This window comes from Sphaeramia orbicularis, chromosome 18 (genome assembly GCF_902148855.1).
Source record: "Sphaeramia orbicularis chromosome 18, fSphaOr1.1, whole genome shotgun sequence".
In the NCBI taxonomy this organism is placed as follows: domain Eukaryota; kingdom Metazoa; phylum Chordata; class Actinopteri; order Kurtiformes; family Apogonidae; genus Sphaeramia; species Sphaeramia orbicularis.
The window spans coordinates 23,313,021-23,385,109 of NC_043974.1; the positions used below are offsets into that span (position 1 = coordinate 23,313,021).

The window sequence follows — 72,089 nt, forward strand, 5'->3', positions numbered from 1 at the left end:
GCAACATTTACCTGAGTAAGGTCAAACTGAAGGAGCATCCTTCAAGTACATCTCCAGGTGGAATCGGAACAACACGTCATGGCCTTACACTGTGGCCAAATGCAGATCTGCAGTGTGTGGCGTGCAGTTATGAAAGGCCTTCATTATAGGACACAGTGCCCTTTTTAAATAATGTAACCTTCACATTGTGAGAGGTGACTGGTTCGCTATTCACTGTACTCATTTTAAACACTTACTTGAAAACACAGCCCCAGGGGCCTCATTTGAGTATGGACAGCGCTTCAGTCAACATTTGACCTTTAAAGCCCCAAATGGTTTTTCCTCTTATTCCACTGTTGCTTATGCACATTCTCCCAAAGGATATGGATTGCAGATGGCAAATAGCCTTTTGGATTGTTTTCATTAAAAAATTTCCCCAATGCTTTCAAACCCATTTAGAAGTTGATTTTTGATCTACTGTTTTCAAATTAAAAGCAGACCTTTTGCAACTTCAATAAACAGCTCAAGCTGACATGCCTTTTTTGCGGCATGTCTAGAAAGATGCGTGTCACTCATACGTAACATAAAGTTCCACGTGTTTTTATGTCAGAGTTCCTACGCAAGTATGGAATTTGTTCTTTCATTCATTTTCTGAACCCGCTTTATCCTCACTAGGGTACCGGGGGTCGCTTGGAGCCTATCCCAGCTACTTATGGGTGAAGACGGGGTACACCCTGGACATGTCTCCAGTTCATCACAGGGCTGACGTATAGAGACAAACACACACTCTCACATTCACACCTATGGGCGATTTAGATTAACCATTGAACCTATCAGTGCATGTGTTTGGATGGTGGGAGGAAGCTGGAGTACCTGGAGAGAACCCACACAGATACGGGGAGAACATGCAAACTCCACACAGAAGTATGGAATTTGATTTTATAAATTTCCAGGTCTGGAAAAGTATTGGAAAATGGAAACAAATGTATGGAAAAATATTCATGCTTCCAAGACTGTTACCACTGTTCTATTTTCTAAAACACAAAATTATGAATATCTAAAAAAATAAATGGATCGATCTGTTTTTTTTAAGGCGCTTGCTAGTGCAGTAAAATGTTTGTGTGAGAGCACATACAGTAGGCTACACGTCCCAGAAAACATTTGGGCACACTGACAGGTTGAATGCCCCACCTTCTGTTCTTATCCTCCTCCAACCCATTTTAAGGCCCGCCCAGGTGTCGTCAAGTTTTATTGCAGCTTTTGACAGACAGGTGATGTCCACACACTGTTTGTGAGTGAGATATTCAACATGCCTTGGATGATCGCTGGCAGAACTCATAATGGGTAGATGTAAATTCTCTGATGACTGGCTCATAAATCCCAAATATGAGGACTGTTTGGGTGGTTGGAATTTTTTTACTAAGACGTCTGGAAATTAGGGTCTGGAAAATATATGGAATTTTAATTGTGATTTCAAATGTGTAGGAACCCTGTAATGTTCTGTAAGGGTTGCAAACTGTGTGAGATTTTCATATTATGTTATCAGTCTCAGAGAATAGCACAGTGTTGTGTTGTGACACTACCACACAATTATTATTATTATTGTCAGTTTAAGTAATAAAAACAGACTTGTGGCACTAAAAATGTTAATGTATGTGTTAAATCCTGATATCTGTAGAATTCGACATAGTTGTCAATAACATTAGGGTTCTCGGATAGAATTATTTGAAAAACTCGAGCATAAAACTTGTCAGATATTTTTATTGTGAGACATATTAGACTCAGCAGTATTAAGTGTAAATGAGGCCTCTGGTTTTGTAAGAAAAGATGGGAAAAGGAACAAGAGGGAGGAGGCATAATAAGAAGAATAATGGGGAGATTTCAGAGAACACAGAGAAAATTGCAGGTTTTTTTTAACGTTTAGTTACAGTTAATTTATCTGAGTTTGATGTTCAACTATTGAAATTTACTTCTACTTATTTATGCAGGTATAGTATTCATTACTTTGACATAGATGTTCAGTTTCTTTAGTCTGAAATACATCATTTACGTTGGTGTTGAGTTTTTTTCCCCCTGGAGAGAGGGACATTGGATGATAAATTAGCTTTTTATTCGTAGGAACTATATATCAGCCTTTTAAAAAACAAAAAAAAAAATCCACCATGAGTTAACCTTTAGTAAGTATGTGTCAAAGTCTCCCTAATGAAAATGAATAACGACAAGAAGAAAGAGGCACATTTTACATTTAGACAACAGAATTTCTCATGTGTGTTTATGGCTGACAGTCATCCGAGAAGGAAAAAAGATTCACATGTGAGATTCTCTGTTTGATTGCATTTTTTCAATACCATAGATGAATCAAATGTACAGTGCATGTTATGATAACCATCAATTTTCATACTACCCTATGATTTGACATGCTATACCACTGCATCCCTATCTGTAACACAGTCAGCCTTTTGCATGTAGTCTTATCTCGTCTTTCTGGGTTCGTCCATAATAATATCCATGCAGTTGTTTAAGGCAATCATAAACCAACTATACATATTTTGTTGCACACACTGTACCAGATACAGTTCGTGGTTAGTAATGCACCTCTTTAAAAAAAATTGTACTTTTGTAATAGATGGAAACCATAATCTTTTTCTCCAAAGTCAGGGATAATATTTTTTCTATCAGAGTAGCAGATTGACCTCTTCAACTCTACCTGGCATTTTGGAGGAAATAACTTTTTTTTTTTGCCTTATCACCTCTGCCCTGAAGAGATTTGCACGGCACTAGGCCCATGCAACCTTATGATTTCAATCTTACTGATGTACTGATAGTCATGCACCCCACATCCCCCTAAAAAAAATATAAAAAAATAAAATACATCACACTTAATATTGCAACATACTGCAGCTATCACATAATCCTAAGATGTATCGTCTCGCGCTGGGGAAAAGCAATCATCACAAGGGAAAAAACTAGTTCTCATAATCAAAGAGGGTGTTTATTACAAATCTGGAAAGAAAAAAATGGATTTACAACAGCCATGGCTGAATCTGTATGCTAATTTGTCTCAGAGTGTTAGCATAAGGCATTCCCTCAGATTCTGTAAGGCAAACATTCACCTACTCCTGATGGCCTTGATGTACACTCCACATTTTTGCTACAAAAATAGCAACTCCTCACGATCCCTGCTAGAGCTCATAAAATGGACATTTAGAGGGCGCGTGATACATATGAATAGAAACAGGAAATAGAGAATGATCAAATACAAAATAAAGTACTTTTTTGGGTACATATTTATGTTTACAGACAGTGCCTGGAACTTAGCTGGCCTTTGTCTTGTGGGTTTTGACTAAAATATCTGAACATGTATTATTCAGATTAGCAGACACTTATGTTCCCCATATAGTCCCTCTGACTTTATGATCCTGTCACGTTTCCTGTTGTGTTTGAGGCTCTAGTTGTTTTAAAAATGATTGAATGTATTAAGATGATACTCAGACTGAAATGTAGTAATTATGAACATCAGTTCAAAGAATATTTTGTTTTATGACTAAATACGGCAACATTAATGACAATTCCCTAATTTTCAGCTTTTGCAAGTTGTCATACTAGTTGTTAAAGGACACGTATCTCTGCCAAGACCCCACAGTCTGTCCTTCAAACACACCTTACCCTGCAGAGTTGGGGAAAAAAAAAAAGAAAATCATGGCAGTAGTTTTTGGGTAATTAGCCAAAAGTGATAGATAATAAAATGGAAGTCATCACATGACCACTTTAGCAGTGATAAGAAAGATATTAAAATAGGAAATATAAGTTCTGCCTAAACATGGGTGTACACATCACTGCTACTGATTAAACATGAAAGAACAAGAATATTAAAGTAACCTGTATTGTTTTAACCAAAGATAACAAGCGACAGAAATGATAGTGATAGTGTAAAAAAAATGTATGATTATTTCCAAGGATGACTGCTTCAGTCTCTGTCTAGTTAAAGCTGTGTATGACTTTTGTCACCAATTTTTCATCAAATCTGTAAAACCCCAGTCATAGCCTAAGTATAACGAATTCGTAAGTCTGTCCTTGATTACTCACCTGAATCTCTTCCCTCACGGTGAACAATTTTCAAGTGTGCTCCACCATAAACAGTCCATTTGTTTACAAACAGAGCCAGTAAGTCACTTGGGCATTTTCTGAAATTTGTCATGAAAGAGATTCAGGTACGTAACCACGGAAAGACTTAGGGATTTGTGATACTTAGGCTATGACTCGGGTTTTACAGATTTGATGAAAAATTGGTGATGAAAGTCATACCCAGCTTTAAACAACAGGAATTTGACATCAAATGCCCATTGGTAAACAGGTATGTCTATGTTCCTAAAATAAAACTAGCCTCAGCCTGTCTTTGCAAATTTAACACAATCAGGCCCACATTCTTTGCCCCCTCCTCCTTCTTTTCCATACACATAAATACCACTTATGTTAGATCACATCATGAGGTTAGTGTCACAGATAAATGACATGCACTGATGACATTTCATATGGTGCTCTGATTTGTGTCATAGCCTGAGATTCAGTAGATGTTATCACCGTACAGTCTGCATGCACGCTGTATAAGCTTATTAGATCCATATTGTACCGCATGGCTAAACTTATGAGATTGTTGAAATCCTACAGTGTGTAGGAGCCTTAATATATGAATCCCAATATTGTAATTGTGAGAATGTTAACATACTGACTTTCCCACTTGGTATGAAGCACAGTTTGAAAGCTGCTACTGTGGCTGTAGACTATTGGTCTGGTTGAGTTTCTCAAACCACAGGGGATGAAAAAAGAGGTTGAGTCATTTGTTGGCAGATGCAGGTCTAAAAAACATGCTAACCTTTACTTCAGGAATTTCTGCACCCACAGCAATACTTGGAATTTCCTTTGTGTCACTGTTAAGGGTTGCTTCTTGGAATTTTTCTTTGACAGATTCACTGACCTTCTATTTCTCTCCAGTACTGATTTTGATAGCCTCAGGCTACACCCATACTAATGCATAAAATTAAAACAATATCTCTCCACTTTTGGGGTTTAAAGGTTTCAGAAAAAAAATCTTAACATACAAACATTTGCTTAAATGCAAATCTCACAGCCAGGGGAGCTGAAAACGCGGCTGGACATAGAAATTGTTGCAAACTGCTTGAAGAACAATGCTTGTTGTGAATATCATCAGCAGTATCATGATGAAATGAAAAATGTATGTACATAACAGCTGCCAGTGGAGACGAGGATAAAATCTACCTGAAATTCAGTATCCATATTGAATTATGCGCTGGTAGTCAAGGTTGATGTCTTGGTATAACAGGAAAGTGCTGTGATGAATCGGGGAAAGATAAGACCCAATCAGTCAGTCAATGCAGGTGTCTGAGTCATTGTTTCCAAAGTCTCTCTTTTTGTCCATCCACATTAGAGCACAGAGTTTCCAAACTAAAACAGTCAGCAGCATTTCCAAAAATAGGAAGGGCAAATTTAGGAAGGTTAAAATTCTGTAAGTACTGTAAACGTACAATATTTATATAGCCTATAAAACAAAAACCTACTAAATTAGACATAGCCTTAATAGGCAGATCTCAGAATGGAGCTTCCAAACTCCAAGGATGTTAGAGATCATTTCAAGGGGTTGCCAGATGGTTGTGGAGGGGGAAAAAAAACACAAAACAGAACATAACCCCAGTATAAGCATATTTTTAAAGGATGATGTTTTGTTTTTTTTTTACATAATAGTACATACTACACCACCAATCTGCCATAGAAAATATGACTAATGTTACTGTGAGGGCCAAAGTGTGAATGCACATGGGCTCTGATTGGACATGAAAACTTAGATTTTTATGCCTTTTTACCACAATATCATGCTTAACCAAGCTCATAACTTAAAAGGTTGAGATCCACTGTAGTTATTACATGTCTGATACACAATCTGTTCCCCAAATGTAAAAACTGTGTACTCCACTACATGGGAGTCATTTAAAGTCCTTTTTATCTAAGGTGGCAACCCAGGTGTTGGCACTGTACCGAGTCGGCCGGCTATGAGTGAATGATTATGATCTGGGTGATAGAAGGAACATGGAAGTTTATAATGACATGTCAAAGAAACTTTTAATATGGATTGGTCATGCCATGGCAGATACCTCCTCTGGTTAATAAGGTCAGTACCAACACCTGCAGTGATTTTGTTGGTGAACTCTCTGCATCTAAAGTTCTGTTGCTGCAAAAAAAAAAGTAAAAAAAAATGAAGCCCAGTGAAAAATGACACCTTCGTCAGTGAGCAGATGAATATCTCAAAAATGTGAGCACACAAAACCAGAACTATCTGCAGAATGGGATGCTGTTAGAGTCAAGAGAGATGTGGGTCGTCTCTTTTGGTAATTTGGGAGAGCAAACCGTTTAAGTACAGGTCAGCTGATCTCTAATGCCTAATGCATTGATTGTCAGCATTATTATAAAGCCCAGGTGCCACTTGACAAATGAATGATTACCCTCCTCTGATGATTTTTAGCAACAAAGCATTATTGAAACGTATTGCCTATAGGATAACACTGATTGGCAGAGTTATTAAGAAGCTCAGGTGCATGGTGTTAGTGTTGTTAATGAATGGGTCTGGGCGGTGTCAGATGCCCATCAGGGTACAATAGCATGGGGTGATGGGGCTGGGCTGTCCCATCAGTCACATTGTGGTGGGGGGTCAGAGGTGACCCTGGCACCCCATCTGGTTCAGAACACACTGATAGGGGAGAGGGAGGGGGGGTGTTGAAAGAACTGTCGACAGTGGTGCTGATTTCGGTGGGTGCAGGGTTTAAGGGGTGGGGTGTCAGGCACGCCTATTGCTTATAAAGATAGATCCAGACATATGGGGCCTCCTGCAAACACACAGAAATTGTACATACTTACAGATAGACACACATCTTTAGCGTGCAACTACAGAAGTCAGCACACACACACACATGCATTTTCTCCCAGAGGGGTGGGGTCAGGGGTGATCTGTCACACGACACACCGCCATTGTAACAGATGGACGCTTACACACTCGCTCCCTCACACACATACACCGTTTTGTGTCCCAGCGAGGTTGGCAGGGTCCTGACCTGTGTGACCAGGCTTCGAGTCTAGGCAGGCATATGGGCCAGGACCCTGGGGGCAACGAGATAGACAAAGAGCTGATTGGCACCGCTAGAGGATAAATAACACATGGTTTACCCAGCTTTTAAGTTGGTAAATGAACCCTGCACAACTAATTTTAACAGCAAATATTTATTTAAAATAAGTTCCGTTGCAGCTGCTACACGCCTCATGTTTGCTACGTTCAGCTAATGTGATCCTTATAAGAAAAGGTCGAGCATAACCTGATGCTGATAGGGAAGTGTTTTGTTTATTCAGGCAGGAGCTGGAAGGAAGCAGATGCTGATGCTGGTTGGCTTTGTGAGCTTGGACGAGGAAGGACATACATGGGTAGGCATGGCTGGCTACAAATTAACACGGGTTGGCTCACCTGCTTTAAACCGTGTAATTTATATCCCACATCAGTGAGTCTAATTCCTTTGTACTTATTTCATGTATAGTCATTTTGTTGTTGCCGTGGGGCGGTAAAATTGGCAGATGGTGGAAAACAGACTGTGGCTTTTTTATTTTTTTTTAATTCTCTCTTCACGTTTCTCACCTAAAGATGCACATGCAAAAACACATACAACACCAGGAGCAGGAACAAGCATCTGAATGCATGCTTTGTTTTGAAATGCTTCAAGAAGTGGCAAAAACCCAGGAGTGGAAGGACTTTTCTGATTGCTTACTTCAGTAAAAGTACTAATACGACACTGTGGAAATACAGGGGTTGGACAAAATAATGGAAACACCTTCACCTCAAGATGATAATGCCCCAATCCATACAGCTAGAATTGTTAAAGAATGGCATGAGGAACATTCTAATGAAGTTGAGCATCTCGTATGGCCGGCACAGTCCCCAGACCTCAACATTATTGAGCATTTATGGTCAGTTTTAGAGATTAGAGTAAGACGTCGATTTCCACCGCCATCGTCTCTAAAAGAGTTGGAGGGTATTCTAACTGAAGAATGACTTAAAATTCCTTTGGAAACAATTCACAAGTTGTATGAATCAATACCTTGGAGAACTGAGGCTGTAATTGCAGCAAAAGGCGGACCTACACCATATTAAATTATATTTTGTTGATTTTTTAAGGTGTTTCCATTATTTTGTCCAACCCCTGTACCTTTACATAAGTAGAAGTATGTAAGTATTCACAGTATGTCAGTGTTTTACTACTATATGTGATGTTTGTAGATTTGTGTTACAGCTCCATTAATTTGCATGCTGCACTTAACTACTTTATATAATGTCTGCTAATTTAATTAACAGTAACGCATCATGTTCTATAAAATCATCATACATTTGCAGTGTCCTGAGAGAACTGCGCATCTCAAAGTATTGTGTTACATTCCACCACTGCAAGAAACAAGCTACAACGTCTTTGCAAAAAACTAGACCTGAACAGGAATCATGCATTTACAAGTCTGAGAAAATAATATCAGTAGGTGTTGCCTGTACACAGATTTGTCGACCACATGTTTAAATGTTATGCCTTTGAATAATGTCTTTCATATTTATATATGTCAGATGTTCATACTGTATTTCATTGAAAAGCAGAGGGTTCATGATCTGAAAGCTTCGTCTGCAATGTTTGTGGTCCCCCCCCTGCTTCCACAACGAGCTGACTTTAGATTAATAGTCATCTGTTCCAAGCACAGCACGCAAATGAGAAAAACAAAGGAGAGAAAAAAGTGAAAGCCGTGTAGGCTACTGTTTGTTTACAGAGCCTCTGGAGCCAGCAGGACAACAGGGCATTGCTCACAGATGCTGTGTGCTGGGTCTCGGCAGGCGGTTAGCCGGCGGATCAGAAGGGAGCGGGAGGGAGGCCGCTTCCATAGCCGCCAGGATAAGATAAATAAGTAGTTTTTAAATGTAAATCATCTAAATGTGTTATTGTAAAGTCCTGGAATCACAACATGAAATGTGCGTAATGGATTATGTGACTAAAAGCTTGGAGAAGTGGCAAAACTTTGGACTAAAAGTTACAGTTGCATGATGGGAAATGTAGGAGCAAGTGATCATGGAGATTAAGCCATACTGAGATTTAAAGGGGTCATATTTTGCTAAACCCACTTTTATTAGTCATTAGATTTATTCATTCACTTGTGTAACAGCTATAGTATTTCATAGATCAAATGACAAGGTGTATTGTGAAAGGTGTAAATTGTACGGAGAATCATCACACCACTCATATGTTACTACTTCCAGTCAGTCAACAACTCTCACTTAAAGGGGGCATATTTTGATAAATCCACTTTTATTAGTCTTTGGTACATTTATTTATGTCTTTAGACCCTAATAGTTCATACATTTTAAGTTTGAACACTCCAGGCGCTGCAAAACTATCGTTATATTCATTCCAGCAAAAATTGAATGGATTTCTACAACCCGTTTCAATTCCTAAATAATTTGTTATGTTTTATAACTAGTTACGTCATGACATTTGCATATATAAGGTCAAAACTTCTGACAAACATTTCTCCGAGTACGACATAATTGTTTATCAGCAGCTGTGGTTGTAGTAAAAACTGGAAATAGGTCCAAACTTCGAGCCAATTACCTAAAATGTTCAGTTGTTGGTTGTTTTAACAAACACAAGTGGCTGAACGGGATAGAGCACTACAGCCAGCAACCTTGAAGGGGGTGGGGTCATTTGCATTTAAAGGGCCAGTGCTCAAAATGACCTTTCTAGTGTCATTACTCAGAAATAGTGTTGAAGATGGACCTGTGGAGTTGAATTAATGAAGAATTCAGACCCAAGCATAGCATTTACAGTTTATTTAGACCACAGGGAAATGTTTTAAAATGCATAATTCCGTTTAAAATGCAAAACTTCACCCCTTTAAAAGTCACTTGTACTGTGTTCTGCTGCTTCAGTTTGAACTATTTTACTTTGCTGCTGATAAATCGTAGGATTACATATATTTTTTTTATTCAAATTTTTATTCAGAACAGTCTTACAAAATACCACACAGGACATCAGTGGCACAAGGCATACTGTTCTCTTTTTTTTTTCTTTTTTGCAAAGAAAAAATTCTATCAATAATGCTATAGGATTATATATTTTTGATGTGTACGTGGTCTAGTTGGATTGAATGAGGGAGGGTCAGTCTGCTACTGTAGGTTATTTTATATAGTCTAATTTTTACGTTGTATCTCCAATTGTGTGCTGCCAAACAGTTTTTACAAAACTCGCACTAGTCTCCATTCTGCTGATCGATTCTGCATCAGCTACCTTCACCTGCGATCTTTCCCCTCTTATCAATACAGATTAGCCTTCTCCCCACATTTTCTATCTATCACTTTATCTGTTCCCACTCTCTAACACACACACACAGCCCGATCACTACATGTGATATACACACAGTCGATCAGCTCGAATTGAAATCTCTTCACTCCCCATTTACTCCAGACTCCGTGTCTATGCATGCATATGCGCACACACAACAACAACAACAAGACCTGTGAGATGTGCACAGGAACAAATCACCAGCTGCCAGCGGTAAATAAAGATATAACCACTTCTGGCCGCCGTGTACCTGCGGCACTGCCACTTAATCCTGCCATAGGATCTAATGTGGATGGACACTCAGTGATAGAGAAAGACACGCACTAACAAACACATCCACTCCACCTAACAGTGATTGACACAAGCCTGCACAAAGCCCTGTCTGTCTTTTGCACCGTCACAGAGACAAACAGGCCAGCATGCACGCCAACACTTTACATCTATAGTTGCACCATTAAACAACAGTCAGCCTGTTCTCACATGTTTTACTGGTGCCATTTATTTCTAATCTTTGCATAGCTGCACTTATTTTTCATAACATTCAGATCTAATTCTGCAATAAAGGAAAACACATGGACCTTTTTACATTGTACTCTCTCTCTCCCAGTCTCTCCTTGTCCTCTCTCTCTTTCTGTCTGCCTCCTTTGTTCGCGTCCTCCCTCTGTCGGGGTCTGTCACAGTTGCCTCCATCTGCAGAGAGCACTGATCATCGGTAATGACAGGCGGGCTTTAATTAGCCCGCAGTAAACAATTAACACAACAGAAAAAAAAACATTTCAATGCAAATCACATACTCCGATGATAAAGTGCTGCAACAATATCAATGAATACATTTGCCTGTAATTATGAATACCTTCCAGGTTGTTTCTGTGTATGTGTGTGTGCGCATAAGCTCATCAGCATGCGCATGCAGTCTTAATAAATTCCTTTAAAATGTTTTTTCTTTTGACTCACTGGCCTTCTGCGTGAGTCACTCATTAATGCTTATAGAATTGCTATTTCAGTAATGGATGTGTGAAAGTAAATCCATAGAAAGTACAATTGAATGAAGCTGAATGGGATGCAAATGAACAGGGGAAACACTGAAATAGCTTTCTTTGTACGTCTCTCTCCTTTTACTTGACATGTTTTAACACATCCTGTTTATTATTTTTAGTGTGAAGAGCAGCAGTATCTGCATTGAGTCAAACAAGACGTGATGGTCTGTGACAGGAAAAGTAGATTTGAAATGTGGCAGACTGCCAAGAATAGCATACACTGACACTAGTTGCATCCCATGTGAAAAAAAAACCCACGGCATTGAATTGCAATTACATTGTTAAGAATAGGACAAAGAATTACAGGCAGAAGGAATTAAGTCGTATTAGTCCATCTGTCATTTATGGGTTGTCAGACTCTAGAGAACGTCTTCTCTCTGTTGGCGATTTGGTGTGGTGAGCCTTTCCATATGCACCGCACTCCCCAGATCCTTCGCTCACGGATGAAATTCTGGCCTCCAACAATGTAATTTGATGTCTGTGTAACAATTCAAAGACGGACAAATAGCATTGATCCTTGCATGTGCTTGCTTTTTATGTTAATTGCTAACGAGTAACTAATGGGTCATGGCTAAATCCCTACTAAAGGCTATCTGCACGGAAATGATCAAAACTCCCACATAAAGCCGTTCCAAGAGCTGCAGTGGTATTCTTCACCTCCAGCCTCTTTTTCAGTGAATGGTTTGGAGTGTAAATGACACAATTGACACAATAAATAGTTTGTCCTGTTTGGGCAGGTTTACTGCAAATAAATAGAAATGCCTCCTCTGTTGTAACGCTATACCGGCTGATAGGCCTGTTACAAACCAGACAGCAGCAAAAATGTCATTTCCAGAAACCACTGCTCTCCTTATCTGGGTTGGTCACTAACAAATGTGTCACCTTGTTTTGACCTGTAATTGCAGTGCCTCTCTTTGGGCCAGTCACTGTGATTTAAAAAATAACAGAGGCCAGATGTATAAATGATGTATCTGGACACAAGAACCACACATTTCCACGCAGAATCTGTTATTTATTGTTACAAAATGCACATACCTTCACGTGTGCACTGCACCATATGTGACATTGATTTGAAACCACCGTTGCTTCATGACATCATGGGTCTAAACAACAGCCTACATGCAGTTTCGATAACAATTACAGCAGTGTGTGAATAAATATGTCTTTCTGCAAACTTGACTTTATCCAGAACTAGTAAATTATTTTATGCGGTCAACTCCCAAATCTTATAGTAATGTGGGAATAAGGAAAATCAGCTGCAGATCACAAATTTGACCCACTTATCTATCATTATTCTTATTAGCAGGCTTTGATGGGTCATAGCAATCATTAGTGTGATGCATATGGCTGTGTGTAGTACCACAGAGGCAGGCTCTGGTGCAGCTAGAGGACATTGCCAGTGCCAGATCAGGAATGGAATGAGTCTGGGTTATGTCCAAACAAGATTACACTGGGGTGTGTTGACAGAAATTTATGAATAATTTTGGGAATGGGTGTTACAGTTGCGCACATGCAAACACTTTCACAATGAGTCAGATGTATAAATCTGCCACGGAAACTATATCTATTTCAGCTTTTGTGCATGCACAGATGTTTTACTCATGAAACTGTGTTAAAGATCCGGCCCCAGAAATTGTAATTGTAGCACAAAGACAAAGAAACAAATAGACCAAGAACCCGTAAATGAATCTATGTTTAATACAAGGGTGTGAATGATATTCGGTTTTGAAACCAATCTGCTCTGACTTCATCCAGATCCCAGAGTGTCCAGATGGATTTTGCATTGTCAAAATTACCACTTTGATTCCAGCCCATATTGACTCCATCCCTTTAAGGGCTGAAAATCACTCTCCCTGTCTCTTTCCTCTTTTTTATTTCATGTTTTTCATGGCATCTCTATTTTGGCCCTGTTTTCCCATTTTATTTCCCTCTCCCTCTCTCTCTCTCTCTTTCTCTCTCACTCTCCTCTCCCTTTCTCCTTTCTCTGGAGTAATTGCATTGATAGTGAACAGTGCTGCTAATTAATTATGCAACAGACGAAAATTGAGGTGAGAGCGAGGGATGAGAAGAGGAGAGATGAGGTTTGTGCCAAATGGTCTACAGTAGAGAAGGAGGGAGAGAGGGAGAGAGAGAAGAGAGAGAGAGAAACAGCATGAGTGTATGAAGTGCTTGAAGGAAAAAAAAAAGCCAGATGGAAAGCAGAACAAAGAAAAAAAAAAAAAAAAGCAAAAGAAAATGAGGAAGGGAGGAAGATAAGAGGCGAGGAACGTAACAACTGAGAGGTTATGTTTGTAACGAGGATCTGTCAGAACGTGAAGATCAACAGCACCGAGGCAAATCAGGGCTCTCCTACAGAAGAAGATCAGAAGGACGGATGCAAAAGCTGGTAGAGAAGTCAAAGGGAAATCTCAGCGTTCTCATATTCTAGTATTCTAGTGAGAAGCACAGATGTATTCCACATACTTAACATATGTCCCTGTACTCAAAGGAAATCCTAAGGGACGGCTAGATCTGATGGATTACAGGGGGGTCACGTTGAAAAGTAGTGACGACGTTTAAGAAAAAAGTGTGGCAAATATATTCCAAAATAAATACTTTAATTTTCCAGCCTTTAGAGTGTCTTTTTGATGTCTGTTCCAAGTTTAGAGGACTTGCAGAACAGCTAGTAGTGAGCCATAATGTCATGTGAGGTTTGAACAGCTGGGGTTACACAGAGCAAAGGTGTTTTTTAATCATTTATTTTTTAGTGCGCTGCTTATCACTCACAACAGAATTACAATTAAAGTTCAACACTGGTCACATAAGTTGCGTATGTATGGAATGGCTTAAGTATGAAAATGGGATTGTATTCACGGCAGAGTATTTTATACTCTAAAAATCAATATTTGATTAGTAGTTAAATATTCTCTGAATTTTTGAGTTTTTATGCATAAATTCAGTGCAGTTGATAAGACGTAAGTTTAAAGTCAAGGTCCAACAAAGGGAAGGTAATGAACACATTCAATGCACAATCATAATCCACTATTATTTAAAAGATAATTATTCTGGGTTTGACAGGTGTAATGTCAACAGCATACGCCCATCAATTTTCAAAGGTGCATGCAATGTGCTAATATTCTGATATCATGTGAAGTCTATGAATTTGTTTACAGCACATTGAGAATATGCATCTCTCTTATGCTTTTCTGCCCATGTGTTGGTTGAACTGGACTAATAATAATAATAATAATAATAATAATAATAATAATATATTTTATTTAAAAGCTCCTTTCTGGACACCCAAGGACACTGTACCAATGTTATAATAGTTTTGGGTTTTTCATAATAGTTTAGTTTTATTTAGTTTTGACTTTTTTTTTCTCTAATTCAGTTAGTTTTAATTAGTTTTTAGAGCAGGTTTGCTAGTTTTTATTAGTTTTTGTTATTTTCTAAATGCTTAGTTTTAGTTAAGTTTTAGTTTTTTCACATCTTTTATCTTCTTCCCTGTTGTATTCAAATAAATCCCAGACAGGACTCTGCTGCTTTCTCCCAACTTTAGTCTGCATGTTTCCGGGTAGAGTGGGGACCAGAAGACGACTGGAAACCACAAGTGATGAGAAGTGACGGACCATTAAATATCATATGGTGCCGCCAGCTAAAATTGCTTGAGGGAAGTAAATCGATTTCGTATCAACCCGACTTTGACAAAGAGGAAAACGAAGGGAATTTTATCCATAATTTTTATCCGTTTTAGTTAGTGTTGTAAGCACACAATACAGTTTCAGTTAGTTATTTTTTTCTTATAATTATAGTCTTTATTTATTTCAGTTAACGAAAATGTTTTTACAATTCTAGTTTTCGTCATTTTGTTAGTTTTCGTTAACGATAATAACCTTGCACTGTACAGGAGAGAATAAAACCGACAATGCATAAAATACAAAGAAGTAAACAAATAGATACTAGAGAAATTACAATACATAGAAATAGAAAATGTGGACTAGAAACAAAGATTCTATATGGTAGAGATTGATGCTCCAATGAAAAGTCTACATTTTGGTCTGGAACAAGAAAGACACGTACACGTCAGCGTTATCAAAAAGGGTATCAACAGGTTTTTGGATATGCACTTCTATCAAAAACAACCACAACAACAAAACAACCTTTTCTAGAAGGTTTGAAGGCACAACAAATGAGGCATAAGAATAAAAAAAAATATAAAAAATAAACATAAGTATTGGAGCAATATTAATTGTCATTTGCTATGTAAACAGTTCATAAGGATATTTTTCTGACTAATCCAGAACATTTTGTGCATGTAAATGTGATCTGTGAAATAAAGTTTATGTGAAGGGTGTCTTTATTTTCCTAATGTTTATTGCCTTTTTTGTATCGCCCTATTTCTTTTGAATCACAAGCTGCAATCTCATTATATTGACCAATTGCCTTCTTGTAAAAACATCCACTTAACCGTCTGAAAATACAAATACAATTTTCTGAGCTTACGCTATCTTTTTGTGTTTTATCAAATGATTTTCTTGTGAGATAACAGACCTGTGGCATTCTTTGAACAGATGCAGCTCACATTTGTGTCTGTTACCACTGTTTATTGACACTAATTTGTGTCTCTTTTGGGACTAAAACAAAGGCTTTTCAGATGCTCTCTCAGGCAGCAGGATACCCGTGGAACTGTCAAATGACGTGAGCGTCAGTGAGTCGTAAACATGAGAATCTTTCCGTTCCAAAGTGGTCCTTGAGTTAAGATAATTACTTGTCAAGGTCAGCTGCAAGAAAATCACTACTATTTCCTATTATCATTTCCTCGTATTTCCAATGTAGTGCTTGGTTTGTTAAACGTTCAGCTTCCCATCGCTGTTCCATATACCTCAGATCATTTCAATGAAAGATAACTGTGCCATGATAGCTCATTTTGTCATAATTTAGGTTGACATTGAATTGAGCCACCTCTCGCACATCCTCTTTTATTATTTGCTTTGGAGTGCATTATTTAAAACGTTAGTCCTATCATTATCTTTCAAAAGTTTTAAATCAGAATATCATAATAAACTATGACATAGTGAATTTTTTTTTTTTTCTTATCTGGAAACATTACACAACTGGCATCAATCTTAACCCATAAAGACCCAAACATCCACTGTCAACCAAAACTGTCTACTGATGTAAATGTTTAATACCTGTCGATCCACTAATCCTATCAATACATGTAAATAATTGTTGTAAAATGCAGTTTGTCATCTTTTCATGGTCATCAGATATGACCCATTTGGACGTTCAGAGGCTCCGTAGTGAACGTGGAAACACCGTCATCTTCTACAACATTGATTCACTAGTAAAACAATGACAGTGGATGGAGACACTTAGATTGTGTTCAGTTCAGTGTTGATATATTTGCAGAAAAAGTCACTTTTTCTTCAGTTTTCTCTGTTTTGATCTAATAGCTTTTGAATTTACTTTGAGTTTTTATGAACATCTAAATTAAATATAGGAAAATACAGTGACAGCATCAGTTCTAGTGAGGACATCGAGTCAACAATCCAATGTGGTCTACAGGGTCTGTAAGGTCCACCTCTGCAGGTACCATGAAGTAATGGTACTAATGTAAGGAATGATGTTCAAAGGGATAATGGTGTCTGGATCAACACTTATTTTGGTCTAATGTTCTAAAAGGGATGTTTTAATATTCTGAAATACGTGTTCCTTTCACCTTACATGTGTTTTTCTTGTATTTTTTATATTTACTTCTTGTATTGTATTTATTTATTTATTTATTGCCACATATATGGTAACTTCATTAACCTTGATTTTCTACATAATATACATTTTTGAAAAATTTCACAGAAGTAATAAAGTCTTGTTAGGTCCTCCAATAACACACTAAGGTTGAAATTTTTAATTTTGTAGGATATTGTTATGTTGGAAATCTCCACTCTCTCCAAAGTTTGAAACCTGGATCAAAGATGCTCTCCATTTCACGAGATTGGAAAAGATTAAGTTTACCCTACGAGGCTCTACGGCTAAATTCTTTATTGTATGGCACCTTTTTTTGACAATGTTCAAACTTTACAATTTCATGACATACCTCCCTGAGCTGGCTGTAGAGATTTTTCTTTTTTATGCTATGATGCCTGTGACCTAATATTTAATGACCAATGCTGTCTACTTCTGTAATTTTCTATTTTGGAAGGGCCATGTTTTGTAATGTAGGTTCTAATAAGCACACCTCTCTGAACACTGTGATGCTTTATGGCTCTGTTTATATGTATGCACGTATGTATGTATATGTATATACCTCCCTTTTTTTTCCCCTCTTCTCTCAGGGATATTTTGTACCTATGTTTAAATGTAAGTTTTGCGTCTCACAAACTCTGTTCATTTGTTCAGGACGATCAGTGGCTTGCTTTGTGATTTTTTTTTTTTTTTTGTTTTGTTGTATGTGTGTTTTGTATATGTTCTGTTCTGTATAAAAACAACAATTCCTATTGTTTAGATCAGTGGTTCTCAACCTTTTTTCAGTGATGTACCCCCTGTGAAATATTTTTTCAGCCAGGTACCCCCTAACCAGCACAAAGCATTTTTGGTTGAAAAAAATGACTTAAACAGAGTGCTGTGCCATCAGTGTCTGATTTATTAAACTTTGGAACTCCATTTGTAGCGGTCTCTCTTGAACTATTTGGAAATAAAAAGATATAACTAAAAAAAGAAAATAATTAACTTAATTATAAATAAAGATTTGTGCACATAAAAATAACTATCAAAATAAAGTGTCCTCCTTTGGGATCATAGTAAAGATCTGTTCTCAAAAAGAATTGCGCTTCACCCACAACTCCACTGTTTGAGTTTTCAAGTGATTGACAGGTGATGCTAGGTGGCATATGACAGGTTGAGTCGAACCATTCTGGTATGGGGGAGACTCTGGGTTTTTAGGAGGATGAAATTGAATAGCCTACTGAATATAAAATTCATTTTATGAACTTATATATTTTCCTGAAATATTTAATTAATTTGATAATTATTTTTAAAGGATTTTTACATGGATGCTACTTTTTAAATATATTTTAAAATCTCACATACCCCCTGGAGTGCCTTCACGTACCCCCAGGGGTACACTTACCCCCATTTGAGAACCACTAGTTTAGATGTTTTTTGCACTACTGTTGTAAAAAAACTCAATTAAAAATAACTGTGAAGAAATTTTGAATTTCAGAGTATTTCTATGAGTGAACTATAGGGTTAAGAGAGGTTAAATCGATAGAAATTTTCATTTGGGTATTGCCACTAAAGTCGGACTGGGTCTTTATGTGTTAATCCAGCCCCTGCCTTTCCCGTGTCTTCTAACCTATGTATCATTTAGCATTATTTCTTCTATGTTGGTGAAACTGATGACTTATCTCTCCCCTGTACTGTTGCATTCTTCACCTCAGCCCTCTGAACAGACTGCTCTGCTCCTCTTCCACTTTCCCTCACCCCCCCCCCCCTCCTCATCTCCCACTGTCTTCTCCATCTCTGCCGCTCTCTCCAGCTGAAGTGCTGGCTCGACTAATTAAAAGCCTTAATCAGGATTCATAATTAGGTCTAATCAGTGCCTTGTACATCATTCCCTTGCATTCTTCCTTCGCTGGTGGTGAAGGCCGAGATGCTTATGAAATAATTTAGGCAACTTAATGCGTCCAAATGTGGAGCTGGGAGCAGGGCTTCAGTGAAAAGGGAAGAGAGGGGAACATGATTAGGACCGGGCCGCTGATTGCTTCCCCTTCCTCCCTCCCCTCTGGTTGTCTCCTTCAGATTTGTTCTTGTGCTTTCTTGCTGTTTTTATCTTTTTCTCTTTCTCTCATACATATATGTGTGTGTGTGTGTGGTGCCCCCCATGACAAGGCAGTGCAGTAATAAAGCAGACAGCCTCCCAGATTACAGCTCCCTCATCTAACTGCACTACATCCACCTGTTTCATTACATCTGAGGCCACAGCACACTAAAGCCAGCGACAGGCTCTCTGCTCTTTACTGCCTTCTGTCCACCTGAGCTCTCATCTGTTAGGATTAACACCCGACACAATACAGTATAGCAACAGAAAATAATTATACTGCTCATTACAGAAAAGGCCTTAGCATAACAGTACAGCGGTGTCTGTGCTGCTCTCATCACTTCTACAAAGTAGGAATATGATCCGGCTGCATAAGGAGCTGCTTCTTTTTGCTCTGTATCATTGCAGCTCATATAGTCCTGAACATTTCTCTGGTGCCTTGGTGTCAACCTCCTGCTGCCTGAATAAGGAATTGTCAAGTAAAAAAATGAAAAAAATAAAATCAAACCGGAAACAGTAGGAGTCTGAGAATAAGCTGCATAGAGCACATTTCGGTATGGCGCTTATTGTGCCCTCTTTGTCGGTGCTGTCAGAACCAAACCATTTAAAAAATATACCAGGTGCTTGAGTACATGCTCCTGCTGGGGTGCACACATGTATTCACAATTATGATGAAAATGATTTTCTCGCCAGCCATACAGAAATTTCTCAAAATTATGACAGGCATTGTTCTGTGTGAGCTATTAAGACTATAATGGAGTGGTTACCTTGACGACCAAAAATCAAGCCAGGTAGTGCAACAGGATGAGGGTTATAATGGTGTCATTTTCTAAAAAGGTTGCTTTATTATCAGAGTGTCCTGCAGAGCCATGCAAGGTGGTCTTAGTTTATGCTAACAGCCCACGTCTGTGGAAACTAGACAGAACATTATGTACCGTGTAGAAGAAAAGTACTGAAGCACCAGTAAAAGGTTTTTTTTAAACTTATTTGCTGAAATTCAACATTGAGTTATAGCGTTCCCTTAAACTTGGTGCTTTTGATATTCTGAGCAGATTTTCAAAGTTGTTTTTTATATATAAATATATATATATATACATAAATGTAGATCGGTTCAAACTGGTCACTGAGTTAAGAAGAGCAGAGAAAATAAATCTATCTCCCATCTGACAGTAAAAAAAAAAAAGAGCGCTTCACTCCTTTAAATTATATTCACCAAGCTGATAAATCTGAGTACAGGTGTTAAAATCACTCCCTTGAAGGGGCTATATGTGTTTGTGTATTTTTCTTACTTTCAAATATAAAAAAAAAACCAACCTAAAAGTATTATTATTGTGTTAAGAGTAAAGAGCTCTGAAGTTATGCCAAAAATGCCAGTGCATTTTATTGTAGAGATAAGAACTGAACTATTTACGGACAGTGGGATTTAACCTTTGACCACCATATCAGGAAGTCGAGAACCACTAAGGAACAACATTTAGAGTTGAAGAAATTGGTAAAACCAAGAAGCACTGTCGTTGTTTTCACCACTGGACACAGCTCTAAATAAAATGAATGGAGTTTGATGATGAAATTGCAGCGAGTCTTCTTTTATTATGAAGTTTATTAAGGAATAAAGTCATCAAATATTTTTGCTAATTTGGTTGTTTGTTGATGCACGGTTCAGACCTAAATTTGGCAGTGTAAATCAACAGAGTGGAAGGGCTGCTGGGTCTTCTTGGTGATTATCCACAGGTGTTCTTTGGAAACTTGTGGTGTGTCTTATTATTTAGTGTCCAAAAAAAAAAAAAAAAATCTGCATAAGCAAAAAAATATTCCAAGGCACACTGTAGGATTTGTTTATTACTCCATGGCAATCTTTTAAAATACTTTATTAATAATTAATTAATTTAAGATACTTTAATACTTGTATTTTAAAAGATTGCCATGGAGTAATAAAGGCATTTTATTTTCACACAAATTCTACAGTGTACCTTGGAATATTTTTTGAAATCTTGCATGCTTATGCAATTTTTTTTTTTTTTTTGACTCTAAATTTGGCAGTTTTGACCTTTTTTCGATGACTCCAAACAGATCTTTAGTGTCAATATTGGCAACACAAAATGTGCAGAAAAGAAAGGTGATTTTTGTTTTTATTGTAGCTGTTTTCAGTCTAAAAACAGAGCTAAGCTAACAGTGATAATGTAAACCTGATGACATCATATTTCAGATGTGTGTAAACAATGAGATATAGAGTTTATTCAGTGAGTGATACTGTCTGTGGATCCATTGTGTCGTTTTGTTGGGGGTTTTATTAGTCCTATGTGTGTTATGGTCTGTGACTTTACCTGCTGTTGAAAGTTTCTGATTTCTAATTGATTTATTCCGAACATGCAATGAAATTTAATATATGTGAACAAGCAAAACATGCATAATAATACAAATATCAACAATCATAACAATCTTAGACAGAAGAACAGCACAATAGTTCCATTTACATGCACAAAAAAGGATGGGAAGAAGTGCAATTTATTTAATCCCACCCCCTCTCCCTAAAATATTAATAATGTGTTTGCCCATCTTCCTTTTACATCACTCTTTTATATTTATATATCTATTCACACACACACATACACTCATTCATCCATATAGACATGCAAACAGTATACCCACAACATACAAGTTCACATACACGCATACAAATACACATATAATCTTTTACCTATGCGTTTCTTAGTTGTGCTGGTGAATATTTGGATTATCAGTACTACATAGAACCCTATTAAAGCATTCTCACAGGATTTGGATTGATATTTGGTGTCCTTCAGAGGCAACTTTTGTTTTGAAAAATCTATATTATTTAGCTTTACTGCAAAATCACAGTACAAGACAAATAATCGTATTGATATGCAAAAGAAGAATTATAAGTAGTAGTTCATAGGAATGACAACAGAAGAATAAGCTGCTTTTATTGATGACAAAATGACAAGAATGTCTGAAAACACGTCATCTCTCTAAGGTTAAAGAGGATTATATTTGAGACCTACCTTGTGTGGAATGGGGCGACATGGTGGTGCGGTAGATAGCACTCGTGCCTCACAGCAAGAAGGTCTTGGGTTCGATTCCAACATCAGTTGATGGGGGTGGGACCTTTCCGTGTGGAGTTTGCAAGTTCTCCTGTGTCTACGCGGGTTCTCTCCAGGTGCTCCAGCTTACTCTCACCATGCACTGATAGGTTAATCTAAACTGCCCATAGGTGTGAATGTGAGAGTGATTGTTTGTCTCTATATGTCAGCCCTGCGATGAACTGGTGACATGTCCAGGGTGTACCCCACCTTCGCCCATAAGTAGCTGGGATAGGCTCCAGTGACCCTAGTGAGGATAAAGCAGGTTCAGAAAATGAAGAAATGTTGTTTTGAAGTTATAGCTGCAGATGTGCAGACACTAATGATTCAATGAAACAACAACGTCCGGTTTGAAAATGAAAGCCTTTTTCTCAAAATGTGCCCATTTCAAAATAACTTACTTGTGATGATTAGAAACTCAACACAGTTTAACAGCAGGACTTATGCTGGACCATTTCATCTGAGTCACATTTCCCACTTTTTCCTCTTTAAGTGTACGTCTGTCCACTTGGGGGAAAAAAAAAAATATTGAAATGAAACAGAACAATGTGACACAAGAAATGGATGGAGCACAATGCAGTGACACTTGAGGCAAGCCCAATCAGTCTTTGTGATCATCCAATAGCTATATGTCACTGTTGATTGCATTAATGCACACTGGTATAAATGCAGTAATCAGTTGAAATAGCAGCGCAGATGATTGTGCACTGTGTCTAACGCCATGGGCAGGAGTACTTTATGAGTGTATATACAATAAGAATCAGTGTTTTTCTGGTCAAAATGAGCATTTGTAATAGACTATATGCAGCCGCCATTCTACTTAGCAGTGGCCTTTTGTTTATGGAAATGACTTTTATGTCTGAAAATAAAAGCAACACTGAATTATTGATGTTATATTAAACATGGAACCTGTAATCTTGCTCTAATGGTGTCATCGGTCACGACAAGGAAAGGATTTTAAAGATGCACCTATAGTAAACTGCACATGCCTACACAAAGCCATCCCCACTTCCACCATAGGGGAAAAAAAAAAAAAGAAAAAAAAAAGAAAACATCATTTGTACGGGTCTTTTATTGCAGCAGAAGCGGTGAGACATGAACTGAATTTGCAGATCTGCATCAGAACACAATGCAATACAACAGTTTAAAAATTTAAATGTGCTTTTAATAAATGCATGAGGGCTGCACCTGTGGCCACTTTGGAATTACAGTGAAGTAATATTTACAAGCCTCTCAGTGTACATCTTTTAACTTCACACAAGATGAGACTGAAACTAATGTAATTTTGATGAATGCAAGCTGAATTAATTTCTCCCCCAACACATCGGCATGCTTCAAATAAATGACTTTTTTTGGGGTTTTTTTATATCACTGTTTGTGGAGCTGTAGAGAAAATGAAAGACCAGAGTGGAACTATAAACTAAAGGTCAAAACTGCACAGTGGCTGGCTGAAGTGCAAATACATAAATGTTCAAGAGAGTTTTTTTTTTTTTTTTTTTTTTGCGGCTGTGTGTGTGTTTGAGTCGTTGGCTGCAGATGAGTCCATGAAAATTAGTTCTATGAGTCTAAAGCGCTTGAATTGAGGGGAGAGCATTATTAGTTACTGTCACATGACTCGCTGGCAAGGTGGTCTCAAAGCCTCCTGATGCGACACACACACACTCTATGCAGCTGTCTGAGCAGTCATTTTCAGAGGTATTAGAGGCCCTATGACACGGTGGGCCATTAACAGCGGAATAATATCACAAGTTGACCCTTGACATTCACAGCAGCTTATATCTCCGTGCTGATAGATGCAGCCTGTGCATATAACGCTCTGTACTGGAAATGAACTGACACAGGGGGAGAAGAGGGCAAAAATCCCTCCATCTTAAGCCTTGACGGAGCGAATAGCATAGAGGCTTAGGGGAGGTGGTGGTGGTGTGGGTGGGGGGCGGGCGGGGTGTATGGTGGGAGGGAGCAAGGGCGAGAAAAAGAGAGAGAAGCTTTGATAGAAAGAGGAGAGAGAGGCAGAGATGATGGGATAATGAGAGCGCAGAAAGCAGATCCAGACCCCCCCCCCCCCCCCCTTTTACGAGGTTGCAGTTACACCCATCTCAGCGTTGTCGTCCCCAAACCCAGCATGACGGCGTTGCATCGAGCCAGATGACATCACCTGTTGATCTGTTAGCAGAGCCACACTGATATATTACACCTTGAGCGTGTGTTTTATTCTTTATCTCATGCTTTTTTTTAATTCTGCCTGTGCATGCCACTCACCGTAGCTTTCATTCTTCTGTCGTTACTCATTTTCTCAACTCGTCTTTTGCCTGTTGTTCAGCAGAATCCCTGCATTTTTTTCGTCTACCGTCTATCTTGTTAAAAGATAACATTCTTTAAGGGTTAAATTATGATCCACAATTTTATCAACAAAATTAGAACAGGATATTCTTTTCATTACTGCGGGGTTCATTTTTTTATGGCTACTTTTTACTGTACTTTATTGTATCATGCTAGACTAATAATATTAAAATAGTAGGGCTGGGAGATATGATAAAATTTATCATCACAGTAATGTTTTTCCCCCACATTTTGTGACTGAATACATTTCCCTGTTCAGACAGACAGCAACACTAACAGAAAGTAAAAGATCAAAACATATTGCAGTTTTTACTACATGACTGCTTAAATACAAGCATTTATGTACATGTCAGTGAGACAAATAGCTTTCTGAGATTTACCCAGCTAACAGGTGTTTGCTTTCTGCAGTGGCCCAGAGGTGCAACAGCCCAAAAATTATCCACTATAAGAAAAAAAAAAAAAAAAAGAGAGAGAGAGAGATTGTGATTTATTTAAAAAGAACTATCTGAAAAAATAAATGGACCCCTTAAATGAAAATATACTTTAATAAAAAGTCTCCTAAAAAACAAAACAAAACAAACTTTTAATAAAAAAATAAATTTGTACAAAGAAATAAAATAAACTTGTATGATTTAAAAAAATAATATTGAAATAAAATAATCTCCTCAAATGAAATAGACTTCTACAAAAAAAGTATCTCAGAAAAATTGAACAACATCAAAAATTATACATTTATCCAAAAAAGAGTGTTTGAAAATATAAAACGTCATATGCCTAAAAAAGAAAACCCCTTCACTTTTTAGCATTAGCTTAGCACCAAACCTTCACACAGTGCACACAAAGGCCATTTACCACTGAAAACTAACCCCAACCATACCCTAACCCTAACCCAAACCCAAACCCAAACCATTTAACACCCAGACCTAACCTCAAGCAGACATGGGAACCTTATTTAAACATTTAACCCCTTTGCAAACTATATTAATGTAAATTTTTTTAAAAATAACTTTACTTTTAGCGCACCAACCTCCACTTCCGGTGAGTCACTTCCTTAGCATTAGCCACATTAGTTGAAGGCCTTAAAAATTTTCAGCCTGTGCTTTTGTTTATTGTGGTGGCCTTAATTTTATAAAGCAAGAGACCTTTTGGGTAAACAGCGCCCCCCTTAATTGAAAAGGTGGATGATGTTTTTTCTTTCTTTCTTTTTTTTGATGAACCTTATTTAAAAAGTGAAGTTTTTTTTTTTTCAGTTTTTTAGGCATATGAAGTTTTACACTTTTTTTTTGATAAATGTATAATTCTTGATGTTACTCAGTTTTATTTTGAGACACTTTTTTTGTAGAAGTCTATTTTTTTGACGAGATTATTTTATTTTAAATAAATCTTACAAGTTTATTTTATTTCTTTGTACAATTTTTTTTTCATGAAGTTTTTTTTTTTTTTTTTTTTAGTTTTTTTTTTTTTTAAGGGGTACATTTATTTTTCAGATGCTTCTTTTTAAATAAATCACAATCTCTTTTTTTTTTTCTTATACTGAGTCATTTTTTGGGCCATTACCCCTCTTGGCCACTGTAGTTTTCTGTGTGACAGGTTGATAGATCTATCCATATTGAATTCAAAAGTCCAAAGTGTGTCACTGTTACTTGCCTAAATTTTATTGTGATCCCGTTTTGAAATTGTTTTATCATCCAATTTGCTAATTGAAGACTATGTTCACATCTTCCTCTCTATGCGGGAGTTTGCAGTGTGACTTGTCTAATTTTGCCTGCCTCTGTTTCATAGTTAACCACAAACATGTCAACACTTGTCATGATAGCACAGGAGATTTATGCAGTTGTATTTTGCACTATTATTTCAGCAAATTATCTGTGTAAAACGAGGCTAACTGCACCTCCGATGTCTTCATGCACCACCAAAAGAACATGTTACGCAAACCAGCTGATATTTGAAGTGAACTAAGTGAACTTTGTAAAGCTTTTAACTTTCAGAACCTTCTGTTGGTCCTAAAATCTTATTAACAGAGGAGTAATTTAAAGATGGAGCACGAGAATGTGTATTAGGGGGTCCAAAATAAAACAAATGAGACCATTATGACCTATCCTGGATAAATAAAAGTCTTTTAGAGAGAAATTGAGTCAAAGTCTACAGGAGCCAGTGTCTTGCGTTGTTAAAGTTAAAGATACTAATGCATTGGCTTAATTTTTGCATTTTTATACGTGTACTTAAAGTAAGAGTTTTGAGAGCACAGTTTTTTTTTAAATTTTTTAATAATGCAGTCTGTTTGGCTCCCCTAAAAATCAGATCATATACCCATTTAAGACAATACATAGTCACCACATCACCCTCCTTCATTATAAGTTCTTAATATGTTCCTTTGATTGCACCACGTCTAACGTACCCTCCACCTTTCTAGGAGGAGTGATTTAATAAATCAGTAACACCATTCATTTGCATCTCTCAGTAGCTTAAATCCCTCTTGTGCCCCATACTTTGACCTCTTACTCTTTCCCCCTCCTGCTATGCGTCGCTTTTTCACATTATTTCAACTTCCTCCCTCCATCAGCGTGCCCTTAAGCCGCGGTTTAGACAGTTTCCCATGAGGCTGAGTGGCAGCCTGACCGCCAGTCTACCTCTACTGAACTTCATCTTGTCCACCCCTCCCTGCCCTCGGATTTTCCACCCGTTTTCCCATCTATCCATCCACCTCCCCACACCCACAGATGACTCAATGCCCACCTGCCCTGCAGCCATCATCTATCAGTCAATCTGAATCTCTTGCACACACACACACACACGCACACACAATGCATCGCTGTGTGTGCTCCACTGGATACATGCGTACAGTAACTGCTGTGAAGGACTAAAATGACAGCTCTAGCCCTTAGGGATAGGGTGAACTTCTGTGTGCAAGTGTGTGTATGTGTGTACGCACATACTCAAGGGTGTCCGTGTACATGTAAATTCAGTTATCTCTATAAATATGTATGGTAATGCACGGGGTGAGGTTGTGAATAATACATGGGAACAGGTGATGGTGGCTCTACTATACTCTTTATGGATGTTAATCTCAGAGGCCGTTACCTGGCTGTGATTGTGAAGACTTCACAATAACTTGCTTAAATGTCACTGCATTCAGCGGTAATGCTAAACTGAATATATGACTGTTCTTTATGTCAGGAATTACATTATAATAACAAAGGCTTTTTACTATATGCATACGCCACCTTTATAAGCGAAATTGAAGTTCCACTATGACCAACAAGCATGAAAAGTTCCACCATAAAAGTTTTACTATAATTAAAGGGCAGCCATAAGTTCCCTTTTTTTTTATAATAAACCTATAAAACTTTATATGCAAACCAACTACTTATCATAGATATCACTCATTTTGATAGACTTGTGCATTTTGGTTTATGCCTGCTTGTAAACATCCTAACCTGCTTTTATAATGACCCAGATAGGTTCTTCTCTGTTATGAAAAAGCTGATTAACATACATAGCCGGCATCTGCAGTGAGATGAGTACGCACATAATACTTTATTGCTTTAATTTTGTGGTAACACATGGGTTTTTGAGTTTATTTATGGATGTGTACATGGAAATCAAAACAAACCCAGTGAATAATACTTTAAGCACAGAAGTTACGCTTCTGGAAAAATGTTTTGCATAAAATTGTATCCAAGGTCAGTCAAGAGGAGCATTGATTTTTGCTGTTTGACCTTCATTACTTAAGTACAGCACAGTATACCTTGTTTCTAAATAGTACTTTATTTATCAAACAGCATCATCCTCAATTATATCTACACAACTTAATTATGTGCAAGACTGGGATCATAGTATTAAGTCAAACACATCTCTAAACACATCCATATTTCAATCAAACAAGTTGAAATAAAAGAAAATTTATATATTTCAAGGTTATTTCGTCTTTCTATTGTGACTCTTAATCATTGCAAACAGCATATTTGTGTTTCACAGCCTTGAATTGTTTGAGGAGGTGAATACAAACCTTGCAAAAGACTAGAATAATAACACCACGTTGTCATACACTTCTTCAACTATGTGAAGTGTGAGTTTATTTTTGAAAGCATAATTGCTGAGTGATTTGTCTTGATCAGCAACATTTTTATTAGGGTTGTTTCGTCTTGCAGGGAAGCAAAAAAAAAAAAAAGCACTTATTTCCCTTTTAATCAAAACAGAACTGCTTACACGAATACACAAACTGATACAAATACATTCTCTCATTTATGTGAAGTGCTAGTGCAGCATTCATCACTGTCATGATCATATTTACTCTACGTTTGGAGGAAAAATATTGCCGTTCTTAAATCGCAAAAACATGAGCGAGGTCAGTCAAGAAAAGAGGAGGGTGGCAGCCAAACAAAAATGTCCTACATTTTAGAGGACTGGGATAAGGGATGGAGGGAAACTCCCCATGGAGGCAAATGAGACAGTGTAATGACTTGCCAGGATTTGATACAGTTTTCCCAATCAGTAACACACTCATCCAGATAGACAGGGGTCTTACTAATGCATTCTGCTGTAGACAATTTCCCAGCTTGCCTCCCTCCTTCGTTCTTTCCTCTCCCGGCCTCGTCTCTGTCTCTGTCTCTGTTCCAGCCTATCAGACATGACAGTACCAGCTGGCTGCTGGCAAACTCACAGCCAGAGGATATAAGCTGTGTTTGTGAGTGTGTGCATGTATGTGTGTGTGTGTGTGTGTGTGTGCGCGGGTGGGTGGGAGGTCGAAGGTGTCAGCGTATCTGTCTTTTCAAGGTGCGCGTCCGCATTCCTGACAGTCATAGGTGTGTTTATGTAGAGAGTTGAACGTTATGCGCGCGCGTGTAATGTGTCGAAAAGCGGACACGATGATTTAATGCCATAAAGTCTGAGTGATTTGAGTCACAGGTGTGTGGCGGTTACTCAGGGTGGTGCTGAGAGCAATATTTAATTCCAATAAAGATAGTTGTCAACACTTGCTTGAAGCAGCTGTGTACTCTTGTGGGTGCTTGGCATTTGCTTTTCTGTCTGACTCACTGAGCACATTAAACGGCACTTATTTGCCTTTCTTGCTGTGTCTCTAAAGATATGTACCCTTACTTTTGTACCTCTGTTGACTTCACTGAAGTTTGGATAATTTATAGAAATCTTTAATGGAAAAAACAAACAAAAAAAAAAACAAGTCGAGACCACCTATTACTTCAATGCGCACACAAAGAAAATCAAAAACCAACCCCCTTCTGTCTTGGCAGCTCAGTACGATTTCACAGGGCTGCAGGAAACATTTAGAGCTTATTGGAAACACTCGCGATGAACAGCAGATGTGTCTGTGATTTTGGCACTGTTCAACATGTTCACCTCGACCCCACCCGCCACCGGCCCCTCCTCACCTTTCCCCCGCTGCCCCCTCTCTTTCCCCCATCGATTAAATATCCATATTCCCTTCCTTCCATCTGTCCCTCCGTATCTCCTGTTGCCTCATAAAATTTTTGCCCTAGATTCAGTGGGAAAACAACATCCCAGCCAGGAGAAACACTCAAGTCCCACTCCCCGAATCCAATCCTTAATGTGTATTTTTAGATCTTCAGTAAAGCAGACCTAAACATCTACTTTGCATTTTAGCTGTTCTTTTCATTCTGCCATTAATTTTCCTCCTTTTTTTAACTCAAAATAAACTCTTTAACCCTCAGCACTGCAGCCTGCTGAGCATAAGCACAGCAGAAGTCAAAGAGTTTTGGAACTTTACATAATTCTCTAAGTTAATTTGTGTTTTCCTAGTATTTATGGTTAAGTTTTGGCGCAGAATCTCTGGTCAGGATCACATTGGGGTTAAGGTGAAGCTTCTGTTAAAAATTATGTTTGCAGCTTAGCAGCTCGGCCAGACATTAAGTAAGGGCCCTAATTTGAAAGGACCACAATGAAGCTTGATGAAAACCAACAGGGCCTCGTCTTCCTCTCCAGACACGGTCCACACCAGCTCTGGACTGGTTGAAATGGACCAAAGCTGATGACAGACAGGCAGACCAGAACTGGTGAAAACAGGGGCTCACATGTTACACTCTGTTTGTTTTGTACAGACTCCAAAATCTATTAGACATGGAGGAATGGGGAAAGATTTTTGAAAAGGAGAAGGTGCAGAAGGGAGATGGGAAAAGAGTAGGAGTAGGGCTAAGGAATGAGGAGAGCTGAGAAAAGAGAGGAAGTGGGTTGACGGTAAGTGTGGGGAGGTAGAGGAAAAGGTGCAAGAGTAGGAACATTGTGGGAGGACATTGTAACATTGTCAAAGTTAGAATTTTTGTCTTTCAGGTTTTATGGTGGGGGTCTTTGTGCTTTATGTCCTGTCATAGAAATGTCACCCCTTCTCCAGGAAAGGAAAAAGATGTGTTTTTTTTTTTTTTTTTAGTGTTTGTAGCCCCTAGAGGTAGATAGAGGACTATTTAAGTCTCAAGAGCAGTAACATCAAGGAATGGGTGGACAGGGAAAAGAGGAGGAGGAAGGAGTATAATATAAGAAAGCTGAGCTAATGCATTGTGAAGAGAAATATCTCATTCTGGAAAGAGCAAATGGAAAAATGAAGGGTAGAATAACAAACTCTGTAATGTGTGAATGTGAGATGAGGAGAAACAGAGAGCAAGACTGGAGCACGGGGCGAGTGGATCGCTGTAGGCATGTTGGCAATGACCATAACAGCTTTCATTGCTAGGTGTTAATTCTGTTGCTGAGCCCTTGAGCCACGGGCGTTTAACCTCGACAACAACCAAGAACAATGGCAAACAGCTGCATAAACGGATCACCTGTGATGTGAATTACACCATTTGCGGCCTAAGACCACGACATCTGGGGCTAGAAAACCGAATCAGGGCTCGGGTTAGATGTTGAGCGGCGAGGGCAAGCGCGGCGGGATGCTGCCGAGACCGGGGGTGGGGATGTGGGAGTGTGTGTGGGGGTGTGTGTGTTGGGGGGGAGTCAGGGGAAATTCAAGGTAGGTGCATGGTGTTTAAAGTGCATCCTGTTTTTTTTAAATCCCTACGTGTACAATCAGCTGACTTCAGCGGCTTCTCTGGTTCCTGGGGGACTTGTTTAACTGCGGCACAAGCCCTGTAGTTTTTTTTTATGAATCACCTGCACTGGGGTGTGTGTATGTGTGTGTGTCGCTGCTCATTACTGATGAAGTTGACTGTGATGTGGAGCTGGGGGGGGGGTCCCAGGAGGGGGCAGTGACTCGTCTGGTGAGGGGTTAAGACCTCTGAGGTTGCGCGCATCGACTCATCACCGCCAGCATGTATTCTTAACTATACTCAGCGCAGCCTTAACACCATTAAGAGCACGCCCGTTTCTTTCAAGTGTTCCTGTGATGTGTTTTAACGTAGCTTGTAGGTGTGTAGTTTCTCCTTTCAGTGTAGATGTCCAATAATTAGATGATGTGTGTCTTATTTCCAAGGAAGTCTGATAACTAAGTGTCAGTGCGGGAAATGTGTGTTTGCAAAAGAGACGGAGAGTGAGAGTGGCAGCGAACAGGGTGCTCAGTGTGTGTTTGTGCTTTCTGCTGTGAATGTCTTGCAGATAGTGCTGCTGATGGCTATCTTTCGGAGAGAGCTCTATTGATTTGGCTGGGGTAAATAATTGGTTGGGTCTACAAGCTGTCATGTTCAGCCTGATTGCTGAGCATTGGTGGTCTTGAACAGTTATCTTCCTCTATATCCTTCTCTGATCCTTCTCCAGCCTCCTTAGTCTATCTCTACATTTATTGATCAGGGCCCTATATGACCATTCTCCATCCTTCAATTTGGGCTATAATCCCCACCCTGAAGCAGTGTGTTACAAGTTATCAGCTCTCTACTCCTTGTTCTGCGGTGGGGAGAGGGCAGGTACAATTTAGGAAGGCAAAAAAAAAAAAAAACCTGGAAAATGAGAAGAATACAGAATGAGGACATTTGTAAGGGTCAGACGTAGTACAGGCTTGCATGGTTTGCCCTACTTTTCCTTGACAGTAGTAGACTACATTAGAAAAGCGACTGCATTTTGGGGTGGACTGGGAGTCTCCTGCAAATGTCATTTTATGAACTAAACCCTACAGTGTTTAAAGGAGGGACAGTTAGATCATAAAGTTCACTGGTGTTCAGTATGCACATGCAATTTAGACATAATTCATAACTAAACGCCAGAATTTCCCCGAGAAGCTTCTGCCTGGATTTAACAAGACAGACATCCCCTGTTAGATCCAATCTACTGGGACTACTGGGTGTCAAGTTTAGAGGTCCTGGCCCACATGCAGCATCTTTTCACAGGGTCACTGGGCTGAGGTGATGAAAAGACCTTTAGCGACCCCGCTTGAATGGCTGTGGGAACTGCAACCCCCACTGAGCCAAGAACAAGAGGGTTTATTATCCAGGCAAACCCACAAAGCGTTTTTGTGAAATGTATAGAGAAACGCCTCATTTACTGCAACTGGTGGATTTTTAAAATTCGTTTTAAAGCTATAATAGTCCCACTTCTTATGGATATAATTCCTTACAGTCTCCCAGGGAAGTGCTTCAGTGTTTTCCTACAGGGACTTGGTGGTATTTAATTATGGTTTTTGTAAAGCATGAATGTATTATGACCATATAAACAGTGGAGACCATAACTGACTTAGAGCAACTTATGGAAACTGGCACTGTCATAGTGAGTCTAGAATAAGTGGATTGAGTCTGGATGGCTTTTTTTGGGTTCCATAATTACTTTTTTTTTTTTTAAATACATTTTTTTTCTGTTTGACAAAGACAACACATCTCCATGGCCAGATGTTGTAAACCAAGGGTGTCAAACATACGGCCTGGGGGCCAAATCCGGCCCGCCAAAGGGTCCATTTCAGCCTGTGGGATGAATTTGTGAAATGCAAAAATTACACTGAAAATATTAATCTTTTTTGTTCAGGTTCCACATTCAGACCAATTCAATCTCAAGTGGGTCAGACCAGTAACATACGATTATAATAACCTGTAAATAATGCCAACTCGAACATTTTCTCTTTGTAAATGTAAATATTTTTAGGTAATTTTACTGTATTTATACTAAAACAAACTAACATTTTTCATAAAAAAAGAATAACGTGAACAAGTAGGAATCTGAAATGTCTTAAGTGCGATTTTACCAATATTCTGTCTGTTCTTAAATATTTTGTGTATTTGTAGATCCACTTTGATCTGTAAGTTATAATGTACATGTGTCAGTGATCAACTGAAGCATAAAACTGTTAAAATTGCAGTTATTTTTCTTAAGAAATTTCAGTTTGTTTAAGTTATTCACATTGTTTTAAAGGATAGTTTGTAGATGTAAACATTTTTTATATTGTAATTTTACTTTTTCCATTCTAAAACATGGAGAAAAGTTTGGGGTTGACATTGTCTGTATATTATCATATTATTATTTCACTGGTCCGGCCCACTGCAGATCAAATTTGGCTAATTGTGGCCCCTGAACTAAAAAGAGTCTGACACCCCTGTTGTACACGGTTTCAATTCACTCGACACTTGGCGCATCTGTAGCTTCCACTGTGGCGTATGAGAAGCGTGAACGCGTCGGGAACACGCAGAGGAGGCAGGCCGGGGTGAAGTGGAGGGTACACGGAACACTTCCTCCGTGCGCTGCCACGTCTGCGCCCACGTCTGCGCCCACTCCCAACCCCACTTCCTACGGAGCGCAAAAGCCGAAGGACGCAGCGCAGGAGACGCATAAACTTGAATTAATTCACGGTAAAATTCCAACAAACACTCCTTTTCCGTCTTTCCTTTTTCGCCTAGAGGTCTCCGAAAAGTCCTGACAGAGTGGGTTGAATTAGACAACAGATGTTTCCCGTCACTTCTGTCAGCGCCACGGAGAAATCAATGAGTCGAATATGCGTGTGCGCGCGTGTGTGTGCGCGTCTTTGGAGTATTGGGGGGGTGGGGCGTGGGTGCGCATTTTTCCCTTTCTATCTCCAGTCGTAGACTACAAACCGTCTTTGAAACTCCATCAAAGTTAATTGTCACACTCTGGTTTTTGCGCAGTGGGTGTGATAATAACCGTGTTGCCAAGTGGGGAGGAATTTACAAAATCAAGTTTACTGCTGTGGCACAGTAGGAGAAAAGGCTGCCTTCTGCAGGAGATCTACAGCAGCAAGGGAACCCTTAGGTTGTGTTTAGATTGCTTTATCTCAACAGAGCAATAAGAGCAGGAGTCAACTACTGCATTGTTGAAAATCAGTCAAAATATGAAGGATAGTGATTTAGTTAAAGCCAGACATTCCTCTTTGTCACACACTTAGTTAATAGTTTACCTAAATGAGTTTTATCTCCTTTCCATCCCTTCATCAGGTCTGAAATGCTGCCCCAGCTGTCTGTCTGTCTCCTAGTTTATTTACCCGTCCTCCTGGTGCAGGGCGGCACCACCAGTCCATCCCAGAAAAGCCCCCTGCTGCGCCCACCTCCACTTTTAGGTGACCCCAGCTGGGCTCTGGGGTTGCATCTATACAAGGCTCTGCGGTCTGACTCCAGCTCAGTCAATACCCTCTTCTCGCCTCTCCTCCTGGGCTCCTCAATCGGAGCTTTAGGTGGTGGATCTGCAGGAACCACCGCCAGCCAGCTGCATGATCTCCTCAAGACGCCGTCTCCAGCTAAAGCCCAGCCAGGGGAGATTCTGTCCGGAGCGCTGAAGGGTGTCACTGAAGCTAATGGGACTAGCTTCCATGTCCATGCATCCTCAGCTGTGTTTTCCAAGCAGACTCCTCCAGTCAGACAAAGCTTTGAGAAGGAAATCCAGACCAAATTCAGACTGCAGCATCAGCCTCTGGGGAAAGGAGACTCCAAGGCAGACCTGAGGCAGATCCACAGCTGGGCTAAAGTAGGCCTTGGTGGACAGGAAGGCCCAGCTTTAGAGGCTGAAATCCAGACTAAAGCTGGGGCCTTGATACTGGCAAATGCCTTGCACTTTAAAGGTGGGTAGCAGTATTTGATACTGGACATGGTGTCTAAAAAAAATCTAAAAACTTCCCCTGAAATGGAAATCATCAAATATATTGTTTCCAACAACCCCTGTAGACATATACTAAGATATAAAACATGACCTCTCCTCCATCTAACATCACTGGAAAAGTCCAGAATCCTCAGATATGTATAAAATAGCTCCAACCAACAATAGCTTTTATTTTTAAATGTTAGGTCTTTTTAAGATGATTTATTGATGAGTCTTTTCTTTGATTAACTGTTAGAAAATAGCTACAAATTGCTACTTACTTTCTCCCTCAGCTCACAGCTATATATTCAAGTTACTTCTTTGTCCTAAGATATCTCTGGTCTACAATTTCTTATAAAATATCTGCTTCAGACATTAAATGTGCTAAATCTTACATAGTTTAATAAGATGAATCAGAAAACAAATGACAAAAGTGCTGGTTAGCTCATGTTTTCAATATATATATGATAGTGTGTCATTATACATATATGTTGGTTTATGTACATTTATATAATGGATTTATAAATGTTCCACTAGAAAGAACCTGAAAAGTGAATGTATTGTGATGTGCAGACACTGTTTTGAGGTAGATTTAAGACAAACATTTCTTTTGAATAACATCCATTCGCTCATTAATTCTTAGAATTTCACATTTTATCCCTAGACCGTATCACAGAAACTCCAACCAACTAGCACTTTTGACTTAATTTTTTCTTTATTAGTGACTCAAATTTGGTCAAGTTGAACTACTTTTATTCTGGAAGCATTTTACTTGTAGACCAGTGTATTCAGTTTACTGACAGAATTGACAACGGAAAGTATCAAATCTTCACATTTGACAAACTGCAACCAGCAGAAGTTTGGTTAATTCTTTATGAAAACAGTTCTAGTGCATTTGTGCTGGATTAATCAACTGATCAGTGCAACTCCAACATCACTGAGCCTGTTTACATGCACACTGATACTCCGATCACTGTCCTATTTCTGGAGTTATCAGATTATTCAAATGATCGTGTAAACAGGATAATCTGATTTATCAGGTAACGCCAGTTATCTGATTATGAAAAATCAAATTAACACACCTGGATTTCTCTCCAATCCTCTAATGTCTTCTTTCATGTGTACAGGTTAATCTGATTTACTTAGTTCTTTTAAGTAAACACAATTAAAAGTGTGGAAAACGGAAGTTGCGTAGTCAAACGTGAGTGGAAGACAATTATAGGAAGTTTGAGTCTACCATCACTATGTACGTACGTACTTCAAAAGAAATCCGATAATGGACTGGAACATCTAAACCAGGGTTTTCATTATCGCATTTCTTAAGTGTATGTAAATGCATCAGATCTAAATTATTACAATTATCTGATTACTCCCAGTTATCAGATTTTTATGATCATGTAAACAGGCTAACTGAGAAGGAACTTGATAAAAAGTGAAAAGAGACTTTAAAGTGGAAAACTAGCATTATTTGGTATTGTTATGTTATTTATTGTTTCAGTATAATGAATTTTAGAGCAGTAATATTAGATGCACATGTATTTTTTGGTTTTCAGACATCTCTGAGGGCTTCTGTGCCAGTTTGATAGTAACATTGTGTGTGCATAGCTACCTGAAATCAGCTTGGACGTGTGAATGTGTGTCTCTGCATGCAGTGGACTCCAGCTGGTGGACACAGCAGATAAAGGATGATTCTGGGGTCCATCACTGAGAGCTTATTCATCTTCCATTGGGGGGTGATGTGTCATCTTAAATAATTGAGTAACAAGTGTCCAGACTATCTCCCTCAGTGTCAGGCCTAACATCTGTGCTCAGAGCGCTCCAAGTCTGCGGCAGCACAGCTTGGCTCGGCTTGGTTCTTTGTGACAGGCTGCAGTAGTGGAGACTAGTCGGTATTTTGCTGCAAATGCAGTCAGTTTGAAGCCCCATATGTGATTTAACACCACCAGAACACTGCATATCCGTATAATCTTTATCTGAAATCTGTCATTTGTTGTAGTGCTTTTTCAGGAATATCAGCATTTACATATAATTTTTACCTTAAGCAGACTTGCAGAAATTAACTTCAGCACGAGGCAAAGTGTTAAGAAAAACATCATTTTGTATTTTCATTGTAAGTTTTGGGAACATCATGTTCATCATCATCCAGCAAGTATTTGTATGCCTTCTGACGTAGAATCTGAGATTGTTTGTGGCCTTCACAAAGGATGATTATGCGTTAAATATATCCTTCTGTTTCTCTTTGTTCTTTTTGTGGCATTTGACAGTGTTTTTGTGCTTTTGTCGGTGTTTATCGTGTCTCTAATCTACCCCTGTCTCCTCTTCTTCCTCTTCTACCCCCACATGTCTTGTGTTATCTGTTTCTATCTGCCTCTACTCCTTATGTTCCCTCCTGCAGGTACTCTTTTTATTATTAGGTGCAAAGAAGGCAAGGCTGCTGAAGTGAAAACAGGTTGCCAACAGATAGACAGCCCTCCGAAAATAACACTCCCGACAGACTATACATTGATAAGCAATTTAATTAATTTTCTTTGTTTGATGTTTTGACTTCATTACAAAATTAGTTTTTCTGTGAACCGACCCACGTTGGTCGGTTCATTAATTTTTGCGCAGGAAACATACAAATTAGATTATACAGCAGATTGCAGCACAGAAATTAGATTATGGAAAATTGGATTCCTTTAGTTTTGATTTGTAATTTAAAAGTGGTCGATAGTTTGCTTCTTACTCTAACTAGCCATTGCTGGTTTGTAACTTTTTTTTAATTTGTGATTTCTGTGTCCTGAGGCAATTCCTTGTATGTGATAAATGTAATGGTTTTGGAGATGGTACCTGAATTTCCTTTGGCACAGAACAAGTAACTGCTTCCTTGTCTGTTTTTGTTTGTTTCACTTTGGTTTCCTGTAGTTAATTATTGAAGGGGAGACTTAAAAAAGCTCTCTGCTGTCCCTTCTTGCCTGGGCTCTGCACAGCATTCAAAGAAAGGGGAGGTCAGGGGCAATTAGCAGTGGAACATGTTTATAGTAGAGAGATGCTAAAAGCAAAGAGAATGGCAAATGGACTGGAGAGAAAGGACAGCATTCGGAGAGGCTTCTGGGTGGGAACTGGACAAAGAGATTCAGTGGAATAAAGATGGAAAAAAACACTGTAAAAAAGGACCTGGTTGCCTGCTGAGACGGCAAAAGAGATTGACAGTCTTAGATGAAGGATGTAAAAGGCCTATCTTGGGAGTTCCCGTCCGCACTAGTTAATTAATGCAGGTTTTGTTCCTGTTTTAAACAAACAAACATTGGAGACTGAAGAATAAAAATCAGGTTGTAAGAAAGAACTGTAGAGAGAGAACCAGGACACAGGATAATGCAACAACCAGGAGAGGAATGAAAAAGCAAGAGAGAACAACAAGTCCCCCCATATTTACCGCGTAATAATAGCTTGTGAAATACCACAAGCACTTGTAATCAAAAGTTGATGAGGGAGGAGAGGGAGCCAGTCGTCTCATCGATTCTCCTCTGGTTTTTGCCTGAAGTTTACAGTACGAATTGGGAAGTCTGTATGCAATTGGATTTCTGCGTGATGCAATTGTCTCATTGTTTATTGTTGATTGATATTAATGGATTCAGGTTTCAAACGCTGTCGGTCTCCCTGCTGCAGTGCTGACTTACAGAAGGAAATAATGCAAGTGTATACCTGAAGTGGGCTGGGTTGTCTAGACACAAGCCCACAGAGCCACACACAGAGATGAATAATGTCCACTGTGAAGCCTGGTGAGGTCATGAAATCCCTGCCCCAGTACAGCTTCACTCACATGCACACATTCTCTGGAAAAATATTTCGTTATGAGATGTTTTCAGCGACACGGCTGCCACTTCAGGTAATCTTCAGCTCTGTGTTTCCAAATTCCATCATGATCACGTTTCTCTTTCTGATCTTACAGGAAGCAAAGCAAATGTCTGTGACATGTGTGAGCAAGCCTCAGACAGGAAAAGGGGAAATCACATTTCACTTTACCTGGGAGTTATGATTGGCTGGTTCAGAATCACTTCCTATGTATTATGTAGAGATTTATTTTATTTTACAGTTTTTATTCGCAAGGTCGAATTCTAATAATTGGAGATGATTAGGAGACTACTGCTTGTGAATAGGACAATGTGACCTTATAACTACTGCAACATAACATAGCATCTCAGCTTCTTTCAGCAGCGGAGATGCTCTTTTTTAATGGGTAGAGTATATCGATGATTCATGAACAGTGTCACTTCAGTGTCACCATGTGCAAGCTGTGTATGTATTTTATGAACATGGCATTATTTAACCTAGCGATCACACTTTGACCTGTTTGAATCATTCATTTTTTTTCTTTTTCTTTTTTTCCCAGCATATTCACATTGCATGTTGTTGTGTTGCTGCTTGTTCAGGGCTATGGGAGAGAGAGTTCAGTGTGGAGAGCTCAGACCAGCGCACCTTCTTGGGGAAGAAATACACTAAAGTGACGATGATGCACAGAGCAGGTAAAAAAAAAAAAAGCCACAATCTGTCACTTCTGTGTTCCTGTCGACAATTGAATGCACTGAAAGGAATGAAGTTGTAAAATGGCTTAAACATCTGTAAGGCCCAATCTGCCTTCCTACTGTTTATCCCAGTATCCGGGTATGATTTATTTAAGATGGTTGTCATATTTTATGCATTGTCTTAAAACAACAAGGCAAAATGAGCATGTACTACAGCCACAGTCAAAAACATTGAAAGAATACTGTAGAGTACTGCATAATGTCATTTGCGGTGCATTAAATAGATGATTCCTGTACCTCTGTGTAATCCTGTTTAAGATACTCCAATGCAGTAAAGGTAAGGAGTGCTCAAATTGGGAATGAAAACGACAGTAGTACTTTTCTCCAGTGGTACTGTAGAGAATTACAGCACTGAAGCACTGTACAGAGACAAAATGTTCCATACTCATTTCTCCTAGACTCCCTGTTGTCTCCTCACTACTGTTTTCCATCTCCTTTTGTCTTATCCTCCAGGTTTGTACCGTTTCAATGAGGATATGCAAAACATGGTGCAGGTTTTGGAAGTGGATCTGTGGAGTGGGAAGGCGAGCTTGGTGTTCCTGCTGCCGTTCCACGTTGAGAGTCTGACCAGGTTGGAGAAACATCTGACCCTGGAGCAGCTGTCCAAGTGGCTGGAGAAGACCACTGTCACCAGTGTGGCCATCTCAGTGCCCAAGGCCAACATAACAAACACACTTAGTTTGCAGGTTAGTGCACATTTTTTTGTTTCAGATACTTGGAGAAGAGTTTCCACAAAACTGCTGAGGCTCGTCTATGTCAAGTATTAGGGTACACAATTCCAAAGAAACCTGAAATTCTTTATTTGTGCAACTTTGGTGATGGCACTAAACGTGAATACGATAAATATTTGGTAAAGGTGATGTTGATAGCTGCAAAAAAATGTATAACAAGGAGATGGGGGAAGATGAACGTGCCATCAAAGGATCAATGGATAACTACGACTGAGGACATATTTCTAATGGAAAACTAACACACAGATTGAGACTACAAGAACCACAAATGAACAAAAAGTGGAAAAAATTGACATTATATAAGCAAAATGCTTGGTAAGACTGAGCTACCCAGACATGTTCATGTTGTTGTGTTTTCATTTTGTTGTTCTTTTAAAATTAATAAAATATGAGTCACAAAAAAAAAACTGCTGAGGCTCGTATAGTTCATATAGTCAAAAGTCTTCAAAGTGTCTGGGACAGCGGTGTAAGGTGAGCCCCCTATGCCCCCTCAACACTACACTACCACTGCCTCCTCTATAATATAGAAAGCCTTCCCTTATGGACAGAATGCTTTCACAGGGTATGTGCCTTTCCTGCCTTTGCAGTGTGTAATACAGCAATATTAGCTACAGGTTATGAGACCTCCGCTGCCTTAAGCTGTGCACACACCTAAAGACAGGCTGAGACATTATAAGACTGGACACCACACACATCAACTGGAACACATTCTGGTCTTCTAGTCAATCAGACAGGAGTCCAAACCTAACAAGTGAATCAGTTCTCGACACAATACCCGTAATGGCTGGCCAGTAACGGCTGGACATTCTTCCAGTGGACAACCAAATTTCGTGATAACTATCTGTCAGCTGTCAAGCACTTGTACCGAAACAAAAGCAGGCGTCAACTCTCTAGTTACTTGCAGTGCAATTTGTGCTGAAAGTAAAATACACACAAAAAAAGAGTTTGGGAAGTATTGTGAAGGAAGAGGTCCAAGCAGTGTGGACTTGTTGTCTACAGAGAGAATAGGGAGGTGAGTAAGAGCACATTTTTGCTTGTATTGAAATTAGTGATGAACTATTGCGGTGTATCTTTGTAATATTTCACAGATGCTCATTTCCTGACACAGTTCAGTCATTTTTACCATTTCAGCTCACACTACTTATAGTACACCTTTCCTCATCTTGTGAGTGCTTGTCATCTCTTCGGCAGCAGGGATGTTGGCTTAAAGAAATCTTGTGTAAAGCAACTTTCAACAAGTGGATCTTCAGTATTAAAACTAGAGTCTTTACTCAACATGCAACAGTATTTTATCTGCAAACTGTGAACACAGACTGCTCCTGACTAGGACAGACTCAGTCCAACTGGACCTGATCAGTCATCACACCAAAATCACATTCATAATCAGCCTGACAATCGCTAAGTGTGTGCCCAGCTTTGTGGTTCACTTCACTTGACTGTTTCACTACCCTACTCTCTCATGTACTTTCAGGCCCTGTGCTCATGGCACTAAAAAAAAAAAAGCCTTTTGCTATTTCAAGCACCTTAATTGCCTCAGTGCACTGTGTCACAGCCGCTGTGGCTGCTGCCACTGCTAAAGGTGTTGATAAGCAGGCAAAATCAGCAGGGTAAACTACAATAACTAGCTTCCAGTTGTTTTCAGAATGCCACTATGCACCTGTCTGTTTCACTTGCTGAAGTGTCTCGCAATCAGAGGAGCTTTATTAGCTTCCCTTATGTCACTGTGTGGCTGTGAATCTACAGGTGTTTCTGTGGAAGTAGTTTAGCTTTTCTTATAATCCCTGTCCCTTGTATATGTACGTGGCACAACAGACTGATGTTAAAAGTAAGCTGGTGGTTGCTAGGTTTTTTAATACTGCCGAGGAATTTGACCGAGCAGATCCCTGCATGCAGCCTCAATTGTACTTTTTCTTTTCGTTTCTTTCATTCATTTCCTGTGTCCACACACTGCATCATTTTTCACTTCACCTGATACGGTTTCTCATATTTCCAAACAATCATTATCATTGTTTTTTTTTCCTCTTTATCCTCCTCTTTGCTTTTCTGTGATGTCCTTTGTTTTTAGCCTCTGCCCTGGCCCCCATCTTCCAGTCTTGCACTCTGTTTATCTTGCTTCTTTTGCCTCCCCTTCAAGAATAATTTTCTCCATTCATACTCTTGGCTTCCTCCTCTGTGGGCTGTGTGGTTTCCTCTCTCTCTGTCCTTGTGTCTCATTGCTCTGCCCCCATTTTGTGGTTCCTTTTCCTCACTTGTCATTTCTTCTTCTTCACTTTCTTCCTCAATGCACCTGTGACCTCTGTTTTGGTCTTCCTCTGTGCAGTGTAACTGTAGTACTGGCCCATCTTGCCCCTTCTACCTCAATGCAAACTCTCATGCAGGTGGGTTCAGAGTTCACTACTTCCTACACGATTTCTCTTTTCTCTCTTGAGGAAATGGGCTTCCAGCTGTAAAAAACAGACTTCTGCAGGGAATCAAACTCGGGCTGGTAGTAAGCTAAGAATGTAGTTGTATTTCAGGCTCCTGAAACCTCCCACAGACCTCCTTTTGCAGGAGCACAAAGGCCATGCCACAACACAGCTGGCAGTCTCCCTGGGTCTATGCTCTCTGTGACACCCAGAGCCAGCAGGAGGCTGGTTTAAGTTGGGAGAGAGAAGGCTAGAACGAGCAGCAGGCAGACAGGCAGCAGCTTAGCGACTGCTGATGCTAATGTGAGTGCATGTGAGCTGTAAAGGTTCATTCAGGCCAAGTTGGAGGCTGCGTTCAGGCTTCTGACTAGGAGGTTAGAGAGTTGTCAGACTAGTGGAAGAGCACGTATTTGACCAGGCCATAGGGTTTATACCAGGGCGAAGGACACAGACAAGTAACTAGACTCACACAGACCTCCACACCTCTGACAATATCCTGCTGATCTGAGTCATGACAAAGAGAAAGTTCCCTTTTCAAGCTTATTTTACTGACTAAGACTGTATTCATAGTTCAGAGGTTTGACTTCTCACACATAACTGCCAAACAATTCCCTAACAGAGAGAAAACATGAAACATTTCCAGGTTCATAATTTTATTCTGGCGTCCTACTAGAACAGTTTTGCAGGATTTACAGCTCTGGGGGCAGTTTCACAAAAAATAGATTGACAAAGGCATAGATCCAACTCAATGTCAGCTAGATAGATGTCTAAATGGGTCTGTTACACAAAGCTGCTTAGTTTCTGACTATCTTAAGTGGGCTCATTTGCTGTGCATTCTGGGTAAACTAAGTCTTTTTGAAACTAAAAAGCATGGTTGATTGTGCCACCACTTCAATCCTCTTAGTTTGCTCAGAAGAAAACTTTTACAAACTATTACATCCAAGTTACAAGATAAAAATAAATCTTGAAAAATTATAATACTTCACACGGAAAGGCTTGGCACTTTGTGATAACTCTTCAATTTAGGATTAGGATTGATACCTTTGACTAAATGATTTAGCCGGTGGGTGGGTTTGCTAACTTCTTATGCTTAAAATAACCCAAACTTTATTTCTATTAAACTGTCCAAGTTGCATCAGACTCCTCCGAGAGCAAAACTGAGACTAACACTACAGACCACTTTAAGATTTAGCCTGAAAGTTGAGTCCGTCATCCCCCGTCTAAGTCACAAGCGCAATTTCTTACCATCTCTATGATCAGTCAGCTGATTTCTATCCTCATCCAATCACAATCTGACACTCTACAGATTACCTGGTAGTCACTCCACTGTCATTGAGCCGTCATTTCTCTTTCATAGCAATTTTGTGACCCTCCTTCTACCCCTTCACCACCTCCGTTCTGTCATCGGGGCCTAGTTTCACACTTGTGAAGGCATCACATCCTCAGCTCCATCCATCTTCATCACCACAACCAGTGTCGAGGCTCCAGGGGAGTCTTCTCTGTATTTGTAACGCCTAATTCATTCAGTCACTACACATGGTGATCTTCCTTTCAAGGTCTAAGCGCCAAAGTCTATTCCTTTGGTTCAGGATAATTTAATATACAATACAGATAATGCAAACTTTCTCATTTCCTCTCCATTCTAATTTAAGTCTCTCTTGATTGAAATACCTTTATGAAACTCACCCCCAGTTCAGCTCGTCTGAAACAGGCCTGACACCCTAAAACGTTTCTGTTGTAATTGGAAAGGCCTGGATATGAGGAATAGACGTGTATTTACTAGTGCTGTCAAGCGATTAAAATTTTTAATCACAGGGTTGCTGTGGATTGATTTCGATTAATCATAATTAAATATCATCCATTTTTAATCATATTAATCGCGTTTCATTTTGCATCAGCAAATAGACTCGAGAAAGAAGGGAATATATATGCACTTAACGTGTTAAACACCTTCAACAGTTTAAACAAAATCACTTGCAACAACTGTTCCGTCTTGTTCTTTTTGTTCTCATATTTCCATCCAGAGGGCCGATTTGCTGTTTAGCATCTTCCATCTTTATGGGTTGGTTCTGCTACCTGTCACTACTGGATTAACTGCCCATTTGCGCATGCGTGATGGTAACTCTACTTAAACAAACTGCCTGAAATGCGTTGGCAGAGACGTTCAGAGTCATTGTGCACTGCAGATGGATTAATTGTGTTAAAAGTTTTAATCAGATTCATCATTATGATAGATTAATCTGTTTTAACACGTTAATTTTGACAGCCCTTGTATTCACAAATTAGATTAATCTTTAAGAGACAAAATATGAAATATATTTTGTCCATACAATCAACAATGGATTACATGTCAAAGTAGTTTTTAATATCACTGAATTCTTTTTAATTTGCATTTTCTGTGCAGTTCCAACAATTTTTATTTGGGATTCTAATGGGGAACTTGCCAAAAGCCCAGCATAAAACACACTCAAGACAGATTTAGTTTGTTGGGATTACTTTTACATATGTTCCCCTTACATTTTATTAACATTACATTATATTTATGACAGAAAATAACAAAAACTTAATATCTTTGAAACTCTTTTGAGGTTTTCAGACTTGGAAGAAATGCAAGTTCTTACTCTGCTTCAGTTGTAAAAATGTTGTTGCTTTAACCCTTTCATGCATAGTGGTCATTACAGTGGACAGTTATTCTCCAGCTGTTCTCTTGTACTTTCATGGATTTTGTTGTTTTAGTTCCATATCAGCCAACACAGTAGACACTTATGCATCATCCCATACACTGCAATTCATACCGTTACAGTAATTTTGCTGTTGTAGATAAACCTGATTTGCAGTAACATGTTTGAGTATAAACCAATTGCTGATTGTTATTAGACTGTTATTAACACTTGTTTTTTTTTTGTTTTTTTTGGCATATTATCTCCATGAAATGAGTAAGAATTAGTATTGGAATATGTTAAAATATGAGAAAACATCAGATTAGCAGCATTAAAAATTGTTTTATTTCATAGTTTTCACACAGTATATCAGTAAATACATGTTTTTTGCTTCAAAAATTAAATGCATGGTGTCCAGGTGAGTGGACATTTTTGCAACTCCATGAAAAATAGGTTAATAAAACAATTTTCAATCATGTTTTTTCTTTCATGCCTAAAGAGGAATAGAAACACTCTGAAAAAAAGTCTTGATTAAGGTTCTCATAATTCATGCATGAAAGGGTTAAGCGTGTGCGATGTATAAAGTGTCCACTCTGTGTGCATGTTATTGCCAGGCCTTTCTGTTTTTCTACTCCAATTTCTTACCTTGGGACTCATTAAAGTGTATAAATTAGCATAGATGTTTGGCTTGACATGAAACATTAACAACATCAATATTAGCTCTATTCTGCAGCCCCTGATGAAAAAACAGATTTAGATGCGTGAGAGGGACATAGTAAGAGGGAAAAAGAGGGAAAAGGGTTAGTCGAAGCTGACAGATACAGAGGGCATGCCAGTAAAACCCATTTCCCCGGGGCAGGGTACACTGACGGAAACCTATTACCATGTCCTCTTTAGATGTACATTGTAACCTCATCATGGACTGATGAAATCCACTTTGCCCTCCTTCTAGTCTAACAAACATCTCTGTAGAGTTTCGCTGCCATGTTATTCTGCTAGCCATGCCCTGAAGAACAAGCTTTTGACATTAACATTGTCAGGGTGCTCTGGGGAGGAGGCTGTAATCTAGAACTAAAGCTTGAAACAACTGCTTTTGACACGGCTATAACTTTGCCAGGGAAAGAGCAGAATACATGCTGGTGCTCAAATTCTCTTTTGTCTGCGCAGGAGTATTTTTTCGAAACAGAAAAAATATGTTAGTGCAGAAAATAGCTAAAAGTAGCCGTGTAGTGCTCTCATTATGTTACCTAATTACAGATAAGCACTTGAATGTTTTGACCTCTGTCCCTCTGACTCATCATGAGTTCTCTCCCTTTATGCTTTCTCAAGAAGTAGAAGTGCATTTGAGGAATCATTATGAGAGGGCTGAAGCTCTGAACAAACCCTCAACCAACTCCAATCTTATTTCATCTGTCTGTCCAAACTCTCTGGCCAGTGACAGCCTGCTATGTCTTCTGACGATCATTTTTCCAATTGGGTCAGGCAAATAATTGCTCATCACTGTGCGTTAATACTGTTTACCACTCTGTCTGTCAGTGCCTTGGACGGCCATGGACTCTTGAGAGTAGAGGGCAGTATCTGGACAAACAGAAGATCACAATAGTGTGTGCGTATGTCGACCCTCGCAATCCTGCGTGCGTGGCAAATGAGAACAAACACAACTGAGCACCTCTGAGTCATGTTGCATGGATTTACCACATCCAAGCGCACCCATTCCCTTCCTCACCCCTGTTCCTTCCTGTCATATCAGTCCTAAGGATCTAATTCCTATTTGTAGGTCTCACATGTGCTTCTAATGTGCCATCACTCAGCGGCCGCACCTTGGCTCCGCTGACCTAAATAGGAGTGACATTCAGCAGGCAATGAGCAGAAGAGATGGAGGAAGACGAGGGGGGTCAATGATTGCTTGGGGACAAAGTGGAAAGCGTCACATAGAACTATTAATAGCTACAGAAATCTGTCTCTTTTTCTTTCTTGCTCTCTGCCTGTTTGTGGTGTTCTCCTCTGGTGAAGGGCAGACTGTGTCGGAGTCTGTAGCCATAGACGAAGAACCCTCTTAACAAGCCTGGCCCAGAGGTCACTGAATAAACCACCCTCATCGCTCTCTCTTTCTGTCTCTGATCCACTGCTGACCAGGCCATACTCACGTACACACTAATGGTCGTGCTCGAGTTCCATTCTGGCTGTATCTCTGGTCGGTGACTAAGACATATGACTGTGCACCGGAGAGCTCACTCAATCATAGCTAATGAGGTCAAAAGGCCATCAAATATTTACAGAGCACACTTTGCAGTATACAGTGTCGAGGGGCCTCTGTTTTTAACACACCTACCACAGACCTGCATCATATGAATTAATTAGATGCATTTCATGGACATTAGTTTATCTCACGCTAAAAGCTAAGACCCGTGTCTCCATTTAGATTTGGGATAAAATGGTCTTGTTGAATAAAAGCTGCTTCATGTATATGCGAATGAATGAAAGACAGAAGGTGTATTGACTGTGCAAAAGCGGTAAAAGCCCATGTAAATAAGATACCAATAGGAGTATTGCTGATGAGACTCAATAAAGAGATGAAGAGGCTTTGAAGCCTCAAGAGAGCTGATGGTGTGAGAGAGGGGAAAAAAAGGTTTTTTTTTTTTTTTTTAAAAGCCTGCATCAAATGTATCCGTGAAATGGAGCTGTGATGATGCCAATGCCACATGCTGCATACTGCTTGAAACCACCCACACAGGATGTTAAGGGCAGTGCTGAATTAAAAAGAACACGTCTGTAGTCGTTTGACGTGGCGACAGCTCAGAGGAATCATTTGATGGCTGTGATTGGTAAGCCAGAGGGAACAGGAGGTGAACTGTGTTGAGGTCTTTGAGGCAAGATTGGCACTCGTCATCTTTTACAATTGTTGAGGCGATTACAATCACGAGCCGAGTGTCAGGACCTATTGGACTAAGATGGTAGTCTGGGTAAAATCATACATTGTGTGGGGTACAGAACATTTGCTATCTACACTCAGATATATTGCCATTCTGATTAAAAGTATCCAGCAACTTTTTTAGCAAAGGTTTAGCGAAGTAGTCACCTCCTCATATGCTCCTACACTTTATGTGAATACTACTTTAAATCATTTTTGTCTTTTCTCTTATCCACAAAAATGTTCAGTGACATCTCTTACGCCTTCTTTACTGAAAAATCCAAATTTTTACTGATTGGGTACCAAAATTTTCATCTTCTTAAACTGCAAAAGTTGCATACTAGATGAAAGATGTCACAAATCCTGTCAGTAAACACCCAGAGCTCAGTTTTCTGTGAGCACATAAACTTTCCCTTCAGCAGATGAATGTGAAAACATCCTGATAGACTCCAGATCTGGAAAGACCGTTCAGCAAAGTGAAATTCAAAGATTACAGTGGATGTGGAAGATGTAACTGTAGATATCACTGACACCAATGTAGGATAGCTTTGCTTTTAAATGTAATATGCAAAGGTTAATCAAGTTTTAGTCTAATGCTGCAACTGCAATTTCCCCTTAATATCCCAAAGTTACAGCTGTCATTTCAGTCAAATGTTCTTGTCCCCAGTTTGCATCGTCACTGTAGATTTGAGGTACATTTTTCTACTCAAAGGTATTCATTTTTGTTTTGCTCCATAAGCACACAAGTATGTTTGCATTTCAGCTGTGTAGCTTGATAACATTAATCAGTACCAGAAAAAAGACATTATGGGTGCTAGGGATGCCACTAATGATTATATATTAATCTGACTTTGTTGTCTTACCATATCATTAGGAAAAATGTCTGGAAAAAGCACAAATATGTCATAATTCAGCCAAAAGTGATTTAAATCGATTTAAATTATTTGTTTTATTAAACCGTCTGTTCAAAGGGTACAAAAATAATTGAGTTTAATATCAGAAATTAAGAAAAATATTTTAGATGGCTGGAAAGTTTTAGAAGTTTTATTCTACTTGAACAGCATAACAGATGAATTATTCATTGTGTCAAAGACCTTAGACCTTATAATATATGTTCTGTTGACTTGAGGACTTAACATTATATAAAATATTTACATTATTCACGTCAGAGAAATCCGTATTCTTTTTATTGCAACAGCCAGTTTTGTTTGGTAGTTTGTCACTGTCCTCCTCAGGAACTAACATTAACATTTTATGTAACTTTTGGGTATTTCATTAAAATGAGACAACATGAGTATATATACAGGGTGGGGAAGCAAAATTTACAATGAACATTTAGTTGTTTTTTCTCAGCAGGCACTACGTCAATTGTTTTGAAACCAAACATATATTGATGTCATAATCATACCTAACACTATTATCCATACCTTTTCAGAAACTTTTGCCCATATGAGTAATCAGGAAAGCAAACGTCAAAGAGTGTGTGATTTGCTGAATGCACTCGTCACACCAAAGGAGATTTCAAAAATAGTTGGAGTGTCCATAAAGACTGTTTATAATGGAAAGAAGAGAATGACTATGAGCAAAACTATTACGAGAAAGTCTGGAAGATACTATTAAAGAAGAATGGGAGAAGTTGTCACCCGAATATTTGAGGAACACTTGTGCAAGTTTCAGGAGGCATGTGAAGGCAGTTATTGAGAAAGAAGGAGGACACATAGAATAAAAACATTTTCTATTATGTACATTTTCTTGTGGCAAATAAATTCTCATGACTTTCAATAAACTAATTGGTCATACACTGTCTTTCAATCCCTGCCTCAAAATATTGTAAATTTTGCTTCCCCACCCTGTATATCACTAAACATGATGGAATAAAATTTGAAAATGTTACTGTCTGTGCATTTAAATGTATTTTGATCAACTAATCCACTAAGTGTTTGTGACTCAAATCTACAAACTGAACGCGTCTGCTATTTTCTTCATACTGTTTCTTCCCATTGTCATCGTTAAGGCTTTTATGCCTTTTCATGTCGACTGCAGTGACTCCTCTCAGATAGAGCTGTAACATGTCCCAGCTGCCACAACCTATCCCCTTTAATGCCCCCACAGGTCCGTCCAACAAGCTACTTAGTGGGTTCAACCACTGAGCTGAAATAATGTGATGCGGAGTGTTGCACGCCCAAGGGTTGATGCCATGCTACCTCTGGCCTGCTTCGACTGTGGTGCTGTAGGCCAAGTAAGCTCTGCACACACATAGAGGGAGCCACCAGTGCCACAATGCCTGTGGCTCTCACTCACAGACAAATAGATTGTTAATGCTGTGTGGGAAGCATCAGCAGTCCACCCAGTGCTGTTCCATCTAAGATTCATGGAATGCTTCAGAGAGAAAGGGCAGCCAAAGAGCACCTCCCAGAGGCGTCTCTCCCCATTTAATGCAGTGCCACACCTCGAAGGTGCACAAGGCCTCCATTAGGGTGGTCCTTATACGGGGTCAAAAAAAAAGGAATATATATTTTTTTGAAAGTTCAACTCTCACCCCCTAAATGTGTTAGAATATCAAATAAAACACACTTCAAAATTTTGATATGTTTCTACAATATCTAGAGGTTGATCATTTTTGCAGAAATTGCACCATTTAAGAACGTACAACAAAATAAAATGCAATATTATTTTTAATAACACAGGCGCTGTGGTAAACAACATAATACATCAAAGAAAGAAAGAAAGACTTGTCATGGTTGTATGTATGGACCACACAACAACAGGACTGACCCAGTGTGGAAGTGGGAGGCCTGTGACGTGAACCTCTGTGTTGTTGTGGACAGGAACTGTTTTTAGAGAGCGACATAAGTGATCTATCTAGATGAAATTTTATGACAGCTGATTGTATATAGTTGTAATAGTTGTATATAGTTTTGTGTGTTGTGAAAATGGTTCATTGAACATGTTTGTTTCATCATATTGTGACACCAGATTGTTTTTGAAATAGTTGTATACATTTTTTCCTAAAAATAACACCTGAGGTATTGCCTGCATTTTCATTTAAATACACTGGTCTACATTTTTTTTAGAAATGATTTGCTTCAGAGATTAAATGTGCTAAATGTTACGTATTTTAATAAGATTAATTGGAAAATAAATGACAGAAGTGCCGGTTTGCTGATGTTTTCAAGGTATATGATTAAGTGTTATTACACATATATATTGGTTTATGTACATTTATATAATGGTTTTATAAATCTTCCACTAAATAGAACCTGTAAAGTGAATGTATTCTAATGTGCAGACAGTGTTTTGAAGTAGATCTTGTAGCTCTGAGACAAATATTCCTTTTGAGTCAAACCCATTCTCTTGTTAATTCTTGAATTTCACATTTTGACCCAAGGCTGTATCTTGGAAAGTTCAGCCAACCAGCATTTTTTACTTGATTTTTCTTTATCAGTGACTCTCATGTGGTAAAATTTCATTGCTTTTATTCTGGAAGCATTTTCCTTCTAGACCAGTGATATTAGTATATAACTTTATTTGCTAAATTTTTCCGTAAATTTTGAAGTTTTCTATTTATATGATCATTCTAACTTATGAAAAATGTTCATTCAACATGTTTTTGGTGAAAAACAGTAAAAAATGTAATTTTTTTGCCTCGGATTTCATGTTTTTTGTGTGATTTTAGGTGTAGTGTATTAATTCAGCAGGTCAAATGAAAAAAATACCTGTACAGTCACACAGATTTTGTGCCGAAAAAAATGATACCAAATAAGGCATGATAAACTTTTTTTTTTTTTTTTTTATGGAGATATGAAGGTAAAATCAAAAGTATTCATTCCCGAATATGCATAGTGTATGTTTAAGTTCACTGGTCCTGAGCAACCTCTAAATATTGATTAATATTGATTAAATTTTGCCCCATTTTTTTTTTTATTCATTCAAACATACTGGTGGGGTGAGAGTATGAACTTTTAAACATTGAAAAATAAGGCCCACCTTAGCCTCCATAGGCTCTTCTAACATCCCTGGCGTGTGACATCACACCGCCACAAGGTGCCTACATTTTCAAATATGTTAAAGCTAAAACAAAACCAGAAAAATAATGAATTAACCAAGCGCTTTTGCTTTGACAAGAAGAGTCAGAGAGGAAGGCGAGGCCGTGAGGGGTCGTTGGCAGCGAGCGTGAATGAAACAATGGGCACGAGTGACAGAAACCAGCTGCTTTCAGTCACACACTCTTGTCTTCACCGATTTGACTTGATGGATCCTCCAGCTTCAGTCTGTTTGCTTCCTCGATAGATAAGCAGCAGAAAACCTTGAAACGATCGCCAGTGGAGATCGGGAAGTTGAGCAACGGATGTAAACCGGTGCAGGCTGGCTTGTCACAATGAAAAGAATGAGCTGGAGAGGAAAAAAGAGTGAGTTAGGAAGAGAGAGAGAGAGAGAGAGAAACACGGTGGGATAAAATAGAGGCACACGGGCCAGATGAGGGATGGGGATGCCAGGCAAGTGGCAGAGCAGCAGAGGAAGACAGTGATGTAGTGGTAGCGGTGGAAAGAGAGGAAGAGTGGAGGAATAATGGATGAGGACAATAGAAGCGCATTAGAGCAGGAGATGGCATGTGTGTGCATGGAGGGGGGGCCTTAGCATGAAATACTGGGGTGGGAGTGAAGGATGTCTGCAGTTGTATATATCATGTACTTATTTCATGTCTGGCCATAATCTGACATGATCTGTTTTGCATGCAGATATTAATTTTAAAGTACAGAAGCCGATATTCTACATGGATTATTGAAGTCGTCCATTAGCATGTGGTCTAAAGACCTAAGCAGATTTATATTGAGCTGTAACAATGTGGTTTTGAAAAGCAAGCCAAAGTCAGCGATACTGCACCCACAGAACATTTACATTTACCAAAACAACTCATCCAAATGATTAAGCACAGTTGTCTTCTACTAACAGATATTCCCACTAAAGAGTTTAATCAACTCAAGTTTAGACGGCGCTAGAAAATACGATCCTCACCCACTCGTGTTGCTTCCAGCCATGGCCCTCTGCATATCCACACATGCACGGGCCTCCACTCACACCTACACACACTCTCATCTGGCCCCTGGAGAAGCCTGTCACTGTGAGTGGCCCTGTGCCATGGGAGGATAAACTACCTGTCATGGCGACGAGTTTCTGTGGAATTCATATCAGAGGCAAAACAAAGGAGGTGCTGAGGTCACGGGGCATCACTCTTAAATTATTCATCCTCTGCTTCCTCCTTCCGTCTCCTCTCTGCCTGTCGCCCACTTTGTTCTGCCAGCTCACAACAAGGGCAACTGTCAGCCTCCTCTCCATCTCAAAATTTTTCAGATCTAAAGTAAATAAATGTTATAAAATAAATAAATAAATAAATAAATAAATGGTTTTGAAAAGTTTCTGATGGACAATTTTTTTTTTCGGGCGTGTTTATGTTGACATTAATCATGTGATAAGGAAAGGGTAGCTCATGTCTGCCACTTCTGAATGTCACAGCGTCATGAAATTTTAAAAAGTGCTTTCCCTCTTACTTGTTTAGTCTTCTTGTGTGCATAATTGATCAGTGTCCCAGCAGCTGCTTGTTCATATACACTCAGAGTGTCTATATGTAGAATGGCAAGGATCCGTAGGGACAATTGATTTGATTCAGTCTGTTGCTGCACTATTTAGGTCCATTACCCTGTTTTTTTTTTTGTTTTTTTTGTATTCCAGAAACAGCTGTCTGCCCTTGGTCTGACTGATCCCTGGGACCAGAAGGTGGCCGACTTTTCTGGTGTGTCAGACAAGAGCAAGGGTATGCTCCACCTCGGTGGCGTCCTCCACTGGGCTTCCCTGGAGTTGGCGGCTGAAGCTGGGAAAGGAGATGTCGAACTAGAGGAGGAGCACATAGAAAAACCCAAGATGTTTTATGCAGATCATCCATTCATTTTCCTGGTGAGGGAGAACACAAACGGAGCCCTGCTGCTCATGGGAGCTCTGGACCACGTGGAGGGAGAGGCTGTGCATGACGAACTGTAGCACCTCCAAAAAATTTCTCCCTGTTCACCCTTCGACTTCTCTTTTTTCCTATCTCTTTGTCTTTCTTCCAAAAACTGCACACTGGTTTCGAAGTTAAGACATTGTCATTCTCTGTGGCACACTATCACTCAGACTATGGCTGGCTGTCACACATTGACACTACATAGTCTCATGCTGACTGACACTGCCATCCCCAACATTTACACACCTGCACACACACATGGCGACACCTACAAGGCATACATAAATGAAAGTACTGTAGAAGACATTACCCAAGTTGGCAGATACAGCGAAAATACTAACTCGGAAAGATTTTCAGTTCATCCCCCTAGTCTTTCTCTCTCCTACTCATGTGCACCCACACGCACATTCAGAGCCTCAATGAACAAGTCAACACAAAACAAAATGACAAAGAACACTGCGCTGACAAACGATAACACGCTGACAAGCAGACGTGGTTACAGTGACACATAAAAACCTGGACAGCCGCGTCAACAAAGAACTTTTAACGGAAACGGAGGCTCGTAGTGAAATCCTCCCTGTCAGTCAAACACCAAGACGAAGACAGGCGAGTGTGTGCGCACGTACTGACCGACAGATCAAGGGTGCTGTGTGGCCTCTCTAGGAGCTGGCAGGGACCTATAGCATCTGTCCCCTGGGCTACATCTGAGGAAGACTGATGGATCAGCCAAGTGCTTATTGATGAGCCAGCTTAATGCTAATGGCCGTAATGAGTCACAACGCTTGTCAACAACATGGAGCGGACAGGGAACCTTTTAATCTCTTAATACCATCACAGATCAATGACACAGTAATGCCCTCAGAAACAAACATTACTGACATTGCTTGACTTTAATGTGACATTTTAGCATTGAGGATTATTACAGTAATCATGGAGGCATTGATTTTCATTTGACTTTTTTAATTTACCATTGGAGTGATTATTAAATCATGAAACTAAAGTGGGAATGTATATTGAGTATTTGGTGTGGTGCATATATGTATTTTTTTACACTTTATTTTTAACCTAAGGGGCATTTGGGATACATTGACCATGAAAAACTTTTGTGACTACCAATTGGTTCTAGTAATGTGACGCTGAAATGAAAATTGTCCATTTCTTCCATTTATCATGGCACTGCTCTTCTAGAGTCCTCAATCTATGAGTCAGAATCTCCAACTCAAATATTCCATTCACAATTTGTAGCTAGTCGTTATATAGTCATTATATAGCCTATAATAGCCTTTTTACAGGCTGCTAATAGGATTTTAAACAAATATCTATCACTTTTCTTACATTATTACCAATAATACATCCAAAATACATCACCAAACATGTTTTAGGGATTGCATAACCCAATATCTTAACAGTTGTTGCATATACATTATCCAAAATGATGCAAGTTTAGGACAAAACCAAGAGACGTGCATGATTTACATTGACATCTCCACATTCTGTGCAACAAGGTTGAACTCTGGACACATTTAGCTGTAGGTGTGGTGCATATTTTGTTACTAAATTGGCAGATTATTTGTATTTATTCAGCTATGATATCTGTCCTATGTATCTGTATCTGTCCTTTTCTATTGTAGCACTCTGAGATTCACTGAATGAAAAGTGTTATAAATAAAATGTGTTATTATTATTATTATTATTATTATTATTATTATTATTATTATTATTATTATTATTATTATTATTATTATCTATCAATATCTTCACCTGATCCTGAAACAGATCAAATATGTCATCTTGACAATACTGACACAGGCCAAGACAGACTGTTTTTCCCAAACACTGAACCTCAGTGGTGTATAGAAGCACATTTAATGCCTTGAATTGGCATCAGTTACTGAATTTTACATGATATACTCGCAGTGCTTAAAAAGTACAGCTGGGGCATCAACAAAAAGCCTCTCAACAAGCCAAGGTAAAACGTCGTCTTTCTGTCGATGAATTATTGATAAATAAAATACGACATAAATGTAAGACTCCCTCCTTGCTGCTCCTCGTCAAAAGTTATGTTTGTATCTTCAATATTTTATTAAAAACGAGACAATTTCGGTCCAACTGCAGGATCCACGAGTGTTTCATATTAGATGCAGTAAAATTCAAAATAAGATGCAGTGCAGTGTATTGCTTATAGGTAAAAAGGTAAATGTGTGTTGCATCTGTTGTGTTATATTATCGGCTAACAGCGTCTAGACACACAGCTGGTCTGTCTGAAGCACATTCAATGGAGCTTTTACACCCTAGTATTTCAGCTTTGTTCCTAATTTAGCCCTCCGCACAGGTCTGCTCAGCAACAGTGTGTGTCCGTGCATGTTCATGTACTGGTCACATGTGCACCCATGTGTGAATAAACCTACTACAATGACCTCTCTGCAGTGGCCTCCTGTGCAGCCGAGACTTGTAAAGGGCACTATACTCCAGGTATACTGGGCTCTGAATAAACCCAGGAGCTCAATTTAGACAAGCCGATGATGGATCCGAGGCCGTCTGCTGTGAGCACATCAATCCCGCTCATTCCAACTTGGGCTCCCCGCTGACTCACCTTCACATTTTATTCAGTTCAGAACACTGGCAAACACATGCATGTCCACATCCGCTCGCCGGTAGCCAGACATAATCTGACTTTCTGACAGGGAGAAGGGAAGAAAACCACTGCTTGCAGAAGTGCTGAGCAGCTGCCTGCTTCTCACTTTGGGTCACATTGTCAGAATTTAAAGATTCCTTTAATAGAGGGCTAACTATGTTTTGGTCACTTTATAACATTTTCCCACAATCTTCTGGTCATTTCAGACATGCACATTTGGCACTTGTAAACTGAACTTATAGACTGACCAGATTCTTTTTTCCTGCAGTATGAGGGTAAGTGAATAGTGGCTGTTCTTTTTTTTTTTTTTATCTACAGAACACACAGTCACTACCAAAATGCTTTAAAGCACTGCACAGCCACTTAAAATGCACACAGGCTTTATATAAAATGCACATTTTCTGGTCCTCTGTGTTTATCTCAGAGGAACATGAGACTATTGATTTGTTAGCTGTACCGGCTAGTTTACTTTCCATTTACATAATTTCGCATTGCAGCACTTGCTATAGGAGGTAAGCTGCCTGAAGATGAAAGAATTTAACAGTAACCGCTACATAAATTGATGAATATCTTAAATAATCTATTTTTTAAAAGTTTTAAAGGAATAGTCATGCTAAGATGCTTTATATATTCTTAAAGGAAATACAGTTGTGTGTGTATAAATGTTTCAACAGCTTGTTTGATTTTTTTTCCCTGTTTATTTGTTTGTCTCTTCAGTGTGCACTATGGCTTCACAGCACTCTTGGCGATAGTAAGGCGCAATATTTTGGTCAGGTAATTGAAGTAAACTGTATTATGTGTTCTCTGGGATGAGTTAGCACTATCTAACAGAGCTTTTGCTCAGCTACCCACATGAAAAAACAAAATTCAGAGCAAATTTAATCTTTCTTTTCTTTCTCTCCTTCTGCCTTTTTTTAAAAAAAATATTTAATCAAACATGATGTTCAAGTGGGACCATGAACTTCCTGTCCTCCTCCCTGCTGCCTTTGTGATGGGTTCAACTCTTGGAAATCTGAACAGCAGAAAAGAGGGTGAAACAGCAAAATAGCACTCAGCAGAGTCATCCCTGTTTCAGTGCTCACCCTTTAGAGAAAAACACAGAAGTGGTTATGCTCAACTGGAGGTCAACTTGCTGATAGCAATGCTACAGGGGCCCGTCCATTTTCGCCTTGCTCCTTCTAAAGACTTGAGGATAGGTCAAAAGTAAGAGGCATTCATGTGATACATGGAAAACAGACATGTTTCATACAACCATAGGGAATACATGCGAGAAGCCAACAGCCTCAGACCATTTTACTTGGATGTAGTAGGTTTTTTACCTGCAAGGGAAATGCTCTCCTGGAGAAGTCCTGTTTTTCAGTTTTTAAATAAATGGCCCTTAGACATAACATACCAGCTACTGAGTGTTTACTTTCTCACATTAGGTTATCACAAAATCTAGGATAGGCTTCCCTGGGACTACTGATTAATTAGTTAATTAAACATAGTAAATTTTGTATGAATTAGGCTAGAGATTAATGAATTGCAGACAAAATTGAGGACAAAAAAGAAATTGTAGCAGAATGGTTACAGAGTTGAAAAATAACCAGGGTAGGCCTACTTTAACAATCAGAAGGCTATCAGATCTATGAGGGGGAAAAGAGGCCTGTACTCTCATCCCAGGTAGAACCACATCAGATAATAATGAATGAAATCAGTTACCTTTTTTTCTTTTTTCTTAAAATATGCACATAGAGGGTTGTTCTTTCATTTTTAGAGTTCCCCTACTGGTAGAGCACCAGAGCCATTTGGGCAAAAAAAAAAAAAATGAATCAACGGAGAGCATCTAAATTAATTAAATTACTTTTCCTAAATCTAGTGGTGGCAGCTTTGAGCTTTTGAGGTGTTGTTGGTTTACTATCAAGTGTAGCTATAAATATGTTTAGACACTGTACAGTTCCCCAAAATTATATGAAACTAACCTAAATTTTTTTTTTTTTATGTGATTTTAAAATCAGGACTGTGCTTCTTAACACAGGGAAAACGTTTCAGTAAAACATGTAATCAAGAATTTTTCAGGTATATTGACTGTTGTTGCTAATCTTATGGGACAAAATTGTGAAAGAAAAGGTGGAAAAAATGTGATATACGTTAGTTTACCAACAATCATACTTGACCTGTGTCAAAAATGTGAAGAAACACCTAAAACATGAGTAACATTGACGCAAAACGAGGGCAACTTTGTATCAGGTGCAGCACTCCATTGGTATGTTTGCGCCACTACGTCATTAGCGCAAAAATGTTTGTGAATAGGTCCAAAAGCTGGAGAAGAGTGCGTACATTTGCAATTAGCTAAAATTGGTTTGCGGTTGCTGAAGTCATGTGGTGTGTTCACGTTGACAGTAATTACCTAAAGCTAGCTGAAGTGAAACTCGGTAAATTATACTATTTTTTTATGAGTACTAATGAGCATTTGCTGCTTGTTAAATGTTTTGTCTTTCAGTGCATCTAATTTCACATTTATTTACCGCCATGAGGTGTGTTTAGTAGCTCAACGTCCCAGTTAGCATATGTTAATCTTCTGCAAACAGACAGCAAACATAGAGCTAAAGCCGATTATATATCTGATATCTGATTAAAATATAAAATCAACCAATAAATGTTCTGTCTCAATATATTAACATTATTTAAAAAGTCAAACAGAAATATGAGAGTATTTTTTCATATGTGAATGTGTCTTGATAGTGTGAGCTTCAAGCCAGTAGGGAGAGTCCAGAGGTGCACAGGTGCAGGTAATCAGAGTTATGTTAAGGCTGGGTCTGAAATTATTAAACAATTTAACCCTTAAAGACCCAATGCTACTTTTGTGGCAGATCCAAAATATATTTTTTTTCCTCTATATTTAGGCTGCCTGGTCTTAAGGGATTTATCACTTTTTATTATGACATTATGCTTTGTATTTTGTGTTTTTTCAGTGAACATCAGGTGTTTTCCTATACTTAATTTACTGATTATGTAGATGTTCTTAAAAGCTCAGAGTAAAGTTGAGGATTATTATGTAAAAAAAAAAAAAAAAAAAAGAGAGAAAACTAAAGAAAAGTGACTTTTCCAGTCAGATCTCTCATTAACTGAACACAAACCCAGTGTGTCCGTTCACTGTCATTGATCCAACTCCATGGGTTTTATTGGTGAATCAATGTTGTAGAAGATGACTGCCTTTCCACGTTCACTACGGAGCCTCTGAACGTCCAAATGGGTCATATCTGATGACCATGAAAAGATGACAAACTGTATTTTACACCGACTACTTGCATGGATTGATGAGATTAGTAGATCAACATGGATTAAACAGTTTAGATCAGTAGATGGTTTAGGTCAGTGTTTTTCAACCATGGGGTTAGGACCCCAAATGGGTCGCCTGAAATTTCTAGTAATTGATTAAAAAAAAAAAAAAAGCTTACTTACTAATAAAAATATATGGTGAGTTGAGAGAGACAATCACAATACATAAAAGACATGACAAACTCTGAAGCTGGAACTGAAGCACTGTGGTACTGTTTATCTTTCAAATGTTCATTGTGGTCGGTTTCAGATGCTGGAGCTCTTTCATAATTCATAGTTTGAGTTACTGTTTGTTCAGTATTAACTGTCAGTCTTGTAAATCCAAGCTGGACTGACTGTACATATCCTGACCAAGGAAAATAAAATTCTCACTTTGTGCAGTAATCTCAACCTGGCTTTTCTGTCTCTGTCCATAATAACATACATTATATAGCCTAAATGTTGGCTAAAAATGAATGTTTATTTGCAACATAGTATAGCTAACTATTACTTGATCAAAAACAAATTAATTTTAGCGAAAAAAATGTCTCTGTTTTGAATGTCTGGGGTAGCCAGAAATTTGTGATGTTAAAATGGGGTCACGGCCAAAAAAGGTTGGGAACCACTGGCTTAGGTCGTCAGTGGCTGTTTGGGTCTTTATGGGTTAACCAAAAATAATTTTAGGCTACACGTTTGTTTTACCATTTCTTTGTTTGTTTGTTCAGGAACAGTGTAAATAGACCAAAACTATTGTAAATATACTCGTGTTAGCCAAATATTTAATTTTCAACTGTTGTCCCTTGGCTGGATGTTAAAGCTGCGGGAGAGTTTCATCACCAATTTTTCATCAGATCTGTAAAACAAGAGTTATAGCCCAAGTATCATGAATCCATTAGCCTTTCTGTGATTACTCACCTGAATCTCTTCCCTCATGGTGAACAATTTTGAAGTGTACTCCACCATAAACAATCCATTTGTTTGCAAACAGAGCTGGTAAGTCAGTCTTGCATTTTTGGAAATTTGTCACGACGTGCATTGTGGGAAGTGGAGCTACGAGCAGCTGCCATAGCAAGAAGCAATGAAGCCATTTACGTGTTTGTTGCAGCTGCGGCCATAATGCTTTGACCTTAATTCACATTATGGTCCCAGCATCTGAAACGGCGTCATTGCCTCTTGCTACTGCGGCTGCTTGTACCTCCGCCTGCCACAATGCACGTCACGACAAATTTCCAGAAATGCCCGGCTGACTTTCCGGCTCTGTTTGTAAACAAATGGATTGTTTATGGTGGAGTACATTTCGAAATTGTTCACCATCAGGGAAGAGATTCAGGTGTGTAATCACAGAAAAGCTTACAGATTCGTGATACTTAGGCTATGACCAGTGTTTTACAGATTTGATGAAAAAATGGAGACAAAAGTTTCCCGCAGCTTTAAATCAGCCAGAGAAGCAACAAAACAGGGTTTAAAATTAGCACTTGAACTTGACGACATGTTTGATAAAATAATATAAATAGTCATTTGTGTTTACTGCGTACACAGACAGTGACTGGATATTGAAATTTGTCATCAAATGTTAGCAATATTTAAGCCGCTCTGACAGTGTTAGTATTTATTATTTCAGTTTGGTATCCAGCCTTAATTATGCTTGTGTTCCACTCTGTGTCTGTGCAAACAACAGAAATGGCTAAAACAAGGGCAGAGCTAATAATACATAACACATAAATAATAACGCATCCATTAATGAAAGTGCACTGTAATTCATGGGTACCACTGTACATGGGACTAGGCAGGGTTGTACCTTGGGAGTTAAACGTTCTCTGGTGATGTTATTCCATCTGGAGCTAAAAGCTACATAAAGACTTTACAGAGAGGAAGAAGAGTGCCATACTCTGTTTTTGTGTGACTGTAACTGAGATTAAATATTGATACAACTATTTTTAGGTATATAGCTGTAACCTACTCGGACTGAACTTGCTGGCAGTGTAACTACTGTTTCTGTACAGTGTCACTTAATAATTTTTATAAAAAAAATCAGTGCCCCAATGATATTAGGAACAAGAAATTGCCAGTAAACACACTTTGAAGCTTTAAAGAAGAATTTAGCACCCCTAAATTAAAGTGTTGTATGTGCCAAGATGTGAACTATTTGGACAATAATGCTTTGTAAAAGTAAGTGCTACATAAAACACGTAATTGACAAATAGTTGTACAATTCACAAGCCTGCAGAAAACTTTAGAAATATAGACGTTAAATATCTCAAAATAGCCTTACTCTGTCACTATTGTCTATTGCTTTTTCCTAGAGCAGATAATTAATCTGCCTGAAGCATCCTGTCTCCAACAGGCCATATTAATGTTATTGATCATTGTCAATGTTTTTGCTTCCTCCAGCCTCATCTCACTGTTGTGTAAGGTTTCTTGTCTTTCCAGTGAAGGTTTCTTTTTTCATTAGTCACTTTCTCTGTTCCTCTCCCCAATAACCTGTCTCCTTTATTGCACACAATCCTTAGAAAGTGACAACTTGGGAAACTGAATCAAAGTTTCAATAAAGCCTAGACTGCTGTGGGCTTTGACAAGTGAGGTGGCTGGAGTGGAACAGAACAGAAAGAGACTGAAAGAGGACATATCAGTTCCATAAAGATAAATAGTTCATGAAGCTGTTGACTTCACCATTTTATTACTTTTGTCTCAGAATTTTCTGCCTGCCTGCAGCGCTTTCTGCCCACAAATTATTCATCGTGCTCCCCACAGGCCCCAACTGTCAATCCCAGGATTAGGAGTTGGTAGGTAAAATGGGAATTATAAATTTGTCATAAGCTCAGGTGCATGCGTACTTGCTAGTATCTTGATAAAATCATATGGGCTGTCACATAAACCATATAATCATTTTAGCTTTACTGGTAAAAGACAAAGCTGCTCTTGTTGTGCAGAATAGTTAGCCACCTTTTAACTTTCAAGCCTATATACTGTTACTTCTCATTTTATCTCCCCTTTGTGTTGAAGCTGACCCAGAAGGCCTCTATTGGACAACTGTATCTCATACTTCCTCTGAAGGTCCCAGCCCATGGTAAATAATTGCACTCATGTTCCATAGCTGCCGATATTTTATATTCTGTTTCCTCTATAGTATGTACTAATAATTTATGGCTTGTATGCATATGAAATCAGTTCCATATCTTTCCTACACTTTTCACAGCTTGAAGCCAAGAATATTTTTGGTGATTGCAGTAAAGTGTCCAGCAAATCTTAAAAATGACATGCAGTTATCGTATTGTTCTCCTCCAATATGCATCATTATGTAATTATCTGATTACATCTAGAAGGAAGGAATTGTGTGATTTGTCTTTTTTGCCTCAGTAGTTTAGATTTTCTCAGCAGTCTCAGCACAATTAAATCAACCCTGTAGTCCAGACTACTGTCAGAAGTAATGACTCACTCAATATAACAAAAGAAAGTATAGCCAGACCAGTGTATTCTGCTAATGTGAGCCAGATGTAATTTTGAAAATTGGTGTCCTTCAGTATCAGCATTTCACAGATCTATTGACTTTTTTGTGTGTTGATCTTTTTTTGTAATATATGTGCTGATGCTGAAGTGTTTTCTGGTATCTGATAAAGATGCCTCCAGGGCACCTGAACACTACCAGGTGTGGCCAGTTGGGCCTAGGGGCTTACCCAGAAGGTAAAGTAGAAGGGATTATATCTCCCAGCAGGCCTCAGAGCAACTTGCCATCCTTTCAGGAAGAGACATCTCTTCTCCTCCTGTTGCTACTGAAACATGGATGGATGGATGGAGGGAGGGAGGGATGTATGGATGATAGAAGGATATGTGGATGGAGGGATGGGTGGGTGGATGGATGGGCAGGTGATAGAAGGATGGATGGATGATAGATTAATGGATAATGGATGGTCAGAGGAAGGGATACAAGTGTCGATAGTCTTACATAAACCACAGAAAAGGGAATGTAGTCTAGTGCAAAATCTTTGGTACACAGACCTTGGGTTGCTGGTGTATGAGTAAAATGGTAAAGCCATCAGCCTTTTAATGGAAGCCTTTATCAGTTGTGACATCGAATCGGGGAACTCATTGCTGCCACCAACAGTGACACTGATGGGTTAAAGGAAGTACATAATGGAGATCACACATGTACACTAAACTGAATACCAGTTAACTTTAAGCATATTTTATTCTTGGGTTCTCTCACAACTCCATGTAATTCACAAAAAACCCAATACTTATCTGCTATGTCAGTTAGACTGTGCTTCAAAAGCAATAACTGGAAGTTCTGTGAGCCGCCAGGTGTTTGTTTGATCTCTATCAACCAATGACTGTTTATTTAATTTTTTTTAGCTATAACAACATCAGTGAATCTAAAAAGACCTGATTGATTCCAAATAATTTTGTTCTTTGAGCAAATGTCTCTTTCTTTCTGTTTGTACTAGACATGATTTGAGAGAGAAAATGATAAAACTGTAGTGTTTTATGTAAACATGAGTGTCACAAACTAAATTTAGCAGAAAAACAGTCTGCTGCACAGATGTAATTAACCTTGTGGTTACATTTTTTATGGCTAAATATGGCTATTAGTTAAAGCACTTTAGTTGAAAATCAGCTTCTTGGACATAAATCAAGCAATAATAGGCTGATTGAGATAAAATTTGGTTCATATTGATCTTCTCACAAATGCTCATTCTCTTGCTACCATGCAGAGTTCATATGGTGTCATTTTCATTCACTAGGTGGAATTTTGTGGGGAAAAATTGGTTCTCTGACCATTATTCTGCCACTATCAGGTCAATGTAGCTCAAATGTAGTTCATATCAACTGTCTAACACTTATCAAGGATAGATTTATATACAGTAGAGGATTGGGGGGATTTCGGGATATACTCTTGCTGTCGGCCCCCTGACAGTATAAGCCTCATTTCGTTCGATGATATGGCTTTTATCTTTTTTTTTTTCTAAAAGTACAAGTAGACTATGGCTAGTTTACAGAACTGTAAATGGTGTCTCAAAACATAAACAAATGATCTACTTTACTTTTAAGTCGTGTTAATTTTGATGAAAAGCTATTTATAGGTAATGAATCATAGAGGTGAGATCTGAGCTGCTCAGTGAAGCTGCATCATCACTGTCCTCATGTCAGTTACATTAATAGAATTAATTACCACTCTCTCCCTAGGAAGACACTGCTGCCATTTACATGCGGTGACCCGTACTCTGTTCTCTGCAGTGTTTTATGTGTGTGTTTGTACACCTTCCCCTTGAAAGTAACAGCTGCTGTGCATGGGCATTTTACATACACAGACACCTAGCATCACACACTGGCACATGCACATTTTGCCGCAGCTTCCTGTTGGCATTATTCGACAAGACAGCTCCCTGTATAATCTGCATAGTGATATCATTTGGGTAATATTGCAGGTAGCTTAAGCACCACCTGCTTGTGTGTTTAAATTGCCAGTGAGGAATGGGGCCAGGTGGGCTGGGGGTGCTGGGGGGGCTTCATGTAGTTAGAAAACACAGCCTTCTCCAATTATGATATACACTGTTATAATTGGGGGGTGTATGTCATTGGTTGTAATTGCAAAAACTTTTCTTGCTGTTTCCCCTGAGTGTAAGGGGTTTCATGGTGACATTATCACACTGTGTAACCATCTTTCTTTCTCCCTTGTCCTTGGGCTCTCCACAGAGCAAAAGTTGTTATTCTCTGGATCATTCCTGGTGTAACCAAGGACTTGTGGATGGAGGACAGAAAAAGAAAGCTGTATAATTTCACCAAGGACACCTCTACCACAACCACAACTTCACAAGGGGTCCTCTATGCCCCTCCAGGTACAGCACATGTCTCCCCTTATCCAAATGTAGCAGCAGTGGAGTGCTGCACCAACAGATAACGATTGAACCCCTGTGAGACATGTGTTATGGAGCCCTTAATGAAAGAGTTGTGCCCCATTGAGCCCTATAATGAATGTTCTGACATTGAAAATCCCAGGAGGGCTGCTTAATTCTTATGAGTAGGTAGAGACTGCTTAGACATTTTGATAAAGAAAACAGTGGCTGGAGGTTTTGATGGACAAGATGATGCTTAGGTGTGTGTTTTTAATTGGCTGTGTGTAGTTAGTTTGTTATGCATGTACCCGCATGTCCCCTAAAGAAAGAGGTGTTTGAATGCTTTTGTTCAGGCTCTTTATGCAGCCTTGTCCAGCTTGTCTGATACCTGTTTAACTTTCATCCTGACTAATGGAAATGTCAAAAACACTGTGGAAAAGCTGGACTGCCCATTCTCCTCAGAAGCCAAAAGATGTGAAGCAGAGATTGCTGCCAAGCCTTGTCAAAGACACACACACACACACACACCCCTACACACACAGGCACATACTGCTATGCGGTATTATAACTGATAAGAGCTTTTGTAGATTTTGGTAATGATGTCCCTGAATACCAAGTGAGCTGCATCTAAAGAGACCCACTGGAATTAATAAAAATGTCTCTCATTTCATGGCCACTGTGGTTTCCTGCTTTCGAGAGATCACAAAAGAGAATCACTGAATGCCACAGTTTAATTATGTATTTCAGGGTGTCGCGCTGTGTATGCAGCATTTGGAAATTTTGCATCCCCATTATGGTCCGCTGCTTTGTCTTTCCCTTGTCTCCTTTTCTCCTCATCCTTTCATTTCTCATGTGTTTTTCACCCTCTCTCAAAACTCATTTCCATTTTCTACTGTTTTCGTTTCCTATTTTTCCTTCATCAATTTTCTGCTGACCTTTATGTAATGTCTTTAATTCATACACCGTCTTACTTTTATTCCTGTGTTTCTTTTATACTTCAGCCTTTACTCACGGCCACTCTGATTCATTTCTCCTCTGCTTCACTCTTTACATGGGCAGGTGGCACGGCAGCTGGCCTACTACATCCATTTGTCAGATGCGGTAATCACAGAGGAGACGTTTGATTTGGTCCTGCAGTTTTGGCGTAGTGTGGAGCGACCTCAACCAGAGCTGGGTGAAATGACCTCTCTTGGTTGCCTTGAGCACCTTCACTGGGAAAAGAGCATCAAGGACTGCTAACCTACACTGCTACTCCAGCTGCTTCATAGGTGAGTACACTCCCTGGCTCCTGTAAAGAGGATGTTTTGAGGTCTTCTGTACACAGCATTAACTAGTGACAGGCACTGACTCTGTTAACATTCTCTCTGTCCCTTTTGAAACTGGGCTCTGTCCTTGAATGCATCCTGCTGCTCTACCACTGTGTTCTGATGTTTTCCCTACAGGCCTGGTGCTGTTTAATTCTGTCTGGACAACCAGCTGGCTACAATTTAATTTAAAAAAAAACCCCAAAAACTAAAAAAAAAACAAAACATTATTACTGTTATTTTGCTTTATTTTGTTTTTCTGGGAGACATTTTTTGTGACAGTAGGCTATGCAAATACACTTCAAAAACACTAGGTGCTGAGAGACATCTGCATGATCTGGGCCGCTTAATTTCCCAGCTCAAACAGAGTTTTTAAAAAACAGCATCAAGGAAATGAAAATTGGAGTCCCTTACAAGGTCCCATGTTGTAGCTCCAATCATTAAACAGCAGCACACTTTATCAGTTTTACTACAGTTGTCTATAAATGACCCTGTTGTGTTTGCAGTACTGTGAGGAAAAGCCTCACAATAAAGGTTATGGTGCTATCCTCTGACAAAATGTCAGTTTGACAGCCAACCATTGATCTAATTCATGTGGTAATGACAAGAGTTTTCACAATTTGGACTTGTTCTTTCATGTTGCAGCCAAAGAGATGCTTACTGTTGTTGCAAAACCAGAAAGGTAAATGCTGATGGACTAGTTGAATTGAGAGACGCACACAGGGGTAATTGCACACCGTACTAGTGCCTTGTGATGGTTCAATTCTCATGCTAATTGTCTCAATCAGTGTACACACGACACTGCTTTTCAAAGAGGCAATACAAAATCATAGACATGTACACAGACACATGTGCACACTCCCACAGTGGTAGTAAACAGAAACTGCACACCCACAATTACAACCTCCTCTACCTGACACAGCTCCATGTTTCCCGGATAATCAGACAAAGATTGGATAATCCTGACAGAAATCCTTTTCATTCCCTCAGCCCCCTGCAAATTCTCATTTTGCAATATCATTTTTCAGTCAATACACCAACAATCAAAGGCATTTCAAGGTTTTAGAATTTGTTGAATCAAATCTCGTCTGTGAGGTAAACATTTATTTTTTTCCTTTCGGGAAACTTTATTCTAAACTTTCCATATTCCGTAACAGTGAGGTCTATAATGATTTGCCCCCTGTGACTGCAGATGGCAGATTTAGAACATAAATATGTATGTGAATAGAGAGTTCAAGTAATGTTATAGCTCCTGGGTGTGCACACCTAACTCCCATGTCAGGCTGAGTAGTAGCAATCACCTACCTCTGGATCAGTGTACCTCGGGAGGCTGCACTTCAATTACTTCTGTTCCTGTCTGCATCCATTCACATCAGGCTCACAAAGGTCAGCTGGACTCACAAAGCATGCACATAGACAAACACTTTCCAGCACATAGTTTGGTATGTTCAACAACAGGAAACAACAGTATGGCGTTAAAAAGCACCAGTTTAAGGAATAACACATGTACCCTTCGGTGTGGATTTCTGATCTGTGGTTTTGTGCTCCTCTGCTGTTTAGCATAGATGTGTTTCCTCATTGTTTCTCTGACTTCCAGCCTCTCCCTGGCCTTGTTATGTTTTAGTAACCATTAAACATTAAAAGGCTAATGGAAGTTATGGGATGGAGTTATGGGAGTTATGTTGCTATCAAACAATGTTAAAGCATGTTTTCATAATGTCCATGTATCATCTTTATGTAGGCCCCAGAAACTGAAAAAAGGAAGTGGTGATTGTTCTGCATTACTTTTTTTTTTCACAGAATATGCCAAATCCTGTTTTTGTAGTACTTATTTATTTATTTATTGTATATTTTTTTTAAATTTAGAGCTGTTTACAGAAGTTCAGTACAGAAGGTCAATCACATACTATGGCACTAACTATTACTGCTATTGAGTATCAAACAGTACCTTTTGGTGTCATTAAATACTGAATGTTGGTATCAAAGGTGTAACTTTCTTCATATTTTTACTTTTGTTAATATACAACTTCAAATTGCAGTAAATAGTAGGGTTGTAGCGATACACTAATCTCACGATATGATATGATACACAATATTCCGCTCACTATACGATATATATCATGATATTTGGCCAATGATTCGATACAATTTGATACACTTACCTAATTTTCTAAAAGATTTTCGAGGGACAAAGTGCTTTTGGCGACATCTTGTGAGTGTTCCATCGACTTGGATTGAATTAATTGAACTGAAAACTGAAAGCATCGATCAATTACACAATTTAAGGCTCTGACTGGAAAGAGTCTACAGCTTGCAAATGCTGGACAAAATGAATCAAGGATGTGATGAGACAATTAGTTTGATTTATTGAAACAGTGCAAGCTGTTGGTTACAAGCCTTTGAACAGTGCAAGTGAACAAAACTGACACGTGAGGTAGCCAGTCGCCACTAGGAAAGTAAAAATAAACCATGACAGCCAATAATTCAAGTCCACAGGAGCAACATTTAAGCCAACTTAAAGTGGGTGGTGAGGAGAGTGCCAGTCTGAACATGGGGGATTTGAATAGGGCTTAATGTATCAATACTCGCAGCTGAAAAATCGATACTTTCTGGGGAAACAAAATATTGATATTTATTGCTGAATTGATAAAATTGCTTAGCCTTAGTAAATAGATGGACTGAATACATGCCAAACAAGTGTAAACACAAACCATAAGTTGATATTGAGTCAAGAAATCACTATTGAACATTTTTATTACTCAGTCCTATTTTAATTTCTGAATTCTCATACATTCTTCAGCGTTGTGTGTGCCTTTCTTTTAGGGGTAGGAGATCTGGCCAATAGATTGCACATGATGTTCTAATAAGAATCTCATTTTTGTTCTGTAACATTTCCTCTCAGTTTTGAAATGTACTGTAGAGTACAGACAGGCAACAAATTAGTTTCTCTATTACACGAATATTATATAACATATTCAAGATAGATTGAATAAAGAGCTGTAATTGTGTAGATAATTCATTTAGAAGACAGGAGCAGTTTTTACCTGCTTGACTAGTTTCGGCTACTTCCGAGCAAAGGGCAATAACCACAGCACCAAAGGACTGTCGAATCACACTCTGGAAAAGTTGCGTAGATGACATCCTAGAAAAAATAAAAACAGAACACACCAAACAGCTCACAAACCAGCTTAACACCATGGACAGTACTGGGAACATAAAATTCACACGTGAGGAGGAGACAGACAACACTATAGCTTTTTTGGACTTGAAACTAACCCATAAAGAAGATGGCAGCATACACATTAAAATGCACTGTAAACCAACCCACACAGACCAATATCTACTTTGGACATCTGAACAGCCCACAGCACACAAACTGTCAGTAGCAAGGACACTCTACAACAGGGCCAACATGATCACAGACACACAGGACAGAGAGGAAGAGGAGGCACACATACCAAATGCACTCACTAAATGTCAATGTCCATAGTGGGCAATAGAAAAGGGAAAAAAAGCAGGCACAACACGTACAAAAAACAACAAAAAGAAAGAAAAAGTCACAGGACACAAACCCACCTGCCATAGTTACTCTTCATACGTTCGGGGGGTCACAGAATGCATTCAGAGGGCCATGAAAAAACACAATATCAATACACCTGTCAAACAATACACAAAACTCGGATAACTACTGGTCAAATCCAAAGATAGGATACACCAAGAACAGAAATGTAATGTCATATGTGAAATTCCGTGTCTATCATGCAATAAAACCTATGTGGTAGAGACAAGGAGACCATTTGGAATATGAAAAAAAAAAACCCAGACAGAATGTGAAAAGGAAATGGCACACAGACAAACAAGAGCAGTAAAACAAGAAGCACAACAAGAAAACCTAAAATCAGCCATATCCGACCACTGCAAGAGGGAAAACCATATCATGGATTGGAATAACGCCAGGGTCATCTGGGCTGAGAGTAACAAGTACCATCGCTGGATAAAAGAGGCTATCAGGATATGGAAACGCGCACCAAGGATGATGAGCAGGGACGACAGTGCATACACCTTATCACACACCTGGGATGCGGTCCTGGAGAAG

The 72,089-nt window shown here is 39.0% G+C and overlaps 1 protein-coding gene across 1 annotated transcript; it reads left to right on the forward strand.

Annotated features, from left to right (window-relative positions):
- The first annotated feature begins 34,272 nt into the window (after positions 1-34,272).
- Positions 34,273-58,519, forward strand: serpinh2 (serine (or cysteine) peptidase inhibitor, clade H, member 2). Its single transcript, XM_030161616.1, has 5 exons — positions 34,273-34,416; positions 35,017-35,636; positions 40,066-40,158; positions 40,672-40,904; positions 54,656-58,519. Exons 2-5 carry the CDS (start codon positions 35,024-35,026, stop codon positions 54,959-54,961), a joined length of 1,245 nt encoding a protein of 414 aa, XP_030017476.1. The 5' UTR covers positions 34,273-34,416; positions 35,017-35,023; the 3' UTR covers positions 54,962-58,519.
- The last annotated feature ends 13,570 nt before the right edge of the window (positions 58,520-72,089 follow it).

Bases quoted from the DNA above. Each gene is read 5' to 3' on its own strand.
- serpinh2 (XM_030161616.1), top strand. From the start codon at position 35,024: ATGCTGCCCCAGCTGTCTGTCTGTCTCCTAGTTTATTTACCCGTCCTC. The intron at 35,637-40,065 runs GTGGGTAGCAGT...CTGCTTGTTCAG, and splicing joins AAATGCCTTGCACTTTAAAG to GGCTATGGGAGAGAGAGTTC. The intron at 40,159-40,671 runs GTAAAAAAAAAA...CTTATCCTCCAG, and splicing joins GACGATGATGCACAGAGCAG to GTTTGTACCGTTTCAATGAG.